Consider the following 72,089-nt stretch of genomic DNA (forward strand, 5'->3'; position numbering starts at 1 on the left):
ACCTAATTAAACCAAATATGCCTCAACTTGTCAATACTCCTCACAATGTGTCACTCCCCTTGGGTTATTTAGTGGACTAGTAAAAAAGGTACTGGTATCTTTTCTGAAACGCACAACCCACAACTGCAACATTATTATCACATGCTAGTACAAAATCAAACCGCCACCTATTAACAAGAGACTAAATGCAAATCAAGAGGACTTTATGGGTTGGCTTGGGTGAATGGTTTGGAATCAACGTTGGAAAATGGCTAAAAGGTGAAGAAATTCTGGATCCTACAAACATACCACAAATAACTAAAAACTAACATAACTCAGGTTATTTTGACCCGTATACACAATACTCACTTTATTCTATTTTTTGTAACCACATACTTTGGTCAGTTGACCTCATACATAGCAATGTTTTTCTTTTTTTTATTTTTCTCTTTTTTTTCATTTTTTTCTTTTTTCAATTTTTTTAGATTCTAGAAAACAATAAACTAAACAAACTATCAACTTTGACCCGGATTTCATCAAAAAGTTTAAAAGAAAAATTAGAAATGGCTTAATGGTAAAATGAGTGAATATTTGTGGCTTTTAACAAATGAAAGGAATAGGCTCAAATTGGTGATCTAATGGATAATTAAAGGTAAGTTACTCAAATGAATTGGTTTTAATCAAAAAGGGATATCCTAACACCTCTATCGCTTTTGCACAAATCTTAGTTCAAGATCTTGGAATGTATAATTGCACTAGTTCTAATGTAATGCACAATTTTGGGTAACCCTATACAAAGAAATGAGCATGACACACACACACACACACACACACACATATATATAGGGTGGGGTTCTAGAGTGAACACTAGTGTATTTGCGAACTGAGTGAACAAATCCTGGCCATTGATCTACACACGTGTATGGCCAGGATCTCATCATCAAATCGTTAAATACACTAGTGTATTTCAACATCAAATCCTGGCCATTGATCTACACACGTGTATGGCCAGGATTAGTTCACTCAGTTCGCAAGCTACACTAGTGTTCACTCTTGAACCTAATCTTTTATATATATATATATATATATATATATATGAAAGTGCTCGAATATGTTCAAATTCTCTTTTTACAAAACTCTCTATCTCTCTTTCTCTCTCAATTAGCCCTAACCCAATTAGATTATTCTGTTAAATCAGATTACACAAGGGTAATTTGGTCTTTTTACTTACTCATTATTATATACCTATTTCTTTATCATTCTCTCTTTACAAAACTCTCTCTCTTTCCCTCCCTCCCCCTCTCGACCACTCTTTCTCCTTACCACCATCAACACCACCATTCACCATCGCCTTAACCACCACCCACCACCACTATTATTATCATCACCACCATTCAGCCCCTACATAGCCGCACCCAAATACCCTACCCCACCACAAGCCCCAAACGCCACCCCTACCTCCTGCAACCCCCCCACTTTCTAACCATCACTTACCACCACCCAACCACCCCAACCCATACCCATACCCTTTCCCCCACCTTCCGACCACCACCAATTTCATGAACCCTAACCCTAGACTCATCTGCAACTTTCACATGCTTCAACACAAACAATAATATTCTCAAATATAATCCAAAAACCTCTTCCAATTTCACAATAATGATGAACAACTTTAGATTCTTCACGAACAAATTCGCAATTTCAATTCTTCTTGTCACCGGATCTCGTTGGCACCACATGATCTTCATTGGTTTTCCCCTCAATTCAATGTGATTTAACCTCGAAAACGCTACATCAACTGTTTAAATTCTAGACAAATCACAATATCACTAACGAAATAGATTCAATCAAACATATAACAAAAAAACCCTAATTAATTCAGTATTATTTAACCTAAACAACGCCAAATTCACAGTTCAAATTAAGTGAAATCAGAATTTAACAAACAAAACCTAATCAATCAAATTGAAATCAACAAATAACAATCGATGATTACCGTGATAAGGAAGGAAGAAATTGACGTAATCATAGCCTAGGGATTTGTGCGAGAACCGGTCTCTGCAAACACGAACTGGACTCAAATGTCGAATGATGGAGAAAAGTTAATGGAGATCCTTATCAGTGGTGTGAGGGTGGAGGGATGGGGGTTGATGGCTGGAAGAGGTTGCGGTGGTCGTGGTAGGGTTGTTGGAGATGTTGTGTTCATTTGTGTAATGGATGAAAGAAAATTGTGAGAGATTGTTAAATGAATGTGAAGTTTCAGTGTGTGTATCAATGGCGTAAATGGGTTTTTGTTATATATATAATTATGATATAAATATTTTTTTTAAATTTGGTTCTGTTTTATTTATTGAAATATATTATTTAATAGATGGGTAAAAAGACCAAATTACGCTTGTGTAATCTGATTTAACAGAAAATTCTAGCTGAGTTAGGGCTAAAGAACATAACATGCAAGATTTTGAAACGTTAAGTACATAACTCGTCAACTTTTACGACAACGAACAATGCCTGAAAAGTGTGTTAACATAAAGGACAAAACTTGTAATTTACTGAAACAATTTGTAATTTAATTAAAAGTTAAAACTTTTAGATTTTATTCGATCATGGTAACTAGGGGTGACAAAAGTGGTGGGTTGGGCAGGTTTGGGTAATGGGTTAGGATGGGTTTATTAAAAAAAAAAAATTAGGATGGGTATGAGTTAGGATGGTTTTGGGTAAAATGGGTTTGTTAAGAAAAATGTTGGATGAATTTGGGTCAATATTGGTTTCGATCATGATAGGATAAAAATAAAAAAATTAATAAACATTTATTTTTTTTTAATTTAAAAAAATTAAAATTTAAAATATAAGAAATATATAAAAATTCAAAAATTCAAAAAAAAAAAATTAAAAACAAAAAAAAAATGAAAAAATCAAATAATTAAAAAAATCAAATAATTAAAAAAAATCAAATAAATTTAAAAAAATCAAAGGAATTAATTTTTTTTAAAATATAATTTTATAGAAATAGAAATTAAAGAAAAAAATGGAAATCCAGCCTTGAAATTATTGTTGTTGATTTTTAATAAATAAAAAATTAATAAAATTTAAAAAATAAATTTCTTTAAAAATAAAAAATCGAAAAGTATAAAAAATTAAAAATAAAAAAATTAAAAAATAAAAGGAATTTAAAAATTAGAAAATAATAATAAAAACTGAAAAAAGTAAAAATTTATAAAAAAAATTAAAAATGAAAATATGGCCTTAAAATTATTGTTGTTGACTTTTAAGATAAGATTTAGTTAACTATATGTTTATCGTATTATATAAACTTTTAGTTTTGAATCCACAAATAATATTCAATATCATCAAATAAAAAATAAGTAATTAATCGTTTCCATTTCTAAATACAAGTATAAATCAGACAACAAAGTAATCATAAACATATATTATTGTCAACCATTTATCAATAACAATAGTTAAAGTACCCTTAAAAGATTTATACGTTATATGATCAAACTATTTATTTAAAAAGGAAAAAGAAATTTGGTTCAAGAATGACCAGTATTAAAAAAGTGTTCAAATGTTTTGTTTTTAATTTTTTAGATTTTCATTTTTTGATTTTTTAATCTTTTTTTTTATTTTTTATTTTTTTCCTAATTTTTAGTTTTTTTTTTTGCTTTTTATAATTTAATTTTTTTTTTGCTTTTTTAAAATTTTAGAATTTAATTTATTTTAAATATTTTAAGTTTTTTTTTTTTGGTTTTTTAATTTTTCTCTTTTTTTAGTTTTTTCTTAATTTTTTGGATTTTGTATTTTTTTTCATTATTATTATTTGGTTGTTTTGATTTTTTTTTTTTGTTTTTGTTTCTTTAGCATTTTTTTATTCTTTTCTTAAATTTCTCAGTCACAATTTATAATATGGTGTTTGTAGATATAAAAGTGTGTGATTGAGGTATTAGTGTGCGTGCGTTATGGGTGTGTGTATGAGGCCATGAGGTATGGATGCGGGGAAGACATCTGGGTGCTGAAGTGGCCTTCGGCCCCTAAGGGGAACACCGCCCCCAATCATATTTCGGGGTACTAGAGAGATTTTCCTCAAGCTTATTTTGTTCAAATGCTTGATGATGATTGGCTAAAAAGGAAAGGGGTATACCACCCCTCTTGATAAGGATGGTGGGGAGGTGATGAGGTGGAGATGATGGTGGTGATGTGAAGATGATGTGGATGTTGGGGGGAAGAGGAACCATACCCCTCGGCCTGAGTGTGCGTGCATGAGGTGCATGTGTGTGTGAGGTGCATGTGTGTGTGCACCAAATGCTTGAAGCGTGTGTATGTATAGTGTTCTCCTTTAATTAATTTAATAATGAGGTTGGAGTGATCAGGATGAAAGAATGGATTAGTGGAGTTTATAAGGTGATTTGCACTATGCAGCATCGTGCGCGAACGCTCGAATAGTGTTTTTAAAGAACATAAATTCCCCCTCTTACAACTTTCATACCCGTTTTAGAATTCCTTTTAATTTAGTAACCGATTGCTTGAGATTTGACAATATATTAGTTTTAAGTTCAATTTATATATTTAGATGCAAATCACATACTAAATTAGGCTTGGAGCGCAAGGTTTACAACTTATTTTGTTATCCCGGTAGAATATGACAAATACATCCCAGGATACTTTGACTAATAAAATGAGTTGTATCTAAACAAGAAAATAAAAAAAAAATAATTACATGTAGAAAAAACTTTTCAGTTGATATATAATTAAATTCACAAATAACTAGAAATTAATTTTACAACATTTATTTTTATGTCTTAACTAGTCACTATTAGTTATTGATTTTGGTGATCGTTTACCTTAACCACAGGTTAATTTTTTTTGTGAATGGCAACCACAGGTTAATTTCCAAAGCATGTTACACTATAAAAAAAAATTGATTTTAGAAAAATAAAATTTTAAAAGTTGAAATCATAAAAACAATAAAAATCAAAAGCTAATTACTTAACATCATAAAAATACTATTTATTTATTTTAAATGTATATTTGTTGATGTTTACTATTTTTGTCATCCGTGTGTATATTGCCCCACATTTTAATACAAAGATTCATCCCTAAAATCAGGCTTATGATTTTGAACAATAATAATAAATATACTTTAGAAATCACATGTTTAACAAGGCATACTCATGAAGATTACTTCTCTCTTTTTGAACAAAACAAACAATATAAATACAATATCATGCTTTTTAAATTTTTGAACAAAATAAAGAATATAAATACAATATCATAGTTTTTAAATATATTTCTAAAATAAAATAATACACAATAACTAACGAATCCAATATCAGGCTTTTTAAAATACTCATATAGCAACCTTAAAGAAATTTCTTCAATTTCCAAAATGTATCTAAAGAAAAATCCTTTCTAACATACCTATTAATTAAGCACAATTAAAAAGCAAATCGTTATTTTATTTAATATTCAAAATTCAAATACAGTTATATAAAAATTAGCTGGATAATCTTAAAAGTTTTCCCTATCTTATACAAAAAAATATTATTTAAATTCGAAAATGTTATCATTTATTACGGTTTTCTTTTCAAATTTCTTTTACTCTGCCCAAAAATCTCTGCAAAGTTTTCATCCATATCAAAAGCTGTGGTTGCAAGTTTTAAGACACCCAACCCCAAAAACTAACTGCCCTATCAATTCTACCCTTTTATTATCATAATATTTATTATCCATCATTATTAAATTAAAAATAAAAAAATAATTGATAAAATAGCAGGTTAATTATCAAAAATAATATACTTTTCTATTTCAATTATTATCATGAAACATATATGCATTAATGATAGTGACATATTTCTAGTTTATTAACAATCATAATAACATATATATTTAATTATGTACCAATAACCTTATTTAATGTATCTTTTATTAATATATCTTTATTCTTTAAATTTTGTTTACAAGTAATAATAACAAGCTTGTATCATTAACCTTACCAATAATCACAGCGCAATCCACCTATATGCTGACATGATTAATAATGAAAAAATAAACATATTAATAATTTTAATGATTACCTAAAAAAATTGTGAAACACCTGATACCCACTCCCCTTAACCAACCCCCCCCCCCCCCAACCCCAACCCCAACCCCAACACACACACACACAATATCCTCCTATGCTTCATCTTCCCCAAAGCCACTGTGCTTGTGAACCCAAAGTTTACAAAAAACTTTAAACAAAACCAACCCCTTTGACCCATTACAACTTATAATCTCTATGTGGGTTACAGCAAAGCATCAATCTTGCATAAATAGTTGTACTCTATGCATTAGAAGTTGTACATGCAGTCATCTTCTCTCTCATTAATCCCAAAACAAGTCCAACCGTTCCTAACATTTTTTTCTCCGCTTCTTCATCTTCTCTCTCTAAAATCTTTTAGTTTTTTACCCAGTTCAAAAAACCCAATCTTTTTCTCTCTCTCTCTAGTTTCTCTCTCTAAAAATCATTGCTTTTATGTATAGAGAGAGAAAGAAAATGGTGGGTTAGTGAGTGAGAGCGACTGTGGTTACTGGGTTTCTTCTTGTTTCTTGTTTTTTTTGTTTTCTTTTCTTTTCTTGACCACCATGGATACAGTTGAAGCTACAAAAATGGTGATGTCAAGAATCCAGAAATTAGATCCAGAAAACGCTTCCAAAATCATGGGTTACATCCTCATTCAAGACCAAGGAGATAATGAGATGATAAGGCTCGCTTTCGGCCCCGAAAACCTCCTTGTTTCCGTCATAAAACAAGCCAAATCTTTCTTAGACATTTCGTCGAACACTTCATCTGCACAAAACCCATCTTCACTATTTCCCCACAGAAACTCCCCACAAATCGTCATTCCGAATAATGGGTTTCACAACTTAAACCCTCCGTCCCCTAGTTCTCCATGGTCGTCGTTCTCCGACCACCGTAGCAGCCCTAGACCCGCGTCGTACGCTTCCGTTGTTAACGGTGGTTCATCTGGGTCATCATTCTTCAACAACTTCAACGACCCCACTGAAGAGTTCGGTACTTCCGATCAACTTCCGATGAAGTTCAACGACAGCCCTTTTGGTACGGAAGCTTCAAACTGGAACATGGAGTCTGGTAACAACTGTGGTGACGTACACCACCACCATTTACACCGGAGAAGTTGTTCAGTAAACGACGCTTTTTTAACCGGAAACGACGACGTTAGTGGCGGATTTGGTGGGTGGAGACCGTGCATGTATTACGCTAGAGGGTTTTGTAAAAACGGTAATTCTTGTAAGTTTTCTCATGGTGGTTATGGTGAAGATTTAGGTTCTCCGACCGGTGTTGTTGGGTCTCCGACCGGCAAGATTGATGTTCTTGATGATTTGATAAGAATTAAAGCTATTCAACAACAGCAGCAGAGGATTGCAGCCATGGGTGGTGCAGGGGTTCCCCCTTTTCCTTTCAATAGGTGCATGAACTTTCTCAATGAGAATCCTAGGTAAAGTTTTTTTTTTTATAAATTTTCTTTGCATTTTTTTGCATAAAGATTTGAACTTTATAAGTTGGGTTTGTTTAGTATGGTGAAAGAGAGGAGTATCATATTTATTCTGAATTTTATGGTGTTATTTGTGGTTTAAAAAGGGTGGTTTTTAGTTGTTCTTGTTGGATTTGCTCTTGAAATTGCTAGAAAAAGAAAAAAAAAAGAAAAAAAGAAAGAATCTTTGTTCTTTACCAGTGGTTTGTGTTTTTGGGGCATGGTTGTTTTATTTCTCCATTTTTCCAGCAGCTTGATTTTTTTTAATTAAATTTCAAGAAATGTAATTTGGTGTTGAACTTGTTATGCATGTTTAGATCACCAACAGCTGGATTGATGATTGGGGATGAGTTTCATAAATTTGGTCGGTGTCGACCCGATCGGGGTGATTTTGGGCCGATGGGTTTTGGGAATGCGAATTCGAGTTCTCGACAAATTTACTTGACGTTTCCTGCTGATAGTACTTTTAAAGAAGAAGACGTTTCGAATTACTTCAGGTAATTGGTTCTAATATAGTAAAGATATTTTGTAATTGGTTTAGTTCTTTGTTTGGATGATTAAAGATTTCTGTAATGTTTTCAAGTATGTTTGGACCGGTTCAAGATGTGAGGATCCCGTATCAGCAAAAACGGATGTTCGGTTTTGTTACGTTTATGCTCCCAGAAACCGTGAAAGCAATTCTTGCGAAAGGAAACCCTCACTTTGTTTGCGATTCACGGGTGCTTGTTAAACCGTATAAAGAAAAGGGCAAAATACCAGACAAGTATAGCTCATTCGACTGGTTTTTTTTATTTTTTTTAATTTTATTTTCATTATAGTCTGTGAACATTTTGCATATGTTATGTTATATAGGAAGCATCAACAACAGATTGAAAGAGGGGATTTTTCCGGTTGTTTGAGTCCAACCGCACTGGAATCCGCTGAACCGTTTGATCATATACCATTTGGTGAGCAAAAATATAAACGCAAATATAAACGCTTAGTTCCTATTATTATGCGATTTGAGCGTTTGATCTCCAATTGTTTATCCTTACAGGTGCTAGAATGTTCAATAATGACATGATGTTAAGACGAAAATTAGAGGAACGGGAATTACACCAAGCGATCGAACTCCAAGACAGAAGACTAATGAATCTGCAGTTGGCTGATGCAAAACACCGTCTGTTTCAACGGAGTTTATCTCTAGGCGACGCTGTTTCTTCACCAACTCAAATAAACCAAAATCTTGCGTTCCCGTCTGATAACAACAATGAAGAACTTGTTTCTGCAGGTATCTTTTTAATACTACATTTATAATATATACATTTAATATTATTATTAATATTAATAACAAGTTAACAACTGAAATATACGGCATGTGACGCAGCACCGAACGATGATTCTGATCCCAATGTCCCAACAGAACTAAAGGAAGAAAACTCTGATCAGAATGAAACTGCTAAGAATGAAAGGTTTTGAAGTTAATATAATTATGCATGTTTTTTTTATTTTTTTTATATTTTTGTGTGGCATTATTTATTTATATTGTGTATTTGTTTGAATAAGCAGCTTCGAGCACGCACTTCCTGATAACTTATTTGCTTCCCCTACAAAATCGGCCACCGCAGACCCGACTAATTTTTCAACTGATATGCCTGAAGCCGATTATTCTGCCGCAATTCCAATTCATGTTTCTTCTAAATGCCAAGGTATTCAACACATTAAACTTTTTTTAGTGTGAAAAGTTTGAAACTTTTGATCATCTTTCTACTAATTTTTTACAACTAGAACTAGGGTTTTAGAATTATATATATATTATATATATATATTGTCAGTGAAGGATGATGAATAGTAATTTTACTTTTATAATAATATATAGCTTTTTTTATTTTTTATTTTTAATAACATATTTTTGATTTTTTTTCCTTTTTTAAAACCATATATTTCCTATACCGTTTTTTAATAATTCTCTTTTCTTTTTTAGAACATATATTATTGATTAATTTGATACTTCTTTAATATTATACGTTTATAATTTTTTCTTAAAACTTAAGTACGTAGTTATGATTGATTTTTTCCCGTTCCGTTATAAGTTTTGTTAAAAACGACATTGTACTTATAATAAAGTATTTATTTGGTATCATAAAACAGTACGATGATAAACTAAACCGTTCTAATGGTTTATCTTTCTAAACAACATGCTTTATTTTCAAATCATGTTTGTTTACATTATCATTTGTTCGGTTTCGCCGCAACGCGCGATGACAAAAAAACTAGTTACGATTATTTTCTAATATTTACCTTTCCTTTTTTGCAAGAAGCCATTGAAATGTAGGTGATTTTTGGCTGTGCGACGGGATCATGGATCACAACTTTAATTTTGCTTTGGTAAGATTAGGTCTACTTTTCATGCTTATTTTTATTTTTGCGAACATGTTTGTTTTGTCTACGTTTTGACTAAACTGTGTTGGGATTTAGGGTTTCGGATTTCAGCTATAACGCGGGTCAAGATTTTAAATCGGATTAGGGCAATACTAAGCGCGTAATTTTGTGTTTGGTGCAGGAGCAGGATATACTCGAAGGGGAAAACCGAAAACCGAAAACCATCATCAACACCAAAAAGAAAAAGAAATATATTATTAGGAAGACTTGAAGACTATTGTCATCTTCAATACCTACCTCCCATACTACTTACAACTATATATGCAATACATAAAGAAAAGCAAGGATGATAGATGAACTGATTTTATGACAGTAGGGTTTCTTTGTTTGTTAACTTTTGTACCCTTTCCTTCAACTGTGTGCTGGACCCCCCACCAAACACTCATTGAACCATGCATATAACAAATCAAAAGAAAAAGGGTAGTAGTGGTTAGCAACTTTCTTTTACTCACTTGCATCATTTCATTTCTACTCATTTAGTACTACTTCTAATGCACAAGTTACAACCTTCATGCGGTGGCGGACCTACCCTTTGGCCAGGGTGGGCGGTCGCGCACCCCTTGAAAAAAAAAATAGTGTATATTTTAGGCAAAAAAAATCCGACCGCACCCCTTGAAAATATGGTTTAACACATCATCTGCACCCCAGCAAATAATTTCTGGGTCTGTCACTACCTTGATGTGTATTAATTAGTATGTATTCTGTCTTGAGTATATTCAAAGATTAAAGTATTAAAAAAAGGGTATAACAATTGAGGTATGATTGAATCTTGAAGGTGTGTAATATAAAGCTGTGATTTTTTGTCATTTTCTTGTGCCTTTTATAACCATGTATTAATTTTTTGATTTGACTGGTGTATGAGGGCCATGCAGATTAAATTTGTTCATATGGTTTAGGCTTTTTTGGTTAATATTGTTCTGATAGATTTTTTTAGCATGCCCACTTTGAGTAATTAGATTTTTGTCTAATTAGACATGCTTTGGAGAGTTGTACATGGTGCATTAAAAGTTGTACATTGATTAGAATAGTCATAAGAAAAGAGGGTTTTTGGATTGAGAAAATATAAAGTAGGTGGAAGAAGAGAATTTGATTTAAAGGATTACTTTAGGGTGTCTTTTGTCTGATTTTATGGTTTCTTTGAGGGTGGTGGGTATGGAGGGTAGAGGTCCACTATGTCACATGGGGGCTGACAACCCATTTCAATGGTAGAGTACCACACACCTTTCACTTTCAGTATTTTCTGGCTTCATTCACATATTATTGTTACTGTGTGTGTCCTCTTGTTTTTATGGCTTGATGGTACATGTCCTTTTAAGAGAGCAATAATGTAATAGTACTTGTAACTAATGCAATGAAACTTGTACCATTAGATTTAGTCAAAAGGCTTAATCTTGGAAAATTGACATGCTAGTAGCATATTCTTTTTGAGATCAAGAATTTAGATACCCTTTATTAGATACATTTTTAAGTTGGAGGTTTCCGATTCTAAGGGTTTTGGTTTTACTTTGTAAATCGCAGTTAAAAATATAAAATTTAGGAGGGTTTTCAATTCTCTAGTTGCAACACTCTATGCATATGTTACAACACTTGATTGCATGAGTTTAAGTAGTAAAATGGTGTTCTAAGAGTTTGACTTTGACTAAAATGGTTCAATGCAAGAATGAGGAGGTAGATATAAACTTAATAAGTGTTCAAGATTTTGAGACCCAATTCTTTGTTGCATGCAAGACCTTACTTGCAAAGAGGCATATGGTACAACACTTGAAGTTAGGTGTGAATTACAAAAAGGTCCTTGTGAATTTTGTTAGTATTATAGATAGTCTTTCTAGTTTTAAAATTACGCATATCGTTTCTACCTTCGTTAAATTTACTTACATTCAAACGCCCATGCGTTCTTCCAAACTCTAGCAGTTTTGAGTTTCCTCTTTTTAGGCCGGACCATGAACCACATCTCCGGTAGGAGATGAACCCATCTCCGGTAGGAGATGAAAAAACAACTAGCAAAGGGTGCCTCAAGCACCTTGATCTATTCAACCGGCAAGAGAGGGATGCCCCGATGGGTATCCCGATCGATAACGGGATGGTCGTGATGGTGTTGTTATAAAACTAATGGTAGATGTATTGATTTTTTGTCCTGCTTGTTAGTGTTTTCATGGGTTGTTGTACAAAGAAGCTATTTTGTAGATTGAAATGGGTAAATACTTATGAAGATACCTCAACAGGTGTTTTAAGGGCCTACAGTGGCAAACTGGCCATACAATCGGTGTTTGTTTGCGCGCATGCACGTCATGTGCACGTGTGTCACATACCATGATTCTTACAACTACTACTTATATGTTTTACACAAACTGCATGAATTCACACAAACTTTTGTTGACGATTTTCAAAACTTACATGTATTTCAGGAAACTAGTGGATGCGCGCGGCCCCTTTTGTTCAAGAAGTTAGTTTATGTCAAGATGTACTGTGTCTTCGCTCCATTGCTACCTTTTGAAGGATTTGTTTGCTATATTCCGTCTCTTTGCAGGGATATAAGGAACAAAACCTTGATCTTTTATTTAAAACGATGTTGTAATCTTTTCAAACAATATACAAATGAAATTCTACGCACCATTGTTGGTGATGGAGGTGTTTGTGTGTACCTTGTGTCGGTGTTTATGAACAGTTTGTGAAGAGAGATATTTCATGTACGATTGAGGAACCTTGATTATGACATTTATAGACTGGATTATTCAAACCTAAAATGGTTACTTCTTAAATTTATTTGTTATTATGTTAAGTTTATTTAATGAATCATATATCAATAGCAATCCAAAGTTCATAAATACGAATCATAGTAAAATTAGAAGGATGGTGTTTTTAATTTGCACAAAATCAGGGACCAATCATGTAATATACTGTAAAGTTGGAGAATATTAAATATAGATGTAGGCATGTGGTTACATCAATGTCTTTCTTTTTGTCGAATACTTTTGCATAAAATAAAATCTACTCATGTTGTTACATCAATAGTCTATTATTAATGTTCTTTTTACATATTTTATGCTTTCCAGGCATTTTTTAAGCTACAAATCTATGTCAATGTTTTTTTATTAATTCTAGATTAATTTTTAATGTTAAACATGTATACACTAAACATTTAATTTACAGATATTAACAAGAAAAAGTAAGATTTTAAGATATAAAATAATACTTTCTTATGCAACAATAATAGTTTTACAAAAGTTAAAGCCAAAGTTTAATAATGATTACAAAGTGTTAAAACACTCAGAAATGTTTTAAGAGTCACTTCTGTATAATTTTATATAAATTTAGTTAATGAGTTAAATGTCATTTTAGTCCTTATAGTTTAAGCTATTTTGCCAGCTTAGTCCAAAGGTTTGAAACGTTGCTATTTTAGTCCAAATAGTTTCAAGCGTTGCCATTTTAGTCCACTGGGTTAACTCCGTCCATTTTTTATGTTAGCTAGAAGGGTAATTCGATCATTTTATATGGTCGAATTGTCCTTCTAGTTAACAGAATTACATTTAAAATGACCGAAATGCCCTTCTAGTTAACAAAATAAAGGGATAGAGTTAACCCAAATGGACTAAAACGGCAACGTTTAAAACTATTTGGATTAAAATGGTAACGTTTCAAACCTTTGGACTAAACTGGTAAAATGACCCAAACTACAGGGACTAAAATGGCATTTAACTCTTAGTTAATTATTATTATTATTGTAATTATTATTAGTATTTTTGTTGTTATTGTTATTGTTATTGTTATTATTATTATTATTATTATCTATAATGATTTTAATGCCAATTTATATACTATTAAATTGAAACATTTGTATCCATATTTAGTTGTAAGTTATGCTTAAGTGTTTAGTTGTAAATTGTGCTTAAGTGGTTGTACCTTAATCAAATATTGGTTGTAAGTTGTGTTTAAGTGGTTGTACCTTAATCAAATATTGGTTGTAAGTTGTGCTTAAGTGTTTGGTTGTAAGTTGTGCATACGTGGTTGTACCTTAATCAAATATTGATTGTAAGTTGTGCTTAAGTGGTTGTACCTTAATCAAATATTGATTGTAAGTTGTGCTTAAGTGGTTGTAACTTAATCAAATAATGGTTTCATTATCTTACCAAATTCTATCTGTGTTGTATGCATCTAGGGTTGTAAATTGTGCATAAGTGGTTGTACCCTAATCAAATAATGGTTTCATTATCTTTCCATATTCAATCGGTTTGATCCATTTAAAGTTGTGTTGTTTTATTTGTAAATTATTATTATTTATAATAATCTAATTAATTTAGCCAAAATCTTGTATAAATATAATTTGCAACATATTGATGCAATGGTTGTTGTAATGTATGCATTATGGTTATAGTGGTAATGATATATATTATATATAGATTACGATGAACTTATCAAACGGGAAAAAATATATGCGGGTTCATCGTAACGTGCGAGTTCTAGATCAACTTAGTTATTTTATTCTATGTTTTACGTTTCGGTTTAATTTCTTTGCATTAACACCGCAACTTCAGCGTCGGTGGTCGCTGGCAGTAGTGTGGCATTAGTGCTCGCCTCTGCCGCAACGCAGGGGTGCTTAATACTAGTTATTATTAAATTGAAAATAAAACTTGATATATGAAGTTTGGGCTAAAAAACGAGCTTTAATTAACTTTCGTTTAACCTCGATTTTCATAAGCGATTTTACCGATAGAATTAATTAAAGTATGTGTTAAAACTCTACCATAAATATTATTGTATAAATTTTAAGTAGTGAATATCTTTTTTCTTTTTGAATAGCCAACGAAACTTTCATTACCGCACAATCCAAAGAAAACAAAACAACCAGCCAGTAGCTGGATATAAACAGAAAAGGAAAAGGAAAAAAACTAGAAAAGAAATTACATTGTTACATTGAAATCCCACCACTCCTGCCTTGTTACCGAGCTAAACTTTGATCTCATCTTAATGCTTTGATACGAAGCTTCTTTGATCTCTACCATTATTCTTTGTACGTCACCTTGTTTGTTTGAAAAAATCTTTCTGTTCCTATTCTTCCATAATAACCACATTGTTTGGATTGCGATCGCATGTATTACCTTCTTCATATTTTTACTCCTTTGTAACCCGTTCAGCTCCTGTAATAGATCTTTTATGCCACCTTCCGTGTTTATCATCGGTATACACAGCCAGTTTACAACCTTTTTCCAGGTTCTTTTTGCAATGTTACACTGAATTAGGATGTGGGCTGCTGTTTCGTCTGCAGCCCCGCATAACCTGCACGTTACATCTAATGTTCATCCCTCTGCTTCTTAGAGCTGTCACCGTAGGGATTTTCTCCTCCATTGCCCTCCAAACGAACATTAAGCTTTTGTTGGTAGTCCATCGATTCCACTCAAAGTCATAAGCTGGAGCGTTTAAATCAAATTACCTACTTAGAGCCTGTCTCATAATTTTTGTACTAATCTCCTGTTGTTCATAATTATTCCAATACCATACATCTCTATTCGTTGATATTACCTGTTGTTGCAAAAGAATATTTAGACTCTGTAACTCCCTTAGTTCGATTCCCGTACTTGGAATCCTTTCCCACGCCCAATCCCAGATTATCCCACCATTGATAACCTGATAACACTCTCTTACCAATGCCTTTTTTCTGGTTGTAAGCTGATACAGATTAGGGAATTGTGTTTTAAGTGAATTACGACCTAGTGATGCGTGTTAGTGTGTATATGTTTTAGGTATATATTTTAAGCCCTTTTTACACTTTTTAGCCAAGTTTTAAATTTATAAAACACGATATTTACTAACACTAAACACACATATGGGCAAGTGCACCCATCGTGGATGTAGTATAGTGTTGGTAAGATACCGAGGTCGTCCAAGGACACAAGAGCTTTTAGTACCGGTTTATCCTCAACGTCTAATCAAATCAAAATGTTAGAAAAATGTTTTAAACTAAGAAAATAAAACTAACTAAAATGCTGAAAAATAAAATAAAAGTAAAAACAGATAGACAAGATGAATCACTTGGATCCGACTCGTGTGTAGTGTAACCTTTGATTATTTTCGCACTTTTGCACTTGTTTAAGAGATTATCTTAGTTATTGTAGTAGGTCCCTCTTTTGAAGGCGACGTCACCCTCAACCCAGTAGTTTGAGTCAGCAAGGATACAATCATAAAGGGTCGGATTATTGAAAGATAATTAATTAAGTTATTAATGCATAATGTGGTAGGCCCCTCTTTTGAAGGCGATGTTACCCTCAGCTAAGTAGTCTGAGTCAGCAGAGATACAGTTCTAAGTAGCTGGGTTAAAGGTTTAATAGTAGTTTAACTTATGAGGGGATCAAAGAGTTTGGACCCCCGCCATCCAATACCTTTTGGGCATTGAAGGAGGTCCTACTAAATTTGACCCAGGTCCTTTGCAGGATCTATTGATGTGTGTAAAATGCAACATATAAATCACATCAATTAAGGCATAAAACTAACCCTTTTTAAGTACTAATGTTGGAAAAAGAGTGTTTTTGTCTTTCTTTTGTATTTTCAGGATGAAATGAGCTCAAATTCACAAAAGAAGCAAAAAGACAACTAATTCTAGCATAAATACAAGAAAAGGAATAAAAGTAGACTGCCCGGACCCTCAACGGCATCCTCCAAGGCAAAGAAGAGAAAGCAGAAGACTGAACACGCCCCGTGTCCAGCGGACACGGGGCCGTGCCCAAGAAGCAGCATAAAAGACAAACCTATAGAAGCTTCCATTGCCCACCACGGGGCCGTGTCCAGCGGGCACGGGGGCGTGGTGAAAGTACAGCAGGCGCATTAATTGTAATTGTGAATTACAATTAATGAGGAGAGAGAGTGTCAGACGAGCACGGGGGCGTGTCCAGCGGACACGGGGCCGTGCCCAGCCTTCTGTTCAGCCTATAAATAGGAGTGCTTGGTTTCATTCCATCTCATCCCTTGGCACACCACCTCTCTCACACTTCATCCACCACCCACCACCACCATAACACCATCATCCACCACCATCATCCATTGTCCATCGTAGAGTGTGTGAGTCGTCTCGGGATCCAAGATTGATCGTAAGAGTTCTTGACAATCAAGGCCATGTTTGCCTAAGTCTCTTACATCACTTGGTGAAGACAAGTGTTTAGTATAATACTTTTTATTTTTAATCTTTTGCACTTTTTATTTGGTTTTGTATTAATGACTTTAATAACTAGTTACTTATGTTGAAGGTGATCTTTCCTTATCGTTTGTCCGTGGTGTCTTGGCGTTATTTTACTGTCTATATAAAATAAAAGATTTTCACCATTCATATCTCCACGGTCTATATGGAGGTATGTTGGCTACCTGGTCGGGGGTTAAGGGAACGGTTTGGTAAGGGTCTTGCCCTTGTTCAGCGTTTAGAGGTCCTGCTTGGGACCTGGGTCAAATTTAGTAGGATCTCCTTCAATGCCCATAGGTATTGGATGGCGGGGATCCAAACTCTTTGACCCCCTCATAAGTTAACTACTATTAATACTATAACCCGGCTATTTAGGACTGTATCCCTGCTGACTCAGACTACTTAGCCGAGGGTAACGGCACCGCCGAAAGCGGGGCCTACCACAATTTGCATTAATAACTTAATTCATTATCTTTCAATAATCCAACCCTTTAGGATTGTATCCTTGCTGACTCAAACTACTGGGTTGAGGGTAACGTCGCCTTCAAAAGAGGGGCCTAGTACAATAACTAAGATAATCTCTTAAACAAGTGCAAAAGTGCGAAAATAATCAAAGGTTATACTAATACACGTGTCGGATCCAAGTGATTCATCTTGTCTATCTGTTTTTATTTTATTTTATTTTTCAGCATTTAGTTAGTTTTTATTTTCTTAGATTAAAACATTTTTTCTCACTTTTTGGTTTGATTAGACGTTGAGGATAAACCGGTATTAAAAGCTCTTGTGTCCTTGGACGACCTCGGTATCTTACCAACACTATACTACGTCCACGATGGGTGCACTTGCCCATATTTGTGTTTAGTGTTAGTAAATATCGTGTTTTTATAAATTTAAAACTTGGCTAAAAGTGTAAAAAGGGCTTAAATATACATCTAAAATATATCGCACTACACACGCATCAAGTTTTTGGCGCCGTTGCCTGGGACACAAGGATTTTAAGAAAGCTTAAAATCGACGGCCTAATCAGTTTTTCAAAACCTTTTCAAAACGCGCGCAAATTTTTCTGCATTTTAGTTTAGTTTGCATTTACAGTAGCCTGAACACGGGGCCGTGCTCGCTGAACACGCCCCCGTGCTGCATATTTTTAGTTAGATACCCAGATACAGAGTCTGAACACGGGGCCGTGCTCACTGAACACGCCCCCGTGCTCAACGTGACCAGTAACTTTAATTAAAACGCCCAGATACAGACCCTGACCACGGGGCCGTGTTCACCAGACACGGGGCCGTGTCCAGCTTCTGTTTCCGTCTTTATTTTTGTTTTCCGGTCCCGAGACTCAGTTGTGATCTGTTGAGTGATTCTTATGGATCAATACTCAAGAGGTTACAACTACACCTATGATGAGGATGATTATAGGGGTAATTATTGCACTAATTGTCGTAACGCACGCTCGGTTCAATATAATAACTCATATCAACCATCCAATTCATACAACTATTATGAGGAGGCCAGGTACGAGCCATCAACTTCATACACATCCTATGAAGACCAAAGGTATGAACCTCCTCCCTCATACTCATATTTTGATGAACCAAGGTATGAGCCTTCATACTCATACTTTGACGACTCAAGATATGAGCCACCACCTTCATACTCTTATTATGAGGAACCATGGCGTGAACAACCCACCTCATATGAGTACTATGAAGAACAAAGTTTCGACCCTTATCCATCATATACTTACAATGAAGGACAATGGTGTGAACCATCTACTTCATATGAGTACTATGAGGAGCCAAGGATCGAACAACCGGATTCAAGCTTTGAGGATCCAAATTCTTTTTCTCTCACCGAAGTGACCAATAGGATATTAGAACACATTAAAACTATCGAACGTTACATGAAAGAATCTCGCGCAAGGGAAGAGGAATCCCGCGCAAGAGAAGAATTAAATTGTAATAATAACGTAGAGGTAGTTGAAAATGTAAAAATGGAAGAACAAGAAAGTGAAAAACCGACACATGAGTTAAACAACGAAAAAGGTGAGTCCGATAACGTTAAATTACAAGAAGAGTCTAATTTTGAAGAAATTAATCTCTTGTCACCTACTTTCGAAAATCATTGTTTAGTAACCCCTCATGCCAAGTTTTTAAAAGAGTTAAACACTAGTGCTAAAATCAAAGAAATAGTGAGTGTTAAGTTAACTAATGATCAAACTTCGCTAATAAAAGAAGATCCTTTTGAAATTAACATTACACAGGTTCCATGTTTCTTTCAAAATTCATTTATTAGTAATATCACCATTGATAAAGATCTTTGTGTTAACATAATGCCTAACTATATTTTTGAAAAATTAAGTATTAGTGATTTTTCTCCACTTCAAATACCCATTTTTCTATCCGATCGAAAGGTAATAAAATCAATCGGTGTGGTTGAGGATGTCTTGGTTCAAACAAATCAAATGGTTATTCCAACCGACTGTGTCATCCTCGATGACGCTCCTCTAGTCTTGGGAAAACCTTTTGTAAAAACTCATGAAGCTTTGAAAAACCGGAAATTTAACAATCTACCTCTTCAGTTAGGGGCATTCAAAAGGAGCATAGATCTTGAGCGTTCAATGAAATATCCTTTTGGCAATAATGACCCCCTAATTGAAGATGAGCCAGAACCACCCGATAAGGAGGGTCTAGCCAATGACCCTTATAAACGTGGCGCACCACGGAGGCATTCCGCGGAACTATCCGTAGTTTAGTTTAGATTAACCTTTATGTTTTCTAGTTTAGTTTTTAATTTTCAGGAATAAAACACACTCGGGATGGTGAAGGACACTAAGGGAAGCTTGAACCAACACCCCATGCACAAAAACAGAGCCTCTCGACAATTTTTCTTCATTGCAGCAAGTTCAGCACGGGGCCGTGCTCACCCAACACGCCCCCGTGCCCAAAACTCTGCAGAAATGCCCAGTTCAGGTATCTGGACACGGGGCCGTGCTCACTGAACACGCCCCCGTGCCCAGCCTTCTGTTTACTTTTGGTATTGGCAGTCTGGACATGGGGCCGTGCTCAGCCAACACCACCCCGTGTTCAGCTACCCAGTAACATAAAATCTTGTTTTTAACCCACTTTTACGCATTCTAATCAACCGAAAATATTATTTTTGGGACACATTGAGGACAATGTGTAATTTAAGTGTGGGGGGGGGGGATGTTAAAACCTTAAATTTTGCAAATCCTAATTACAAGCCTTACACAAAACTCTATTGGAACCGCTAAACACCCCAAATTTTTTCAAAAACTTTTCATTTTTTTTTACTATTTGCTTGTCTTGGTTTGATTTGGAAATAACAAGTTCTAAAAAGGTTATATTTTTACAAATTTACAACCGATAGCGTCGTGATAACAAAGAACCAACATAAGAAAATTACGAAACGGCATAACAAGTCTAGTTAAAAATTCGATTATATATACTTGATCACATTAAAAACCCATTCCCACAAAAGTGAGTTTTGAGCCTTTATTGAGCATACAAATATACATCTTTAGACTAAATGTTCATTTTTCGTTTCTTGTGTGAATAGCCGCTTGGTTCTTACAACTCTAGAACTTGCCACGACGATACATTCCCGGTCCTTACCAACTTAAACCCAAGTAAGTAAGTGATGGAGGCATTAGGACTAACCATATTTTTCTTTCTACACCATTATTTTTCATTTTTTTTACCACCTACCCAAAATCCCCCTAGTTAGCCCCTTTGAGCCTAAACCTTTCATTTCATTACCCTAAAACCTTTTCACCCACCAAAAACTTTTTTTTTTTATTTTTCACCCTTTATTTTAGTAACAAGCTCGGTTTTTCGTAAGCTCGCTATTTTATGCGACTCTAAAAAAAATGATGATGAAGTCAAAAACAAACAAAAGCTATATAAAAGCTTGTTTGGAGAAATACTTCAAAATAAAAAGTCACTAAAAACAAGGTATGTCACGAAAACCGACGCCTTTTACGATTTTCGCCCTTTTACTAACCACTAACCCAACCACCCACCTTTAACCCAAGCCTAACCCTTCACCCAAAAAGTCCTCTTGATATTTACAAAGGTAAAAAGTTAAAAAGGAGGAGGATCGATTGCTTGGCAAGCCTATGGAAGGCGTAAGTTCCATGCCGCTCTCGAGTGATTCACTAAAAATTACACCTTCGGCCGAGTGTTGAGTGATCTCCCGTGAGGTATGTGAACTTGTATATAAATGGAATTTTAATAAGGCATGCTATGCCCGAATAAGTAATTTATCTTATGAAACGTTCTAAATAAATCATAACGAATAGGATTGTAAATAAATAAAAATAAAACTTACAAAGGTCTTGGATTCTCGACACTCTAGGACAAGCCAAAAACTTTCTCTTCTACCCATTCCATTTGGGAGTGTAAGCCACATTTAAAGAGTTTTGCTTGAGGACAAGCAAAAGTTCAAGTGTGGGGGTATTTGATGTGTGTAAAATGCAACATATAAATCACATCAATTAAGGCATAAAACTAACCCTTTTTAAGTACTAATGTTGGAAAAAGAGTGTTTTTGTCTTTCTTTTGTATTTTCAGGATGAAATGAGCTCAAATTCACAAAAGAAGCAAAAAGACAACTAATTCTAGCATAAATACAAGAAAAGGAATAAAAGTAGACTGCCCGGACCCTCAACGGCATCCTCCAAGGCAAAGAAGAGAAATCAGAAGACTGAACACGCCCCGTGTCCAGCGGACACGGGGCCGTGCCCAAGAAGCAGCATAAAAGACAAACCTATAGAAGCTTCCATTGCCCACCACGGGGCCATGTCCAGCGGGCACGGGGGCGTGGTGAAAGTACAGCAGGCGCATTAATTGTAATTGCGAATTACAATTAATGAGGAGAGAGAGTGTCAGACGGGCACGGGGGCGTGTCCAGCGGACACGGGGCCGTGCCCAGCCTTCTGTTCAGCCTATAAATAGGAGTGCTTGGTTTCATTCCATCTCATCCCTTGGCACACCACCTCTCTCACACTTCATCCACCACCCACCACCACCATAACACCATCATCCACCACCATCATCCATTGTCCATTGTAGAGTGTGTGAGTCGTCTCGGGATCCAAGATTGATCGTAAGAGTTCTTGACAATCAAGGCCATGTTTGCCTAAGTCTCTTACATCACTTGGTGAAGACAAGTGTTTAGTATAATACTTTTTATTTTTAATCTTTTGCACTTTTTATTTGGTTTTGTATTAATGACTTTAATAACTAGTTACTTATGTTGAAGGTGATCTTTCCTTATCGTTTGTCCGTGGTGTCTTGGCGTTATTTTACTGTCTATATAAAATAAAAGATTTTCACCATTCATATCTCCACGGTCTATATGGAGGTATGTTGGCTACCTGGTCGGGGGTTAAGGGAACGGTTTGGTAAGGGTCTTGCCCTTGTTCAGCGTTTAGAGGTCCTGCTTGGGACCTAGGTCAAATATAGTAGGATCTCCTTCAATGCCCATAGGTATTGGATGGCGAGGATCCAAACTCTTTGACCCCCTCATAAGTTAACTACTATTAATACTATAACCCGGCTATTTAGGACTGTATCCCTGCTGACTCAGACTACTTAGCCGAGGGTAACGTCACTGCCGAAAGCGGGGCCTACCACAATTTGCATTAATAACTTAATTCATTATCTTTCAATAATCCAACCCTTTAGGATTGTATCCTTGCTGACTCAAACTACTGGGTTGAGGGTAACGTCGCCTTCAAAAGAGGGGCCTACTACAATAACTAAGATAATCTCTTAAACAAGTGCAAAAGTGCGAAAATAATCAAAGGTTATACTAATACACGTGTCGGATCCAAGTGATTCATCTTGTCTATCTGTTTTTATTTTATTTTATTTTTCAGCATTTAGTTAGTTTTTATTTTCTTAGATTAAAACATTTTTTCACACTTTTTGGTTTGATTAGACGTTGAGGATAAACCGGTATTAAAAGCTCTTGTGTCCTTGGACGACCTCGGTATCTTACCAACACTATACTACGTCCACGATGGGTGCACTTGCCCATATTTGTGTTTAGTGTTAGTAAATATCGTGTTTTTATAAATTTAAAACTTGGCTAAAAGTGTAAAAAGGGCTTAAATATACATCTAAAATATATCGCACTACACACGCATCCTCTATAAACTGAACAATGGCAAGACTCTTACCAAACCGTTCCCTTAACCCCCGACCAGGTAGCCAACATACCTCCATATAGACCGTGGAGATATGAATGGTGAAAATCTTTTATTTTATATAGACAGTAAAATAATGCCAAGACACCACGGACAAACGATAAGGAAGAATCACCTTCAACATAAGAAACTAGTAATTGAAGTCATTAATACAAAACCAATTAAAAAGTGCAAAAGATTAAAAATAAAAAGTATTACACTAAACACTTGTCTTCACCAAGTGATGTAAGAGACTTAGGCAAACATGGCCTTTAATTGTCAAGAACTCTTACGATCAATCTTGGATCCCGAGACGACTCACACACTTTATGATGGACAATGGATGATTGTGGTGGGTGAAGTGTGAGAGAGGTGGTGTGCCAAGTGATGAGTTGCAAGAGCTCCAAGCACTCCTATTTATAGGCTAAACAGAAGCCTGGGCACGGCCCCGTGTGCATCTGACGCTCTCTCTTCATTAATTGCAATTCCCAATTACAATAAATGCGCCTGCAGGAAGTTGACCACGCCCCCGTGTCCGCTGGGCACGGCCCCGTGGTGGGCAGTAAAAGCTTCTACAGGTTTGTCTTTTGTGCCAAGGCTGACCATGACCCCGTGTTCGCTGGACACGCCCCGTGTTGAGCTGGACACGCCCCGTGTTGAGCTGGACACGCCCCGTGTTGAGCTAGGCACAACCCCATGCTCAGCTGGGCACAGCCCCATGCTCAACTTTCTTCTCATTTTTGCTTTGAGAGATGCTGTCGAGGAGTCGGGCATGCCACGTTTCTTCCTTTTCTTTGTATTTATGTTGGATTTGGCTGCATTTTTGCTTCTTTTGTTCGTTTAAGCTCTTTTAACCCTGAAAATACAAAAGGAAGACAAAAGCACACTTTTTCCAACATTAGTACTTAAAAAGGGTTAGTTTTATGCCTCATTTGATGTAATTTATATGTTGCATTTTACACACATCACCTGGCCATGTATCAACCAAAAACATTGTATTATTTCCCATCCCCACCTTGCTTCTTAAACTTACGACGATGTCGATATTGTTTTTTGAGAACTCCTTTCCTATTTCACCAATATTTTTCCATACTCCAGGCATGGATTTCTTTATGGGTATCTGCTCCATCTTCCTTTGACTGGTATGAATCAACTTTATCACATTTACCCATAAGTTTTCTGGCTCCGTTTTCAGTCTCCACCACCATTTGGCCAACAGGGCCAAGTTCATGTCTCTAATGTTTCCTATGCCGAGTCCTACAAAATCCTTTAATGCTACAATCTTTTCCCATTTCACCCATCTTATCTTGTTATTTTTATTGTTTCCGCCCCATAAGAACTTCCTCTGAATTCCTTCCAGTATCTTCAGTACTCCAATAGGGCACTTGTATAAAGATAAATAATAATTGGGTAAGTTGTCGAGCACTGATTTCACTAGTACGACCCTACCAGTGAATGACAGGTTCTTTGCCTTCCAGTTTGAGAGTCTTTTATTAAACATTTCAATAACTTCTTTCCAATTCGCTATTTTGTTCATGTTTGCACCCACCTTCAACCCTAGATATATAAACGGAAACTTTCCAGGCTTACAATTAAATACCGATGCCATACCTTCTACTTCCTCCTCCTGTATTCCCACACCGTAAAGCTGACTTTTGCGTTGGTTCACTTTTAAGCCAGATAAAAGGTAGAAAATTCGAAGGATTCTATTGAGGCATTTTACGTTGCTTTCCTCCCATTCACCCACGAAGATTGAATCATCCGCATATAACATATGACTAAGTGTGGACCTTTTCCCGGTAATTTTATACCCGAGAACATATTGCTATTTTTTGCTCTTACCATCAAAATATGCAAGGCTTCCATTGCTACAATGAAAAGAAAGGGTGATAAAGGGTCCCCTTGCCTTAATCCTCTTTTATATGGAAATTCTTCCGTAGGGGAGCCGTTAACCAATATCGAGCCTCTCCCTGTGAATAGTATCCCCATTACCCAATTCCTCCACTTTGGCGGGAAACCCATAAGTGTTAATATAGAAATTAAAATTTTCCAATTAATTGTGGCATACGCCTTCTCAATGTCTGCCTTGAACACAAATAACCATCTTTATGTCCTTTTTGCCCAACCCACCACTTCATTAATAATTAAAGGACCATCTACTATGTTTCTTTCCGATACAAAGGCCGACTGGGCATTTGAAACGACACTTTTTATCACTCATTTTATTCGGTTAGCTAAAACTTTAGATATCAATTTATTCACCACACCTATTAGTGATATAGGTCCAAAATCAGATAAGGTCATAGGATCTATTACCTTTGGTATGAGGGCAATAAATGAGGCGCTGCATGAATGAAGAATAGATCCACGCGTGAAGAATTGGTTCATAATTTACATAAGCGATCCCTTCGGCTCCTCCCAATAGGATTTTATTAATTTGAATGTAATTCCATCTGGCCCAAGATATTTATTTATACCACAGTCCCATACCGCTTTTCGCACCTCTTCAACTGTAAACGATTGGATCAGACCAGTCGCTTGTTCTGAACTCAATTGTTTGAAGTCACCAGGCCCGATCCTGGGTCTTGAAGTAACCGGTTCATTGAATTTAACTTTAAAGGCTGACAAGAATTGTGCTTTTATCTGTGTCGGATCCGAAACCCATGCTCCTTCAATCCATAAGCCCGCAATTTTGTTCCTTGCAATGTGGTTATTTACGATCGCATGAAAGAAGTTTGTGCTTTCGTCGCCCAGCTCCACCCATCTTAGCCTCGCCTTTTGTTGTATATCTAGGGCCACCGTTTCATGACATTCTTTTATTTTGGATTTACTTTCTTGCCAAATTTTAAGTTCCTCTTCGGTTAGGAGTCTACTTTCGGCAACCACATCGAGATGTTTCACCTTGTTCTGTGCTTCCAGCAGAGCTTTCTCGTCATCCTCCTTTTTGTTCTTTCGCCAAGTTTTTAACTCCTCCTTCACTACTTTAAACTTTGCTGCCATCTCTTCGTATTTGAATCTTGTCACACATGTTTTTTTCAAGACCTCTTCTTACCGCCTCATCAAAGCCTAACATTGAGAACCAGCTGTTGAACAATCTGAAAGGTGACGACCCGAAGCTATTATTCACCGTGGTTAATATTAAAGGGCTGTGATCTGATATCTCTTCGTCTTTGAATCTTGTCACACATGTTTGGCCATTTGTTCATGAAGTTTTCCTAGACAAATACTCTATCAATCTTGCTTAAATTCTTGCCATCTCCGGACATAAACGTGAATTTTCTACCTGCCATATTGTACTCCTGAAACCCCCCTCTACTAATAAAATTGTTGAAACAAATAGCTCCATTCATATCAAACTAGGAGTTGAATCTGTCTTCGGGAAATCTGACCTCGTTGAAGTCTCCTAGCATTATCCAATCTCCAGCTATACCGTTCTTCGCCTCCAATAGTTCTTCCCACATTCTTCTCCTATTTGCTTTTAAAGTTGAGCCATTCACATTCGCTATTACCAAATCATCAGCCGCACCTGTTATCTTACCCTTTATTATTATTAAATTCTGACTTTTTACCTCCAATTCTTTCTTGAATAATAATGGGTTCCATAGCGACAATAGGCCCCCAGATCTGCCTTCGGCATCCACCTTTGAATACTCAAAACTAGAGCTATCCCAAAATCTCCTTATTTTGCTTGAAGGTAAGTCCTTGAACTGTGTTTCTTGAATGGCTATAAACGACAAATTAAATTTCGACAAAAGTCCTCTGACTTGAGTTGCCTTACAATTTATGGTCTCGAAATTCATTGGATCACGGCATCCACCAAATCTTCAGCCACAGCTGCCTTTACAAACTGTTCATGTTTGTGAAGATCAACTCCAAGCTTATCCCCCAATTCAATCATTACCTCTGACTCAGTTACAATCGCCTGCTCATTTCCTAAATTATTATTTGACATACCTTGAGTTTCAAGTCCCTCTACGTCGTCATGAGATGCTTCTTGGTTTGATTCTTCCTCCCATTCTAAATTGAACTCATTATCCAAATATTCCCCCCTTTGATTGAGATTGATTAGCTCCTCTTTAGTGATTCTTATCCTACCCTTGCTCTTCCTTTTGTTGTTTTTACCTAACTTGTACATTGGCCTTTTCTTTTTTATTTTAATTCTGGATTCATCCAAAAGTTCCACATTTAGGTCAGGGATCCTACCTTTCCCAATTGCTGAGGTAGGCTTCAGGCAACAAGAGGACCTGACTTCAGCAAGACTCGATCGTTTCCTTTTTTTATGGGCTGATTGGACAGGCCCAACACCCTTATCTTCATCTAGTTTACCTGGCCCAAAAACAGGATTTGTTGTGGGTCCTCTAGAATTTGGACTTTCCTGTATTAATTGCACTCAACCGTCATCCATATTTTTTTGTACCTTTATTAAATTATCCTCGTATACCGTACCGTCATGAACATTCTGATCATCCATCTTAATGGGATTATCGTTTTCCAAGTGTTCCCCATAATGATCACCTTCGATATTTGCACCATAGTCGTCTTTTGATTTTGATTCTTCAGATTCTGGTACTGGTTCTGCCTGTGTTTCCTCCGTCTCCATTTTTTCCGGCACCGGAATTGTCTGTACCGTCTCCGTCTCCACCTCTACGTCCAGTTCCATTATGAACTCCGGCAGCCACAACTGATTTGTCTCGGTCACCCAGACTTCGTATAACAAATGTTTCCATCTGATTGTAATCTTCTCATTGATCATAGCTCCATGTTTCACGATTACTCCCACAATATCATCATTAAAAGTTAGGTCCTTTTCGTCAGCCTCGGAGGGTTTTACAATTCTTCCAAAACTTTCACCTATGCAGTTAAACACTTCCTTTATCCAGAGCTGAAGTGGGACTCCTCTAATCCTTAGCCATGCTATCCTTTCAAACGGAATAAAATCCCTGTTCCACCTGGCCCAGCTACCAAACCATTGGTTCCAAGTCTCCGTTTCGTTATTCAGGCTTTCATTCATCTTTGCTGGTGAATCAAAAATTATTAATATTTTTAATCCTCCGACGTATCTTACCTGTGCATCTCTTAAACCCATTTGTTGCTTCATGATGCTAACATTCCTTAATGATTCAACATTTAACAGCTCCTCAATTACCGATCTGCCTTTCCAGCTTACGAAGAGTTTGGATTCATTTGCAAAAGTTAGGCCTCTCTCGTCCTCCTTCTCGGCTTTTTTACCCATAGCCACGTCTGCCCATGACAATCCTTGTTTTACAAAAGTGTTATTTGTTACCCCAGTACTCGTGTTCCCGGTTTGAACTTGGCTAACTGGTTTTCTAACCCAAGATTTATTCTGGTACTTACCAGGTTTTTTTATGATCTTTACGAACCTTGCCACATTTGCTCTTATCTTCCACCCGTAGAAACTCATTTGATTCAAAGCCTTCACCATTTTGTCTGCATCCTTGACCTTAAAAAATCTGAGAAATCCAAACTGGTTCCCCCTTTTGTCTAATTTCCTCGCAATGTATGCATCCATAATATGGCCATAATTCTTACATTCCGTCCATAGCTCACCGTCCGAGATGTGAGGATGGATGTTTGAGACGTAAAACGTAGTTACTTTTTCCTTTGAAACTTCATTGTCGTTGTTTTCCCCATCGGAATATTCACTAGTTCTCTCCTCAATTTCACCCTCCTCGTACGTGACAGCCATCCCAAGTCCTCCATAAAAACCAGAACTTAAGAGGTTAATAGAATTCGAATCGATCTAGCTGAGCTATATAAATAGACGCGATCGATATCAGACCTACTAAGCAGATAAGAATCTGGAAATGTACAGAAAACCAGGGGTGACCGAGAAAGGAAACAGTCGCAGAGACGGAGGAACCTAGTCGCGGGAGGCGAATGGAGGAATTGAAGAGACGATTTAGAATGAAAGGTAGGATCGGATTAGCAAACAGTATGCAATCACCACAACCTCGCACGCTAAACCAGTCTTCTCTCCTTCTTCAAGCCACCGATGACTGTCCGTTTGTTTGTCCGGCGACTGTTCGTTTCTAATCAGAGAGAGTAAGTAGTGAATATCTATATCAGCATTTTTCAACGGCAGTAACTTGGAAAAGTTTTGAACCCAAAATGTGAACAACTAAACATCTTTAGAATAATATGCACCAGTTTCGGGCTCATTGAGTTGGTGGATCCAGTGAACCAAGTTTAGTAAGTAAAACTCTTTTCGTTTTAGTTATTTGTTAATAACCGGTGGAATTTCCGCGCTCTACAATCGGTTTCAATTGGTATTGGATCGGTTTATTACGTTTACAATTTCGTTATAATACCGGCACTCGGTATAATAAACGAAAGAGATATGCCCAACATGATTTTGATACTTGCTTTACATCGATCGAAAACTACAAAAACGAATATTGATGCCGACATTTACACTCTCTATAGCTTATATACCGCCACGTCAATACAATCATAAAAGCAATACGGTACTGTTATCAGTGTTGTTCGGACGATATCAGTTCAGTTCTCACGGTAAAGAAAAAAATCAACTATATTTCAAATCGTAAATAAAAATAAGAACGTCGTAGCGGTGTATTCCAAATTATAAAACATATTATGTTACTCAGTTACACCATGTCGAGAAAACCATCATAAACGAAGACAGTACTGGTTACAATGTTCTTCGGACAGTATCAGTTCGTTTCTCACGACATAGAACTAAAAAAATCATCTATATTGATTCGGTTGAATAAAAATTTTCTCATGTATATTCCAAAAAAATTAGATCCTATATTATTTTATTAAAATAACAAAAACGGTAAACACTACATTTATAAAAGAAAGAAAAAATAAGCATAGCGTAGCTTTGAAATGATTCGATTACTTGTATATTACTACAACTCACTTTTGACGTAAATAACTAAATATAAATAAGCATACCACAACCATAAGCTCAAAACTTCATAGAACATTGCATCGAAAAACATAATATGCTAAAAAGTAATTATTATAATAAAATAACAAAATTAAGAATAATAAAACTTTATGACGCCCCAGTTTTTGCACCATTTATTATATAGAACAAAAAAGAAATAATTTTTAACACAAAATTCTCTTGGTTTACTATCTTGACATGCAATTAAAAAATAGTTTATAATTAATGTAACCCACATAGCTTATTGGTCCAGGTGGACCAGCTAAATACATTCACATCACCCACATTCACAAATAAATAAAAACTACCGTTCAACCCCTTGTGAATATTATGGTGTATAATTTATATCATTGTGTTGTTGGACCAAGGTTATAGTCTCAAAACATTATGATTGAAAACGAATCGAGTCACTTATAAGCTACTCAAAAGATCTTGAAGTCGAATTTAATATACTGAGATCGATAGGCATAGACGAGCCACCATTTATATGGATATAATAAATTTGTTTAATATAATATTATATTTAATATACGTATCAACACAAACAAAAGAGTTTTGCTAAAAGATGGATCAACCAATCAAGTAATGCTAAAGCTCTCACTTTGGAAGTGACTTCTAAGGTTCATCGAACGGGGAAAGTTAAGCCCCATGGACCTTTCAAGATTGTTGCAAGAATAGGAGCGGTAACTTACAAGCTCAATTTATGTGGAGTGTGATAAGGGATTGATGACACGTGCCTAACATGAGGAAATGTTTGGTGGATCTAAAGCAAGTCGTATCGTTAAAAGAAATTTAGGTAAATGGAAAGCTTGACTATACTGAAGAACTGATCCCATTTGTGGACAAATGGATGAAAAGGTTAAGGAACTGAACCATGTCAATGATCTTGGTTCAATGGCAAGGGAAGAGGGTTATCAATTGACATGGGAACTAGTGGAAGAAATGATGGAGAAATATCCTCATTTACTACATACCTAATTCAGTTTCACGGACAAAATTATTTTAAGGAGTGGTTGTGTTGTAACACCCGAAACAGTACAAGGTTTATTCTGTAAAGTTGTAAACTATAAGGGGCAGATTGGCAAGGGTGTATTATGGAAAATTTTCACTAACTTGTGAAGGAGGCAATAGATCTGAAAAAAAAAACATCTTAGCCTTCATTCTCCCATTTTCCATTACTTTGGAGCTTTTAGAGAGAAGTAGGAGCAAACAAGCAACGGAGTTAATGTAATGATCAATTGGAAGTAAACATAACTAAACATTGAAATACATAAGTAAAATTTGGGTGAGCTTCTAATTCCACTCTAAGTAGTTTTTCTTGTAGCATCATCATACATTTCCTGCAACATGTAATAAGTATCCATCAGCACAAATAATGTTGGTGAGCATACTAGTTTTGACTACATAGCATAATAAAATATTGATATTCTCAAATCCACATGTTAAAGTATACTAATCATGTTACATACTAGCATGCATAACTAAACATCCATCCAAAGTTTCCACTAGCGTAATCTTGTCACCGAAGTGAATATGATCGTGAGCGTAATCTTGTCAACAAAGTAAACAAGTCTGTAAAGTATAACGTAACAATGACTACAAACGGGCGGTGTGTTGATCCTATAGCGCTACATGTTAAGAGAGGCTTGCAAGGTAATGATATATTAATAACAATGAAATGCCAAGCATGGAATCACAATAAGCATATCATTTTAAGCATATATACGGATTGGGTATTTGCATAAGATGATTTGTATATCTGTGTATGTGGATTTAGTATGTTTACATGTTACAACCTAAATAGTGATTAAAACGAAAAATGGGTCAAGAATACTTATTTTTTGCGACTATAAGTTCCACAAATGCGAGTGAGCGGTTTGAGAGGATGGAATCACCAAGTTACCCTAAAAAGGATAAACAAAGGTGTATGAGTTTGATAAGTTGGAAGTTGGAAAGTAAACGAGAATTATATTTCTATGAAAGTACATAAAAACATATCTTGTTTTGGACACTATTGTTAATTGTGTTTTTCATGGAGTACTAATCACCCAGTAGAAGTCCAACCTAAGGAATCCAAAACTAAGATAGTTTCCACCTTAACACATAACATTCAACCATGAGTTCGGTTGATATTATGGTTCGGTTTTGGAGTTTTATATTATGTATATGTTATTATGTAATAGTCATATAGTAGTCTAGCCATGTATTGTAAAGCATAGGTTGGATAAATCCTTTAACCTCAAGATTTCACCAATGAACAAATGTTGGGATTGAACCCTACCAGAGGAACAGATAATGAAAGCCAAAACCGGATCACAACAGTGGATTCAGAATAAACAGTTGTTTACACTTGGCTTTCCCCTTGACAGTGGTAATCTAACAGCTGATAGATCTTAAGTACTGCTCACTATAACAACTGATGAAACTCTAAAGATTGCTGAAGACAAATACTGTTGCTCTATCTACTGTCATTTCCTAAGTACTGCTGAAAACACAAGCACTGCTCATTCAAGGACTGATCACCTTTGAAGAAAGCACTGATGCTCAACATCAGTGCTCAGGCTACAACAGCGGAACGTGAAGCAGTAGTTTTCTCTTGTTTTGTATTGTACTTATAATCAGTTGTTAAACATCAGTAGTTTGTATAGAACGGTGTTTATAGGTTCTTAGGTTGTTAGATGTCACTATCATGGTAACGTCAGCTGAGATGCCTCAGTGGTTTGGTTTGCCTATAAATGGAGCAGTACCCTGTACTGTTACATTTGATTGACTGAGTGGATTCTTCTTCTCCAGTCCAATCCTTTCATCTTGTGCAACCAACCTTGGAGTATCAGGCTGAGGGGGAGCTTAGTTCTGTAAGCATGCTTGTAATCATTTGATTTGTAATTGAATCATTCAACTTAATGAGAAGCATATGTTTATCAAACTATTTTCCACTTAGATTTTGCTTACAAAGTTTGTCTTCATTTCCGCTGCACTTAATCTTATTTTATATTCATTGGTTTGTCAAATTTATACAAACAAGCACAATCATGACAACTTCCAATCCTAACAATTGGTATCAGAGCCGGACAGTCAAATTCGATCTAACAATCAATTTGACATAACAGTTCAGCTCAAAATTCATTAATACTAAGGTTGATTGTATTTAGTTGAAAAACAGAGCAACGAGAAATCATGTTCAAAATGATGAATCAGATACTCTGTAAAACAACCAAGATGTCATAAGATTCACAAATGTCAAACAACAAGTGATGTCATGCACAAATCACTCATAGTTTCTAGATCTGGAAACATGTCTGGTAACTATGGTATGACTATCTTCATTCAAAATTGATTTCAACTGTTGTTATGGAATTTGTGATGATTTCATCATGTTTTATGCTAAAGTATGAACCTCAGATTAACAAAACCTATGTTCATATAAACATTAGTGTTTTGCTAACTTAGAAAGAGGAAAATAAAACTTTAGTCATGAGATCTTATGTGTTAGAAGGCAGGTTGAGAATCCTCAAAAGGACTAAATCAACCCTGTCAAAACACATTAAGAAAATCAAGGGTCAAAAACAGTCCAAATCATAAGTAATGTGAGATTTGGTAATAAAACATGTTCACATGCGGCCAGATCTCTCAAAACATTACTGTAAAATGACTCAGGATTAAGTATTTCCGAAATAAAATCTCCCAGTAAGTATTTTTGTACTTATGAACGGGAAGGGTAAAAAGGGAAGAAGAAAATGAACAAAACTCAAAGGTGTGTTTATCTCAAAACTTTTGAAGTCAAAAGAAAAGAGTATAAACATAAAACACCTATGAGTCAAAAGTTGGGAAAACAATGGTCATTATGCAACTGTGTGCATCCATTAATTCAGGAAAAGTTCAGGTAACAATGGTATCTCCAGTGATTGACTTTAAAAGATGAATTTGCAATCAATTAACAAGAAAATGATCCTAATCAGTGGTCATAATGATGTGATCATAAGCCTTTTGGAAGTCACCAGATCCTTTTGATGTTGTTTTCAAAATAACCTTTATTTTTAGAAAGATGCTTTTCTCAAATAAAACCGGATATATTATTGATTTTTTTAAAACAATATATTCTGTACTTTTACTCTTTTTGATAGTGAAAGCTTTTTTCTCCGGCCAGGATGTAATTTCCTTATTTTTGTGTGAAATTTCTATTCCTAAAACTGATCAAAAGGAAATGGTGTACATGTCAAGGTCACATTAAGCTCAAGTTTGTTTATCATAGAAAAATTGATTGCAAATTAATTTTAAAACTACTGGGACACTCATGTTCTAGTTCAAATAATTAGACACAAAATGAGTTGCCTTAGTAAAGAAGGTTTCATCATCTGGATGCTAAACCACTGTCAGGAAATAGTGAACATGTGGTAAACCTAGAACATATTCTCCTAGAAAAACTGCTGACAAATTAAACTTGATAATCTACATCTAAAATGTAGCTAAGTATAGCATTCCTGCAGAATAACAGATGATGGACATGATATTGAGCTCACACAAAACAAAATCAATCTCCACATCTGAACAAGCAGATGCTAAAATTATTTGTCAAAAGTTGAAACACTGCTGCACTAACAGTTGTTATACTAATGGTCTTCATTTTGTTTTCTACCACTGTTTTTCCTTAAAACTACTGATTGTGTCTCAAACATCTGCTCTCTAAGGTCTGTCCACTGCTGAAAGTCAACCTCTGTTCTCTCACTTTCATGATATGCACTGTTGTTCAAAATCAGTGTTTTATCCACTGATGTAGTAAAAGCATCCACTGATTGTAAAAATCACCCACTGCTTCATTTATTACCGTTGTAACCACTGATACTTGTTTCATCAGTGGCCCCCAAAACAACTGTCCTCCATTATTTTACTCTTCCATTAGGGGTTGACACGTGGTCAGCTTTTTAGTCGTCAGATCATTATAACCGCTGCCACGTCAGTATTCACTTTTTCCCTAAATAAAACCCTGATCAAAACCCCAAACAGGGTTTCACTGTCGAATTGAATTCCAAACATTCTCTTTACAAAGCAGTTTCCCACTCATAACTCCAAAAACATTCTTTGATCTTCTTCATCAAAAATGATGAAATCAAAATCGAAATCAAAATCATCTTCTTCCTCCGCTCCCACTGACGCCACTCAAATGGCCACTGAAACCACAGAAATTCGTTACAAATCCCCTCACAACTATGTGGGCATACTCACAAAACCCACAACCAACAACTCCTTCGACTCCATCATCGACATCTTATCTGCATCAAAGTACAAAACTTTGATAACAGCAGACGCTCCCATTTATCTACAAACCCAGAGAGAGTTCTGGAACAAGGCTACCCTTGAAAAAACAAGGAGAGACTATCACAGCCATCAACTCCTCGATACAGGGTAAAAAGATCCAAATCACTTCACAATCCATTTCAGAAGTCTTCAAACTCGATGATTTGAAAGGTAAAACCTCATTTTCTAAAACCGAGTTGAAAAAGGATTTCATAAATAGGGGTTATGCAGAGCAACCAAAAAGGGATACCTTACAAAAAGGTTTTTTCCCTTCTGCACCAAGGTTTTTATTTCACACTCTGTTGATGTGTGTTTCGAATAAAACAACTGCTTTTAACGAAATACCATCAAAAATTCAATGCCTGGGATATGCAATTTTAAACAATGAAAATTTTAATTATTCCCAGGAAATTTTTGATGATATGGTAAAAAAACGTTGATAGCAAAGCATTTCTGCTCTTTCCAAGGTTTTTAAGCTATTACTTTGAACAAAAATTTGTAAAAGAAGATGCAGAATTGCCCAAACAAGGTGCTCATTTTAAAATAAACTGTTTAACACCTGAAACATTCTCTAGAATGTTGGCACCTATAAAAACAAAAGCAGAGGTACCTGAGCAGAATTTAGCAGATGAAACGGCTCCTAAGGTATCGGCTGGTGAGCCCACTGCTCCAGGTGATCAAAGCAGCACACTCACTGTTTTGAAACCCACACCTGCCACCACCAAAAAGAACAAAAAGAAAACATCCAGAAAGCCCCCCATATCCAAAACAAAGGCACATCTGGAAGATGAGATCCCAGAGCAAATGCCCGTGACAACACAAATGTCACCAATAACCGTTGCTGCTACTTCCTCACAGCAGTTGGAAGAAAGATCTCCACCCTTACCTCAAACTCCTCCTGCATCCTCACAAAAGGATCAGGTTGTAAACACAAGGACCCCACAATATGAAGCTCTGGACCCACTCGGATCCATCTTCCACAGTCCTGATCCCAAGGACATGTCTCTTTCAACTCCTTTACCCTCACCCCCTACATTACCACCATCCATAATACCCTTGTTGCATACAGTTGGTATTACTCAGACACAAACCAGTTCCTCTCAAACACCTATCACCGAGAGTATACTCCCACAAGTGACTGGGTCTGATGTTGATATCTCTGTTATCCCAGCAACAACTGAGGAGGTTACACTGCAGGAGTTACAAGTAACTCCTGTCAGTAGTTCAAGTGGAGCAGCCACTACAAATGTTGAACCCACTGGTTTACATTTGGACAGTGGTTACATTCATAAGACTCCCTTGAAGGCAATTTCTTCAATAGCACCAATGAGAACCACCAGTGAGCTTGTTTTAACCACTGGCAACATCAAAAGGTTATCAAGTGCTGAAGAAAGAAGTCCCCAGTACCAAGAACAAGGGGCATCAATGAATGACTTTTGGGATTCAGTCCCTAAGTCACACATTGGTAAAACCATTGCTGGTGGGGATTCAGATGATCCCGTTAACTTGGGTGATGATTCAAAATATCAGGAATTGACGGGCAGGGTTGAAAACCTGGAAACCTCAATTGCTGAAATAAAGGATATGGTGCAGCAGCTGTTAAAAGCTCAGAAAGCCCAATCCACTGCTGCTCCAGCTCAAGCACCTGCACAACAGGCACCTGCTGCAAATGAGTTATGGAACATGTTCCAACCACTGCTGGAAAGACAAAAGCAGATGGCTGATCAGCAGCATGCTATACATGTACAAAAGCTGACAAACATGGTGGAGTCAAGATTTAAAGATACACAGGCAGATATTAAAGCTATCAAGGCTCATATCCAAAGTGCCTCTGGAAAAGTTCCACCCACTATCCTCTTCATGAATGAACCCTTCCCAGATAATGCCAAAAAGGGGGAGAAGATCAAGTGGAAAAAGAAAGGAATTGATGATGGCATCTTTATTGAGCCAGAAAATAGCCAAACCAAAGCTACTGCATCAACACACACCACATCACCACACACCACCATAACCACTACTCCACCATCATCTGTGATCACATCTCCAACAACAACTTCACCATCAAAAACAGCCACCCCATCATCACCTCCTGCCAAAAAGCAGAAGACAGCAGATGTTACAACATCTGCTGTAATGACAACAGTGGTTGAAACACCAGTTGTTCCAACTACTGTTAGTCAGTCACTCATCACCACTCAAACCCCTGCCATCACAACCCCTGCTCAAAAGCAGAAGACATCTGCTGACATATCAGTAGTTGTAATGACAACAACGGTTGAAACACCAGTTGTTTCAACCACTGTTAGTCAACCATCCACCACTGCTCTCACCATTCTCACATCACAACCAGCAAAGCTCTATACCAGAAAAAGAAAACTTACTCAGGCAAATGAGGACAAATATGATCCCATTGCTGCAAAATATCCACTGGAACTAGAAGCTATAAAAAATGAGATGAGGCAATTCTACACTGATGATGATCCATCAAACAGAAGATTTCCTTCACTCGTTGGCTTCATAGTCCCAAAAGACATGGATGAATACCTTGAGCTCAAAGCAAGACAAGCTAAGATAAGAGCCAAGGTTAAATGTGAAGGTCAAAGTGATGAAGCCATTGCTGAAAGATTGGAATTTCTGCTTACAAAAGTCAAACAGATAAAAGATTTTGCACAAGAGCTGAGCAAAGAAAAGGCAGGTCAACGAAAAGAGATGAGAAGAAAACTTCTTGCATACATTATGCAAGAAAAATTTTATACTGCTGAAGAAAACCAATTTGAAGAATGGCCAATAGTGGCCTTAAAGCATGAAGCTGACAGGATTGATAGAATCAAGAATGATCCTAGAAAGAAGAAGAATGCTCCAAATTGGAGCAAATACAAAAAGCTCATCGCTGACCTAACAACTGAGTACAAAAGAAAGAAACAAGAGCTGGTTGAGGCAAAAGTGGACACTGCCAATGCCATATCAAAATGGTCAAAGCAGCATACTGATGAAGCCTATGAAAGGCTGAAGAAAAGAAAGATAACTGTTTCAGGCACTTCCAAGAAGCATGAACAAATGATGAAGCTTGAACAATAGATTGAGAACCTCCAAAAACTGTTCAAATCAGCAGATAATCCTATTCCTGTGTCAAACCAAGAAGAAGGAAAACAGCTGTCTAGTGAAGAGGTAAAAGAAAAGGAAGCTGAGTACTTCAAGGATACCATCAGGAAAAGGGGTCTAAAAGAAGATACCTCAGCAAAACTTCAAAACCTCTTTAAAGAGGTATTAACCAAACCTGCATCACCAAACACTCCAACAGGCATGACAGACATTGAGAGGCAAGAGCTGATTGAAAGAGAGATTGCAGAAGATGTTGATGCAGCAAATAATGTTATTGAGAAGGCCCTCAAACAAATGTCTGACAGCCTACAACTTTTCACAAGGCCAACATCTCCAAACTCATCAGGAAATAACTCTCTCCCAAGAAACCCGTCTGGATTAAAAGTACTAAAGTGGATGTCTGATCAAAAGACCCACGTACTGACCTTGTTCAGATCCAACGGCGAAGTGAAGTACATATCAAGGAAAGAAGCACTAGGCCTTAGTGTTGAAGATTTGCCGGATCTCCTTGAACTTACACTGTGTAGGGATGAAGATGACACAAGTTCCAAGGATTTTGAAGAAGAATTTAAAAGGCAAGCTAAGGAACTACTTATGAGAAATAAAGGTCCAGAATAATGAAGGGTTTTGGCATTATCTGTTCCAGGGGGAGATTGTTGGGATTGAACCCTACCAGAGGAACAGATAATGAAAGCCAAAACCGGATCACAACAGTGGATTCAGAATAAGCAGTTGTTTACACTTGGCTTTCCCCTTAACAGTGGTAATCTAACAGCTGATAGATCTTAAGTACTGCTCACTATAGCAACTGATGAACCAAACACTGATGAAACTCTAAAGACAGCTGAAGACAAACACTGTTGCTCTATCTACTGTCGTTTCCTAAGTACTGCTGAAAACACAAGCACTGCTCATTCAAGGACTAATCACCTTTGAAGAAAGCACTGATGCTCAACATCAATGCTCAGGCTACAACAGCAGAACGTGAAGCAGTAGTTTTCTCTTGGTTTGTATTGTACTTATAATTAGTTGTTAAACATCAGTAGTTTGTATAGAACGGTGTTTATAGGTTGTTAGATGTCACTATCATGGTGACGTCAGCTGAGATGCCTCAGTGGCTTAGTTTGCCTATAAATGGAGCAGTACCCTGTACTGTTACATTTGATTGACTGAGTGGATTCTTCTTCTCCAGTCCAATCCTTTCATCTTGTGCAACCAACCTTGGAGTATCAGGCTGAGGGGGAGCTTAGTTCTGTAAGCATGCTTGTAATCATTTGATTTGTAATTGAATCATTCAACTTAATGAGAAGCATTTGTTTATCAAACTATTTTCCACTTAGATTGTGCTTACAAAGTTTGTCTTCATTTCCGTTGCACTTAATCTTATTTTATATTCATTGATTTGTCAAATTTATACAAACAAGCACAATCATAACAGCCTCCGATCCTAACAACAAATCATCCCATGGATGATTCGGATAGTCATGAATATAAGTGTGAATACATAAACAACTATTTATTATGCCAAGTAACCAGGTGAGTGTTAACCAAGATGAGTGCTTACAATATTGTATCATTGGAGACTTGGTGTGGTTTCACCACTTTCGTGGCTTGAAGATTACTTAGAGTCTAGTGAGGAGGCATATGAACACAAGTCCCTCAACATAGAGATTAGTTGGTGACTTGGTTTGGTGTCAAAAGTTCCAAGAAAACAAGGTATAGTAAGAACAAATTTAAAAAAAGTTTAACAAAATCCTCACTTGGACCTCAAAAATGGTGACATGTCATCTTTGTTTACCTTGGTAAACATGTGGTAATGCTCCTAGAGGTTATCCAAGGAAGAGGGAAGAAGAAAACTTGAAGAAACTATCTCAAAACTCATTGTTTTGGAGCTTTGAACAATCTGCCAAAGTTGAGAATCTTGATGATTTGGGAGAGTTTGAAAGGGAGTTAGAGGTGTTGAAAGTGTTTAGGAGGAGGGAAGGGTTGTATTTATAAGTGGAGATTAGGGTTTGTGTAACGCCCCAAAATCTGAATTTTAATTTGATAACAGGTAACCAAGTTATTTAGTTTAGTTAAAATGTAACTTCAATAACAAGGAATGAATTTCTTTGTGTCTAAACAAGATAATGAACAAACTATAGGGGTTAGAAAGGGGCAAGTGGAAAGATGTTTTAATTAAAAACATGGGGGGAAAAGGAAAAACCCAATTCTGGGTTTTGTGCGTGTCGACCAGGAACAAGGGAAAGGAGGGGAGAACCCTAACTCCTCAAAAATCTTCAAATTGAAGGGGGAATTCTGCTCAAACCTGATGCATGAACCCTAATACATGATCATCTAGACTTGCTTAACATGTGGTAAGTCATAGTTTTTGAATTAATGATCTTGCAAGTATGAGTATGTGATATATCTTTGATTTCATACGAAATCAGGCATGAGGAAGTGCTAGAATCAGCAAATAAAACTTAGATTATGAATGATTTTGAGTAATTTAATGTTTGGAAATGAAACCCACCATTGGTGGTGAAGGTGGCGACATAGGTATGCCACCCATGTCCAATCTTTGTTCAAATTGTTGATATATTATGTTGTATGTGATTAATCATTGCTATTTAGGTTGAACATGGTATGAAATTTATTGGATATTTTGTATTGTTGATGATTGAAAGCAATAACTAGGAAGAAAAAGTATGAAAATACTTGCACATTATGCTTAGAAATTTGTACGCGTGCCAAGTGTTTGATGAAATGTCTAAGTGAAGTTAAGATGTGAGATTGTATGAAATGGATTGATATATATATATATATATATATATATATGAATGAGATGAGGAAATGATGTAATTAGTAGTATACTAACTTGGAGAATGTGCTTTAGATAGAACTCATACAAGAATTCGGGTTGAATGTATGTCTTGGTCAAGACTATGCATTAGGGACTTGTACGTTTTGTTTAATATCACTAGGTGATTATGTGATTGTAAGCACAATTGCATCATGAATAAGAGATGTACAGAGTGTCATTGATATAACATAAATGATGTTACGGATATATGTGGACAAGTCGGAAGTTCATATGATAAATCGTTGACTCTTGAAAGTCAACTAAGTATAAGAAACATGATTTGACTCGTTGTCGTAAAGGTAGGATTATAGGAAGTCGTATGGTACATGTTATAGCAATACGTGTTAAATGTAATGACATGATGAATTACATGAGTGTAAACGGATATGGATATGATATTATGAGTTATATTTGTTAGGAATGACTAATGAAAGTTAAGTGTGAAATATGCGATTGATATGATTGTTAACATGTACAAATGAGTATGCTAATAAGAGCGTGATTTCGATGAAATGGAAGTATAGGAATCACGTCGAGACGGGCTCAAGCACGAGGTGTTAACGGGCCAAGAGGAGGCAAGGGATCGGATACGAGCACAGACGCATAAGGTAAGTGATTTCCGAATCACTTCTTAGTTTGTTAAGTATGGTTATGTTCTAGTTAATTAGGCATGATAATTGAAGTCAAATAAGAAAGGGTTGTATGAAATTGATGATTTACGTTAAGTAGGCCGAATGGGTCAAAATGTGGTTTTATTACTATACCAGAAGGGTTGTATAAGTAATTGATTACGGTACTATAACCGGGTATGGGTAGAATTGTACATAAGTACGCTAACCAAGAATCAGAGACGCGGATTAATAGTCTAAAGACTCGGTTGTGAGTCATGGTTAATGGACAAACAATTTCGCATTTGAAATTGTATTAACAAAGTTTGCTTTCGTATAAATGAATGACATGAATAGGTTTAACGTATACAGGGTATCGGGTGCATAAATCCCAAGTACGAACCCCGGATAATGTAAAAGTATTATAGTTATAACGTTTATGTAAGTTTTGGGTTAAAACAAATGAGTAGTTTGACGAAAACGTGAATAGGTCGAATAAGTGAAAGCGGGTATATACAGTCGAGAGCTTTAAGTGAATATTTTCCTTAAACCGGATGATGGATTTCAAGTTCTTATGATAGAATGTGAATTTACAAGCATGTAGGATGAAACGGGAGGTTAAACGGGTAAACGGTTCAAAAGTTATGCGCATTTTAGTGCGTACGGACGACGAAACGGAACTGTAGAAAAATGCAATATCTAGAGGGCGTCGCCGACGGCCTTAGGGGCGTCGCCGACGGGCTCTAGAAAGTCAGTTTTTGGCTGACGGGTTATTTGGCTGTCTACGGAAGTTTTGGGCTACGGGCAATTGCAAGGGCCGTCGCCGACGGCCTCCCCATGTTCAAAAACCTGAAATTTGTTATCTATGTTGATTTGGGAATAGTAGGCTTCGGTTTGTTATCCGTGGACCACGGCGGGCCTCCCAAACATGATTTTGATCGTTCCTTTGACGTTTATGGGCTAAAAATCTAAGTCTAAGTACCATGTAATTAATGTATGGATATATAAGAGGTATGTAAGATCTTAAACGTGTACGTAAGAGTGTATGTACATATGTAGACGCGTATTTAAGTATATGTGAAGGCACGTATGAGTGTATGCAAGTAAGTAGAGACGTAGTAATGTATGTACGTATGTAGATGTGCATTTATGTATATGTGAAGATACGTATGTATATATGTACGTATGTAGACGTAGTAATGTATGTGTGTATGTAGATGTATATTTTGGTATATATGAAGGTACGTATGAGCGTATACATGTATGTAGAGATATAGGAAGGTATGTACGTATGTAGATGTGTATGTATGCACGTAAGAATGTATGTATGCATGATTTAGCTACGTCGAGTAATACGTTATTAATAGTGTGCCTTGAGAATGAAAAATAATGCAGGTACATTATCGAAGCCTCACCAGGATATGGATACGCAGATGAAATGCTTAAAGTTAGAAAGATAACGAAATGGGAAGTGTACGAGACTGAATCTTGTTTATGTATTGTGTACTAATGTTATGAATGTATGTGGCGAGTGCAGGTTGTACGAATCACGGGCGGTTATCACGAGGAATAGAGATCGAAGACCGAGTCACAGGATAGATTGTACGGGAATAATTGAGTATGTATTTTAGTAAACAGGACATATACTTTATTTATTTTATAAAAGATACATATTAAAACGAACATTCTAGTAAGTCAAGACGTTTGTCATGAAAGAAATTTTATGGCACGAATTTCCGTTGCGTCGTTTTTATGTTATTACGTGTAAGGGTGTTTCAGTTTGGTGTTTAATCTTGGTAGTTGGGGGGAGGGGGTAGGAAGAGGGAAAATGGAGTTTAAACACTAAAATTCGCGTAAGGAACAATTCCGCTGTCAGATCAGATCCTTACTGACCATAAAAGGTTTGATCTTGCGCTCTGTAAGGCCTTTCAAAAATACCAAAATTCCATTTTGGCCCTTGTGGTTTGGTTTGGTTGTTATCTGGGCCATAAACGCATAGTTAAGCATGTTTTGGACATTTTAAGGTGTAATTAAGCATGTGTATGTATGAATATGTTTGAACATAATTCTGAGAAAATATATTCTCGGTGTAGGACTTTGTTTTTAAATATAAACTTGTATTTCGTGATTGTTTGCGTATTGTGCATGCATTATTAAACAAGTATGATATAAAATACGATTTGCATTATGATCAAAGTCTCGAGATTACAAGAATTGAAATTAAAATAGAAAGACGAATTACAAGAAAAACGAGATATAACAAAAATATGAAACGTTACAATTGGTGTCGTCTTATCCCGTATCGATAAAAGTTATAAAACGAGCATTGGTGATTACCCGGCAAACGTTTTTAGCCGAAATTGTTCAGAAATGCCTGGAACATTAAATTAATGGCATTCTTTTGTATTTGGAATGAAATGTAAATAAAAACATATTACAGATATTTAAGTATCGTAATTTATGATTTTATCGCGTATATATTAATTCTAACGAATTTAAACCTCTAAACATATATTTTTTTCACCAAACTATGTGATGCTATTTGGTTAATTGTTTTCTAGTGTTGTAATGGCCCTAAATAACAAGTATTAGGGATAATTAAACACAAAACACCATTAACTTAACATAAAACACATTCCGCCTAAACTAGAGACATGGAATGACATGTTGTCTTACAGACACATCAGTAAACCATTGGCTTTCAAGATCGGAGCCAAGGTTATGTTAGAGGTCTCGCCTTGGAAGGGTGTTGCAAGGTTTGGTAAGCGTGGTAAGCTTAATCCAAGGTATATCAGGCCATTTGAGATGTTGGCCAAGGTTGGTAAGCGTTCATGACACATTTTATGTGTCGAACTTGAAAAAGTGTTTACTTTATGAAACACTTATCATTCATGCGGTTGAGATTGTCATTGACGATAAGCTTCACTTTGTTGAAGAACTAGTCGAGGTTATGGACTAGAGGAGAAGTCGTATCAAGTTGGTAGAAGTACGTTGGAACTCGCAGACCTGAATTTACTTAGGAACACGAGGATCAAATGAAGACTTAGTATCCCCATTTGTTTGAGAAGACTCCTGTCTAGGATGACTCGACTTACATTTCAGGACGAACTTCTTTTAACGAGGGGAGAATGTGACATCCGACAAAATTACAGGTTAATCCGTACAACCTAATCATTGTGTATTTATTTAATATGTGCATTTAGACTCAATTATGTGTTAATTGAGTTCATAAAGTCTAGCAATGTCCAAATAAATGCATGGGTTTACATTTGGTAATCGTTGGTGTCGTCTTATCGCGTACTGATAAAAGTTATAAAATGAGCGTTGCTGATTATCCGATAAACGTTTTTAAGTCAAAATTTTCTAATATACCTAGAACATTAAATTGATAGCATTATTTTGTGTTTGGCGTGAAAAGTAGATATAAACATATTATGGATATTTAAGTATCGTAATTTACGGTTTTATCGTGTATATGTTAATTCTAACGAATTTTAACCTCAATACGAACAATTTTAAACCAAACTATGTGATGTTATGTGGTTACTTGTTGTGTAGGGTTGTAATGGCCTTAAAGTACAAGTATTAGGGATAATTAAATATAAAACACCGTTAACTTAACATAAAACACATTTAGCCTAAACTAGAGACATGGAATAACATGTTCGACTTTTGTAACCCAAACCATACCCCCCCCCCCACCAATACCCTCTTTTGCTCGTTGAGTGAAAAGTGAAAGAAATATGTCACACCCCGATTTCCACGTGTATCACCGGTGGGCCCGGTGGGGGATTACCGTGATGTAGTTGGCAACAATATAGTCAAACCACAATATATAAATGCACAGCGGAAGCATAAAGATAAATATATTTCAACCATTGAATGTAATATCAAAGTATCACAATCGTTGAAATATAATCCACACAGGATCAAAATAAAATATAAGTATTGTTCAACAGACGTAGGCATCTTAAGCTCGCGAGACTCTTTATTGATGCTAAGGAGAAATATCCAGCCAATTACGCTTAGTACCTGCATTTAATATTTTTGGGAAAATACGTCAGTTTACACTGGTAAATACATTCAACCGACACTTTTTGTAAAAGGTTTAATAAAAATTGATTTGAATGCACAAGGCATAAACTCTTTATAACTTGGGAGAATTATTTAAATTTATAATCTTGTGAACGAATTACATGTTCCTTATGCGTTCAGTAGCCCGGACGTACCGGGTTAAAGATCAATAGACACACCACATCAACTATTTATGCACTGACGAGTGTACGCCTACACTCCGCGCTTAGTTCGTGGCCATTTCGTAAAATGCTGCCAAGGATATCCGGGACATGGTCATTAACCCCCCAAAGGCGTTTAAGTAAACAAAACTGTTTAAATGAGCCGATCAAATTATTCAATTAACCACCAAACGATGGAAGATTTGATGCCCGACCAAGCGGTATTTTATATACCGTAACCCAAGCCCGTATAACAGAAAATAAGTTAAAAGTATTTACCTTTGCAAGTAATATCCTCAATCAAATAAATGCAAGTATCTTTTACTGGTCTCCTATTCTGGAACGAAGGTTTATAACAACCTATTAGAATCCTAACGGGTCTTTAATTTAGCCTTAGCTTAGACCGGTCAGTTTCAAAGGATATTTACGGTTTAATCGCGTGAAAGGCGAAAACCGGGAATGGAATGTGATTTGGACCCAACAAGTTTGAAGACTTGTTTTATATGGGTAATATAACCACACTCTGGATTTTGAGGTCAAAACAATAAGGTTTGACCCGTTTCGGCTAGTTTATGTAAACTAGTTACATAAGCCGAACCGTGCGCGCATAAGGCGTAACGGGTAACCGTAAGAGTCCTACACAAGTTTCCTAAGTCAATATGCTTTAAAGAGGTTGTGGTATTAGTAGGATACCTTCCATAATGCCCGTAACGAGTTTAAATTCATTATATGCCCCGTAGGGGTATTTCGTCATTTTAAAGATTATAAAAGAGGTTTCTGAGTTCTACAGGAAATCTGAGTTTTCTGAACAGTTTATAAAGTCCAAAATACTCTATTTATTATTTAAAATCAGTAGCAACTGGAATCGGGTCAAAAGACCATGTAGAACTCAAGTTATGCTCGAAAAGGGCATATTTGGTATTTACCGAACCGATGCCATAACCGCAGGTTATGAGCAGGTTAAAAATGATTAAAAATCTTTAAAAATCTCAAAATATTATTTTACATCAGTGGGTAAAAGGTTTGGTGTCGAAATTTGGGTTTAGATAGGCGTTATGCTAATTGCGCCATTTAATTACTAAAGTTTCCGTAATTGCGCTATTTAGCATATCTCCTCTTCTGGACCTCGGATTGACGTGAATTTTTAGGGACATGCTTAGAAATCAGTGACTAAGGTTATTGTCCTTTCACATGTCAAAAATTCTCGTTTTAAATTGAAAAGGGCGTTACGGTCAACTTTTAAGCATTTAACGGAAATGTGCTAAAGACTCGGACAAACAACGAACCGATCATAGAGGGTTATACCATCATGTAACCTGGTCCTAAGAGAGTCCTAAGGCATATCTAAATCATACTAAAACGGGTCAGAACTGAAGTCAAAGCAAAAGTCAAAGTTTTGCGACTTTCGGTTCCGAACCGGGTCAAAACAGAAAACGGTCGGATCAAACAAGCTTAGACTAGTTAATATACTTATTATCATGTTATATGAGTGTTAAAACAGGTTACACGCTATCTACATTACTGATTATGCATAAATTCGCAAAATAGCATTCTGTTGACTTTTTCTAAGCAAGTTTGACTCGACAATCGGACTAGTTAGAGTGGGAATCAGAGGGTGCCCTTTTAGGGGTTTAAAGCCCACATGATTACCAACATATAGCTACCCTTGATTCGACAAACCACTGGACCATTTGTGATTTATCGTAAAGTCAATCGTTAATTACGACGGATTGACTTTTAAGCTTTAACTATGTAAAAACTAAACCACAAAGGGTTAGGCAAACTTACAGAAGCTTGGTGCACGACCAGAGATGTTAGAAGAATGCTAATGAGCTCCAGAGGTGATCAAGAAAGCAGGTTTGAGGTGTGTTTCAAATGTGTGCACTACATTGCCTTTTATAGTGAAAATTGGAGCACAAGATCATCACAACTAAGTCTATAATTGCTCATGGATGATCAGCAGCTGTCCCTGAGTGCTAGGGGACGTGTAGGGGGCGCCCATGCTGCCATAATTGCACCCAAGGTCGGTTAAAACAGCAAACAGTGAACCTGTGCATGTTTTCTGCATCTGGCGGTCTGACGCGGCCCGCGTGAAGGATCAGGCTACCCTTATGCGGGCCGCCTGAATCCTTATGTCAGACACCGGATCTTTACATGGCTCGCGGCCCGCGTGAGCTTCCTTGTTTCTCTAATGCGGGTCGCCTGAGACCTGATTTTCAAGATTTTCAAATCTTTTGCCATAAATGCCCTGGCCTTTCGGTTTCGAAGGGGTAACTTTGCGTTTTAGGCCTCGATTATTTACAAATAAGGGCCTCGTGACTTTTACCCACGCCGTTAAGTCCCCGGTTAGTTTAATTACTATCCGAAAAGCCTTATCTTTTATTGTTGACGCTTCTAACCCCTTGCATACGAAATTGATCATAACTTTCTCGTTTTAAAACGGAACTTCGCAAAATTTATATCGTATATTCTAGTGAGCGTAATTTATTGTTACAAAGCCTCGGGTATGTTAAAGGGTCATTCAGAGGTATCATTTAAACATGTTGACACAATTAACCCCTGTAGTTTGTAATCTCTCACTTTCTTCTGTATTTCGTTCCGTACGATCCATGATTTATCCGTTTGAAGGTACGAGCATCATTTAGGGTTACTGTACAATGTATTTATCCCTCGTTGACATTTTTAACCCTCGAATTTATATACTTTCCATGTTTGTCAACTTTAGTCCTTTATTCTGTATTTAATACCACGTGTAAACTCAAGACACGTGTTAATACATTATTGGACGCAAAATTTCGAGGTGTTACAAAATATGTCACAATGATTTATTTATATGTGTAAATTATAACTTTGAGATATTTTTCGAAGTTAAAAGGTTATATACCATTCCATCCATTTCACTTATGCAATTTCAAACTTCAAACTCCACTCTTTTTCTCGCATCTCACGACCAAGAACAAGAACACCCTCCATCCATCTTCAATCACCATTTACACTAAATTTCTCTTAGGATCAACTTTGTAATGAGATATTAGAAGTATGGGAGTACTACTTGGAGCTATATCTCATTATCCTAGCCTTCATCCATATATTTTTATGGAGTTTCTAGCTTAGGTATGAATCTTAAACTTGTTAACTTTGCATCTCATTTAAGTGTTTAGTTGTACAAGTATAATCACCAAAAGAGATGTTAACAAGTGTTTGGATGTACCAAGTAAAACTCATAGTTAAAATGGGATTTTTGAAAGTATATAGGTGCATGTGTGTTTGGAGTCGTGGGCTTGTGTTTGTGTTTGTGTTTATGTGTAATTGTTGTTGTTTTAGTATATTGTAAGGGTTGGTATGTTATATGGATGATGATCTTTGTTGAAAGATATATGTGTTCATATGGTGATGTTTTACTAAAAATGGGGTTTATAAGGGTGTATATGGTCATGGAGTTTGATGATGTTGGTTGTGATTAGTGTGTTAAAATATTAGCTAAGTATTATTTAACGATAAACTTGGTATGTTAGCGTTTAGAAGGTGATAATTAGGGATTCATATATATTTGAGTATGTTAAGTATATTTTTGAAATAATATAGCTGAACAAGTTAAAAATGGTGAATTTGGGTTATTAAAGTGTGTATTATTTATGGGTAAATTTGGCATAATATTGTTTTGAAAGTGATAAAGTGTATGTTAATATATGGTTTTCTATGTTAAGTGTGTCTTGAGGATATAAGGCTTGACATATGTGAAAATGGTGATCTTGTTATGTTAAGGTTGTCTATTAAGATAAGGATCACCAAGTTTGGTGATTTTGCGGTTTGATGACCATGTTATGATCATCATGGAGTTATGGATATTTTGGTGTTTTAAAACGGGACTTGGTGGAATTTTAGTCAGAATGTTGTTTTATATAATATTGGGTCTTCCAAACATATAAGTATTTCTAGTATAAAATATATCGTTTGTACTAAAATCGGGTTTTAATAAAAACGACCAAGCCTTGATATCCTTACGAAAATTATATATTTTTATTTACAAGTATTTTAAAATACAAAATATATATTTTCGGATTGTAAAATATTTTCCGGAAAACGGTTAATAAATCGTGTTATGTGTTTTTGTTGAAGCTGACAATTTGTGAATGAATAGTATTCGGTATGTACATATTATCATGTTGATGATGAAATGTGCTTATTTGGCTAAGTGTGAATAGAAGGAGTAGGTTATGTTTGCGATTTGGGTAAAATTCCATGAGTTGCATGGATTGAATATTAATAAAATGGCTAAGTGTTATAGATACATGTGTGTGTGTGCGTGCGTGCATAAGTTTGGTTGGTTTGTGCTCGGGAAGCCCTCGTTTTGGTATTGTTTAGTAACCGTTAATCGTGCTATGACCGTGGAACAGACGATTAGATCTATTGTGTTTAACAAGCCCCGCTCCTAGTCGTCCGTGACCCTGTGGGAGTTCAATTGTGTCCTATTTGTTTTGCATCACCTTGATTGGCGATGTGGCAAGGGAACATTGTTATGGTTTGGTTACGGGCTTATGTCAGCACATACGTCATTGTTCTTACTAGGCAATGATTTGATCATTAGGCTTTCATTAGACTACACATACATTTTTTTATCAAATGCTTTCGGTTTCATTTGTGTAATTAGAACCTATGAATTCACCAACATTATGCTGACGTTTTAAGCATGTTTTTCAGGTAAGTGAACGAAGGTTCACGACGTTTGGGAGTTCTTGCATATATCATGGACGATACCATTTTGTGGGTTTTGTCTAGTATTTCCCATCTTGTATGAGATATATCTGACAAATCCTTGATTTATAAATAGTATTTCTTTTGGTTGGGTGTCTTTGAACATGTGATTTAAAATGTGTTATGTAAACCTAAATACATTACGTTGATTTGTAACTTTTAAACACTTGGTATCGTAATGATGTTTTATCATATAGACGTTTGCTAATCGGATGTTATGAAAACATTTCGTGGTCATTCCTCGTGTTTCCGCCTTCGACAAGAGTGTGACAGGAATGATGATTAAATTTAAAAAAAAAAACGCCATGATTTAGCCATGAACTTATTTTTGCAATCTCTTCAAATCAATTTAATTGTTTGGGAATGGTGATGAAACAATTTTATTTATTTCAAACAAGTTAATATAATTTTTGGCATGAAAAATACCAATCCAAATCGTCCCCGTATTTCATGACATGAACCTAACCAAACCAAATTACAACTTGATTGGATTAATTTATACAATTATGTTTTGATTGTTACATAAATATGTTACTTAAAGAGTACAACGGGTGGTTTGAGTTTCGGTTTATAATTGTTGACAGGGGACGTGGGTTTTGTTTGGAGGATGTCGGGTAAAATGATAGTATAAATCGTGAAATCGTAAGTTATTCGAACCTTTTCTTATTATAAAAAATCAATGAACTATTAAAAGTGTTATATTTTAGTAAGCTTTTCATAGATGATTAAACTGAATAATCTAAATTAAACCATTTTGAGATTTAGTTACTATCTAATAATTTTCTTTTGGAGTTTTAAAACGAACAAGGTAATTTAACCCAATGTATAAGTTGACTTCATTGTTATCAAACTACACATGGACAAAAATACAAAAAAGAAAAAAAAAACTAACAATATGTTTTAGGTCGAAATTCATTATCTTTGGGCCATTTTATTCGGCTTAAAAGTTTCAAGCCCAAACGATAAAGCCTAACTAAAATCATCGTGAAAACCAAAAAACCGATTTTTTTAGTTTTTTTGTTCGGTTTTCTAAAATCCTAGTTAAATAATCAAGAACAATATGTATTAGCCCACATACTTTTTACCATTTATACATTATTTAATATTTAATAATAACCGAATAATATTAAAAATTAAGTAACTTATACAGGAAAAAAGAAATAATTACTTTAATGAAAGTGTTAATAAAAACTTGAACACTATTTAACAAGTGCTATTATGATTTACGAATTAAACTATTCTAGAAAGTCTAAAATAAATAAAAAGGGTAAGAAATCAACATAAAGTAACAAGTGTTCAAAGAGGGATTAAGAGGGTGTTTGGGATTATGTTTTGAAGTGATTATTTGATTATTGCGTTTGTAAAACATAAATAATCTAAAAAGTGTTTGGATGAAAAAGTGATTATCTGCCTCCAAAACGCAGTTCTGGAGAAGCATGTACCTACATTCTTTTTCAAAACGCAGTTTTGAAAACGCAAAATCTATTTTGAAAACGCAACACAAAACACCCTCTAAGTTGAAATGGTAATTTTACCAAAGAGAAAAAAAAATTGAACATGTTAGTCACATGCGATGCAAATCACATGTTAACCCCCTATTTTTAAACTTCCGTGACTTTTTTATACGTCATTTGTTTTAAATATATATATATATATATATATATATACCACAAAATCGAGCGTCTTTTTATCTTTAATATGAGTACCCTATTGTTATATTTTTAGGAAAATGTTGAAAACCCAGCTGCGTAAAACATAATGGGTATTAAACAAAAATACAATGGAAAGTAGACTAAAAGCACAACTGACATCAGATAAAAAGCACAATGGACAACAGAATAAAACACAATTGACAAAAGACTAAAAACATAATGAACAACAGACTAAAACACAATAGATAGTATATTAAACACAATGGATAGCAGAACAAAAAAAACTCAATGGACAAACAAACTAAAATAATGACAATAACCTATAACACAATGTATAGAAAATCCACCCAATGAAAAACACAATAATCAAAGCTAAGAACACAATGTATAGAAAATCAAATATAACGTCGTCTTCATTATGTCATACATTGTGTTATAGCTTCTGATAATAGATACACAGTAGACAAAACCCAAAATAACATTATATTATAAGTTCTGATGATAATACAATGTGTAGAAACCTTGTTTAAAAATGTAATGACCAAAACCCAATTGAAAAATACAATGACTGACAAAATTAAACACAATGTATAGAAAACTCAACGTCATTGTGCCATACGTTATGTTATAAGTTCTGACAATAAAAACACAATGGACAAAACCCAAAATAACATTGTGTTATAGATTCTGATAATAACACGATGTATAGAAACCCTAATAAAAATCGTAATGACCAAAACTCAGTTGAAAACACAATGACCAGAACATTTAACACAATGCAAAGAAAACTCATCTTCATTGTGTTATAGGTTCTGATAATAAAAACACAATGAAAAGAACCCAAAATAATATTGTATTATAGGTTCTGACAATAACACAATGTATATAAACCCTAGTAAAAAACGAATTGACCAAATCGCAGTTGAAAAACACAATAACCAGAAGTTTTAACACAATCTATAGAAACCCAGTAAAAATGTAATTATTTTATGTTTTATTGGATTGCAAATAGAGAAGAATCGTGGATATCTCACCATATTACGATGATTTTTTTTTTTTTTTTTGTAAAAATAACATTGTATAAAAAAGTTATGGACGTTTTAAAATGATGGGAAAATTGACATGTGTCGTTCATATGTAGAGAGAAAGGTTGTTTTCCTATAGATATCATCAGTTGATGTCTTTTTACTTTGAAACAAATCCTATTTGTTCAGGTCAACCGACCAGTTAATAAACATGAAGCAAGAGCAAAAAGGCCTCGGCCTTGTATCTTCTCCAAACTGATTTCAAAGACACACATTCAAACATTCCCTCTTTTGAGCAACTATTAGTCCAGCATTCCACCCATTTGCAACATGCGCGTGGAAGCAACACTGGACTGGGGGACTTGAAGGGGTATGGTCCCTAATCCCGCACCAAGCTTGGGCGCGAGTGGCCATTACACGACTTATTGTCCCAGTCGACACAAAACTTGCTTCAGTTCGTGCGGGCACGCGCGAACCCGGTTTGCTTTCCCACTCGGGGAAAGATGAGAAATCTCACCTTGTGTATGAAAATGGTTGTTTTCGTCAACATACACGGGATACGGTGATTGCTACTAAAGATGATAGTAGTTTACTACATTCACTTTCTGTCAAACACATTTCCATACTAAGGTCCTGCGCGGGCGCGCGTAGGACGGCATACAAATGTGTTGGCCGACATGTGCACGGTTTACCGCACATAGCGGAGCTGCGCGAGACTGCGTCCTATTGTTATACAAGTGGAACTGTCACTTTGAGTTCTGTGACCAACCAACAGTGGTATGTCGGGGCATTGACAACTGTGGTTAGTAGACCGCCTAATGCGCAGCTGTCCAGCCCACTTGCATAAAGTTGATGGACTGACTGACAACCCCAGCAGGCCACGTGGCGGAGGTTCATTCATGCAATCGATACAGCAGGACACGTGGCAACACCTCTGCGTGCGCCCAACACTCCCGTGACCTGCGTTCCTATCAAGTCTACGAAAAGCTGCAAGTTGTCAGTAGGGCCCTAGGCCCGTTAAGCGTGCCATTAGTCTTTCTCTTTCACTCTTCGGCTATAAATACTCACTTCGAATCAGGTTTGAGGTAACGCTAATCTACTCTCTCACAATAACTACTTAAATACTTATCTTGCTTCCAAAGCAAATACTTATTCTCACGCCGGAGGATGGTAACAAGGAGCAACCCCCACCTCATTCTCCTTGTTGTGAGTCACGGTGTGTTTCACTGTGCAGGTGACAGATTAGAGGACGACCCAGCCATCGATCAAGGAAAGAAGGAATCAACCCTACTTGACGAGACTCGACCCATTAACTAACCTCTCGGTTAACCACTGTTTCACCATGATTGTAAAACAAATCAAAATTTAAATTGATAATTCGATTTGATTTCAAATGGATTAAATGAAAATAAATTATATTTTACTAAATGTCATTTTAGTCCCTGTAATTTGGGCTATTTTGTCAGTTTAGTCCAAAGGTTTCATTTTTCGCATGTGAGTCCAAAAATGGTTCACCGTTACCATTTTAGTCTACTGGGTTAACTTCATCCATCATTTTTGTTAACGAGAAGGACAATTCGGTCATTTTATATAGCCGAATTGCCCTTCTAGCTCACAGAATTACATATAAAATGACCGAATTAACCTTCTCGTTAACAAAAAATGGATGAAGTTAACCCAGTGGACTAAAACGACAACGATAAAACCTTTTTGAACCCACAGACGAAAAATTAAACCTTTGAACTAAACTGATAAAATGGCCCAAACCACATAAAAAAAAATCAAAACTTAAAATAATATTTCGGTTTTGATGCACCCCGGCTAAAAGAATTTAAGAATGTAATTCATAAATTCATCAGACTAAACTTCCTTTATACCTATTGTGGAATGTAACTTTTGAGCCATACATAGGTGGTGGATTTTTTTAATATTTAGCAACCGTACAACTTGCATGCACGTGAGCACAACACCAGTTTCTTTTCAATGGCACAACACCAGTTACTTTTCAACTCCAAACCCTTTAGTTTTTTGTCTAGAAAAGGTAATTCATTTCATCATCATCTTCTTCCCATCTTTCTCATTCACATGTAGAATCTTTTTATCAGGTGTTTTGGACACTAGTTTTGTTAGGATCTGCATCACATGACATGCAATACAATACAATACAACTCATCTTCAACTTATCTTCAACTCATAACAACATATCATTAATTTCAAACATGTTTTGCGCGTATGTAATCGATTAAAGGCGTGTAGTATAGGTAATGAGGCATGACAGCCACGCTTGAAATATCGACGAACAAACTTTTAAAAGTGCTAGAGAAATTGTCTAAATGGTTTTTAAGTCCACAGAAACTAGCTTGATGCCTTGATCTTATAATTAATTAAAAGCAAATAAGTCAATAAGCTGTTTTGAAAAGCTTTAAAATGGAGCTTTTCAAAATGACTTATTTGCTTATTTGCTTTTCAGAAGGCAAATAAGCAAATAAGTCATTTTGAAAAGCTTAGCCAAACAGCCCCTAACTCCCAAAAGTGTGTTTTTGCAACAATAAAATTAGTAAAGATTTTTTGGCATAATATAATATTTAAAATATATGTTCAACCTTCATGGATTAATTTACGCACTTATGTATAAAAAGTGTTTTTTTTTTCACATAAATAAGTTTTATATTACACACTAATGGTTTTGCATTAACTAAAAATGTCCACGTGTGTATATTTTTATAATTCTATGAGTTTACCTCCAAAATATCATTACCTAAATTGGACTTCAAATTTCATTTTGATTTTTTTGCTTTCATTTATGTAGGACTACTCCAACAACCAATCTATATTGATGAAAATCATTCTAATAGATATGTGTCGGCTAGCTTCACATAGGCAAATAATATCAGATGACTTATATAATCTTATGATTTAAAATTCAACCAACTCTAATACCACTTGTCACGGGGTCGCCCCCATAGGCCTCACACAACGCCCTTGATAGCCCGAGGGCAGATGATACATGTATGCCACCTTAATGTACAATTTTCATCAAACTATGGGTAGAATCCTTTGCCTTTCACCATTCATATTTGTATCGGAAATCATAATCAAGTTAGTGTTCACCTTAGTTGTTCTACATGAGATTTTTGTTCTCGTTAGGCTCACCTTAGGACGCCGTTTACATGCGCTTGGTTAAACTTCTTCACTTTAACGTTTAGAGCATCCGTATATACGCGTTTCATCGAGTCACTTTGAGATATTATAAGTTTAAATTTATATATTTTTAAACTAGTTAAGGATATTCTCATCATTTGGTTTGTTTTATTATTTGTGTGTGACCTAAATGATAGTTCTAATAAACTCGTGAACTTAATATAAAAAAAATATCATATGCATAGATAATACATTATCTCTTAATTTTATGATCATTTTATTTAATCATAGGAGGTACCAATTGTTAACTTTTTAAATACCACACAAATTACAACCACTATTTATTTTGTTATATTTTTGCTGATTACTGATATTATGTGATGTGTAAAACAAGTTATATGATTTATAAAAAAATGGACTGGCAAAGAGGAATTCTTTTTATTTTTATAAATAAAAGTAATTATAAAAAAATGACTGGCATGGGAGGCTTTGATGGTGTGCGGGGAGGACCTCCGCACAAGGCCCACGATTTCGAGGAGCATGCGAATTAGAAAAAAATCTGATACGTATATGTTATTTTTTAAAAATAGTAAACACATACCACTTCCAATATAGTCCCATTTACAAATCATTTTTTATGATTTAGAATTTAGCCCACTTGGAATTAGGTTTATTGAACCCAAGACTAATTTGATTTTTTTTAAATAATATCAAAACATAACGGAAGGGCACATTTGTTCAAGCTCGAACAGGGTATGTGAATTCTCAGAGACGCCTCTGATGACTGGCAAAGAGGATTTCTTTTTATTTTTTATAAATAAAAGTAATATATCATTTAAAGAAAAAACGTCTATTTATTCACATGACAATCTAGAAAAAAGAGTTGATCCTCTCACATTTCTACATATCACCTTACCTCCCTCTATTTAAGGGCTACTTGGTTGATGATGTAAGGTCATTGGAAAGTGAAAACACAAAGCGTTTGACCGGTCAGAGTGAAGATCAACAGGTTTATTTTTATATATATTTTTTTAAAGATGTATATTTAAAAATATATATATTTATATATTTAACCTGTACATTATTAAATGTTAAGTAACCGTTAATCAAATTTTATATAAATAAAGATTTATTTATTACTAGCTGCTAATCATGGCTTTCATAACGTGACATATCCGATTGGTTCGACCAGTAAACCTATAGAAGAACCAGTTCGATAGTTGTTGTTTTTTTTAAATAGTTTTACTATAGAAGAACCAGTTCGATAGTTGTTCTTGTTTTTTTTTTAAATATTGTTGCTAATTCAACTTTTTATGTATTTTCAAAACATATATTTTGTATGTTACATATGTTATGTTATATATGCAAATTGTATATTATGTATTTTTTTTTTAAATATCATATATCTTTTATGTTTTTGCTAGGAGTTTGGAAAGCATGGCAGATGCGAACAACTATTTTCAGGGTAACTTTTATTTTCCTGTGTTTTGTTATACTTTTTATATATTTAATAAAAATGGTAACATGCATGTTTGTTTACCATACGCAGTATTTTATACATATACACTTGTAATATATCATATCTCTTTTAAAACATAAGTTTTGATGCATAGCATATGGTTTTAAAACATAAAGTAAATAGTTTTCTCATCCTGGGATGTTAAGTGGGCAAGCTAGACAGCTAGACCTCGTTTCTTTTCGGTTTGTTGTCTCTAAGAACGTTTATTAATTTATTTATATTTGCTTATTGACCGATAACTAGAAGATGGAACATCTTCAAAGCTGGAAACTTTGCAAAAACAACACAAGAAGAAAACCGAGAAAATCCATGAACTCAAGAATCAAATTGAAAGCTTGAAGTCTCGACTAGATGAAACAAAGAATGTTGTTTCAAAGGGTAGCGATGAGTCAATGAAGAAGTTAAGTGAAAACTACAACCAACTACGAGACGAGTACAATCTGCTCCTTGGTCAGAAATCCAACAAAAAGCAAGTCAATTAAGGGCCTTTATTTAATCGATTGCGATGTTTGTTAGATTTTAACTTCTATTTAAAAAAGAACACCATTGTGTGTTCATGGTATCTTCTCTTTGTTATTTCACAAGTGAGAATGATTTTATAGGTTTAACGAGTGAATTTAAGCTAGGTTAACATCAACTCGGACACACGGCAATAAAGGTACGAGCCAAACTGGCTCAGCTCGTAGTGTTCAATCTAAGAGTTGAGGTTCATCTCGTATTCAACTCAAGCCAACTCTTGGCTTAATGAGCTTAGCTGCTTTTTATGATTTTGTGTGTTTCTATTTTAAAAGCCTTAAATTATACAAGTTTCAAATACTTTTTTTAAGTTAACAACGATATTAAACTACCGACATGAAGAAAAAAAATCGTAATTAATCAATGATGGACTTGAAAGTTCATACATAAAATGAGTAGGCTAAACGTTTATTTATTATTTGAGCAAGTGATCTAGATCAAGCCAAATCGGCTCACGCTTCGCCTGAAAGTGTAAACAAGCCAACAAACTCGAGTTGAACTTAATCAAGGTTTAAAAAGTTAATTAAGACCGAGTTATTAGTAACGAATTATCTATTCGACCCTAACTACAATCAGAAAATAAAGGAAGTATACTTCTTTTATTATCAAATATTAAATGGATTTTGTTATTTCTTTGTAAAAATAATATATATTGTGAAGAAATACATCTTCAACCAATTTTGATCCGTTCAAAGAGAGGACAAAAAGCAACCAAGGTTTGCAAATAACCCAAAAACCAAATATGGGCTGGTGATGGTTTTACAAGTTGGGTCCTGGAATACAATAATCGTTATAAAGCCCATTAATGGTTTTACAATTGGCCCGTTTTAGTTAAGTGATAAAATAGAAACAGTTTACAACTTGGGCTATTTAATTAATTATATATATATTCTCGTATAAAAATATATATTCGTCTAAAAAAACATTTTTCGTATATTTAATTAAACCAAGCTACTTTAAAATAAGTAGGTCTATCATCGTAGCCGCGTTGCGGCGAACTTCTTTTGTTATTTATTCTGTGTTTACATGTGTTTTGAAATCACTACGAGCGCGTTGCGCACAAAACCACTGACAAGAATAAAAAGAAAATGTAGAAAAAACACTAAAAGGCAACCGAAAAAAAAAATCAACCAAAAAAGTTGTATGGTAATGATATTGTTCGTATGAAACCCGTGGTCAGAGATGAACAAATGTTATTGGGCACCGGTACCGAATTTCCCGAAACGAAAGCTCTTAAATACCAATTCGTTCCCGACTTTTGGCGTTCCTGGTACCGGTTCGCTACCGGTTTTTACCTTCATATACTTGTACCATAACCGGTATTTTCGGTACTAGTACCGATTTGATATCGGTTGGCACCGAGCTCATCCCTACCCGTGAAACTAAAAAAAGAATCATTAATAGTTGAAGAAAATTTAAAAAAAAATGTACGATACCGTTGTTCGTACGGTACCCGTGATCAAGGATGAGCAAATGGCACCGGATAGTAGTACCGAATTTCCCGAACTAAAAGATTTTCAATATAAATTTGGTACCGACTTTTGGTGTTTTCTGTTACAGGCTGGTGTCGGTTTTTACCTTAATGTACCGATACCGAACATGACCGTACCAGTATTCTGATAGAAGGTGGATAAATGAAAAAATGATTGCCACATGGCAAATATTGAATGGTGTAGATACTATTCATTAAGTTGTTTTTTTAACATATAGATAATTTTTAGCATATAGATAATGGTAGACGGGACTTGAAAGCAAAGTATGAGAAATTTATATGGATAGATATGTTTGTTTATTTCATTGATGTAGTCTCTAATGCAATAAATTATACAAGCTCATCCGTAATGGTTAATGCCCCTCAAGAGACATTTTTTTGCTACATGCCTACATCAGCATTATAACGTCATATGTAATGGTTAAGCCCACTTAATGCCCTTTCATTTATTAATTTCTATGTTTTTCCTCTTCATTGGGCATTATTTTAGAAATACCCCTCCATCTTCATGTCCCTATAATACCCATGGGAATAGTGTGAGGGCGTTATCAACTCCTTTCACGCCCCTATAATGTCTATTACGCATGACTTAAAGATGAATGAAACGTAGTCAAACTCTTCTATTATCTATTAGGGTAACAAGATAAATCACGAACCAAACATATCTATAATATGATAAAATCTATTTGTATACATGTTTTAGAACCAAGCACTCAATTATCCGAGTATGAGCCTCCTCGTGTATGAAAAATTACCCTTTGTTATAAAAAGTGTTTTCAGGTGTTACTAATGCTAGTTATCAATATAGTTGATTTGGGACGCTCATTTTGAGTAGCTTTGGCAGTCGCGATATCCCTTTCGTGTCTTAGGGGTTGACTTTCATGCTTGTCATGACTTATATTTGAGTGATGATCATGGGTTTGTGACCCAATATTTACCTTTATCTTGGTTGGTCATTAGTGTCATGGGACTTGCGTCCCAATTCCTTGATTGAGATATGTGACTAGGACTTGTTCATGGACAGAACATGTCTTTCTTGACTTGAACACAACTAGAACTTGTGCCCAATGTTATGCTTGGTCACATGCGACTAGGCCTCTAAAATTGAAACTTATTTTAACGATGATTTTGGATTGGTGACATGTATTCGCTTGATAGTGTTGGATGATTGGGTGTTACCCCCTTTAGTCCCCTATTCTAGCGTTATATTCGTGTTACAGACATAGAGGTGGATTCATTGAGTCTCCCTTCTCGGGAAGCTTTACCCCGATACTAGAGCAAATTGCCAAATATGTTAGTCTATCGGTCGACCTGTCACCAACAGTTGTAGTAAGAGAAAAGCATCCAAATGTGTGAGTTATTTGATACACAAGATGATTGTCTTGAAACAATATGTTGTTGGCGGTTCAGGGGTCACTCTCCCTCAAATTGTCACCACAAGATGACGGGTCGTAAGAAGGTTTCTCTCTCTAGTTCTAGGACAAGCAACTCTAGCGCTAAACACCACTGATCTTTACCGATCACGAATGAGGGGGATTATGATAAAAAAAAATGTGGTTCAACGAAGAAAGATGATAATCAAGTCACCTCAAAGATAACCCAAACACTTGTTACTTCTAAGTTTGGGAAACTTGATAGTTATGAATGTGATGTCGAAGACTGAAATTGAAGAAATCCATGGTGATTTATATGTTGAGATTGTGGTGGACCCACACGATAGGTTTTCCTTGGATTGATCCTTGACTAACAACACCATTTTGGAAACTCCCGACTTATGCCAAGATTTTATCTATAAGATGCTTCTAAAGCTCATTAGTACCATCGTATGAATAATAAGCATTTGTAAATGTCACACCCCAACCGATGGCGGAAACATCGGGATGAGACGAAGTGTGTAGATTGCTCAAAACGTCATAACACTATGTGACAATATTTAATTTAAATTTAAATTTCATTTCAAAACTAAATGTCATACATAATTCAAAAGGAAATAACAACTTTGTTTCATAACATAACATAACCAACAAAGTGATAGATTAATCTAGGTGTGTATCTAGTCCACCCTAAACTTGTTTCATGAATCATCCATACTTCAAAAATCAACCTGCAACATGTATTAAAATAGAGTTTCAATGCAAAAGCAAAGAGCGAGTATACAAGTTTGTTTACATAGCATAATAGAATAAAAACTCATATCCAACATGAACATAATAAAATAGTTTAAACGTGCTAGTTTACGTAGTCCATGTGATAGCCCAAGTTTCCCAATGCGTTTAAAGTACCTAACCCAAAGTTTAACGGGAGGTTGATATGTCTCCTCCTAACAATACCCCAAAGACTAACGGGGAGGTGCATTACTCCTATAGCGCTACTATTGTTAAGGCGGAACTACACACAAGAATTAAACGTTCACATTGCACAAAAAGTCTCAAGATTCACAAGTTTCATGTTTCATGTTTAAATGGATAGAGTAAGTTTCAAATAAGTTTCAAGTGTCGTGTGCGTTTAATATAGAATACATGTTGCACCCAAAGTGTTAAAAGTAGAAATGGGTTCGAGTATACTCACGGTTTACAAGTGGTGACTTGAAGTTCCGAGAGCAAGTTTGTAGATGAGTTAGTTTGGAGCACCTTGTCCTTCTACACAAGGAAACGTAGGTGTGTGAGTTTGGCGTATACGGAAGATTATAGATTCGGAGTTTAAAATATAAAGAAAGTAACATAGGTGAAAATAATCATCTTGTACACATAACTCTTGTTCTTGACACTATTGAAACTCAAAAGAGTTGGTATGATTTCATGGATTCTAAGATCCATTAGAGTCGTAACAAGGGCATGGTCATAGATGATGTAACGTCCACTTAACAAATAACTATTAAGTCATCATCAAGTCTTAGTTACTTAGATGTATACGTATAGAATAACTTAGATATTATATAGTTTTACAAGTCTTAAGATTCAAGCATGAGGTAGGAGATTAATGTCTCCATTTAGGTACCTCTTTGTGTCATAGAATACATACATGAGGTAGGAAGAACAAGCTTCCATTTAGGCACCTCTATTGTTCACCACTACGCTTGTTGTTATAAACGACAAGGAGGGTCATGAACATACAAGTATCAAGGTATGAACAACAACTAATCTATAGTAAAACATCAAGTAATGAGTGGATTCTTATGAAGGATAGCCCAAGCTAATCCAACCATCACACATACATCAAGCTTCACACTTGAACAATACTTGTGGGTAAAACCCTAATTAAAACAGAAAGTTTATGAGGTTTTAACCTCTGATTTAGATGTCTCAACCATGTTTTTAAGCTTAACCAACCATGAGAGGGGTTGTAAGCATTAGGACATTGGTTTGAGATGTGTTTCACACAAGTTAGATGAAGTTTGCATAGGTTTGAAACAAAACAGAAAGTTTTAGTCCATTTTAGGGCAAATCCAAGCCTGATTCTTCCAAGGAAAAACCAAGGATTCAAACCCAAGGAAATAACAAGGCAATAGGAGGAAGAACCAAGCGATTTGGTTAAGAAATGAGCAAGTTGCACTCACTTTTGTAAGTCTTCACGAATCTGTCCAAAACTCAGATTCTCAGCTGATTAGAGAGTAGTTTAGTGAAGATTAGAGAGTTGTGAAAGTGTCAAATGGGTTGGAGAAGGTGGGTATTTATAATGGAGGAGTTAGAAGGTGATTGGAGGTGATTAGAGGTGGATTAAAGGTGATTGGGTGGTTTAGGTTAATTGGATTTCGTGCACAATCAGCTCAAGAAAACACATTCTGCCGAAACAAGGGCGTCGCGTGACGCCTAGCACCCTCGCGTCGCGCGGCGGGTGTGGTTGTCCGACTTTTGTTTTTGTTACACTTTAGCCCCTGAAGTTTGTAATTGATCCCTTTAGGTGCATATTTGATAGTTTAGGGACTTGTTTTGATGTAAAAGCATAGTTTAAGGTGTAGTTAAGCATGATGATCATAACCGAAGTAAGTTTAAGCGTATAAATGTCATAACCAAGTATCGTTCTCGTTCAAAACACGTTCAATGCGTAAGTTTAGTTTAATTACAAGTTTCGCACATAGTTTCCAAGAATCACGATTAAACATAGACTGATTCACCAAATTGAACATACGAGTATACATAGAATGCGTTTAACATAGATGTAACAAAATATAAGCTTCATTAATGATCCAAGTCTCGATTTGATAAAGATTACAAGGAAAGAAACGATTACAAGAATACAAAGTTTCCAAAAATAGAATTACGAATCAAACTTTCTATAAATGGAAAGTACAAAATAGTCGGGCGTTACAGTCTCCCCTCCTTTAGGAAATTTCGTCCCGAAATTTAGGAAGACGTAGGGAAGAGATGAGGATACTTTGACTTCATATCCTTTTTGAGTTCCCATGTAAATTCAGCGCCACGTTTTCCTTCCCATCTAACTTTGACGATAGGAATCTTGCTGCGCCTTAATAGCTTGACTTCTTGCTCAACGATTTCCACTGGTTTTTCCACAAAATGCATAGTATCGTTGATTTGAAGATCTTTGAGAGGAACTTGAAGTCCTTCATTAGCGAGACATCTCTTTAGGTTCGAGACGTGGAACGTTGGATGAACGTTGCTGAGCTCTTGGGGTAAGTCGAGTCGATAAGCCACCTTACCAATCCTTTCGAGTATCTTGAAAGGACCGACATAACGAGGGGCAAGTTTTCCCTTTTTACCAAAACGGACCACTCCTTTCCAAGGAGATACTTTGAGTAGGACATGGTCCCCAACGTTGAACTCCATTGGTTTTCGTCCCTTGTCAGCATAGCTCTTTTGACGATTTCGAGCCTTGAGCAGATTGTCACGGATTTGGAGAATCTTATCCGTTGCCTCTTGTATGATCTCAGGGCCAGAAAAATGCTTATCACCAATCTCGTGCTAGCTTAAAGGAGATCGGCATTTGCGACCATATAATGCCTCGAAATGAGCCATTTGAATACTAGAGTGGTAGCTATTGTTGTACGAGAACTCGATCAAAGGTAAATGCACATCCCAACTACCACCAAAGTCGATGACACAAGAACGGAGCATGTCCTCTAGGGTTTGGATAGTACGTTCAGTCTGTCCATCCGTTTGAGGATGGAAGGCCGTACTGAGATTTAAATGAGTACCCATAGCGGACTGAAAAGTTTGCCAGAGACGCGAAGTGAATCGACCATCACGATCAGAAATGATGTCGAGAGGAACACCATGATGGCGTATGACTTCATTGGTATAGATACGAGCAAGTCGTTCAACCTTGAAATCCTCACGAATGGGAATGAATTGTGCGGACTTGGTCAAACGATCAATGACCACCCAAATACTATCGTAACCAGCAGGTGTACGAGGAAGTTTAGTTATGAAGTCCATCGCAATGCTATCCCATTTCCAAACAGGGATCTCAGGTTGTTCGAGTAGGCCAGAAGGTCGTTGATGCTCGGCTTTGACTTTCGAACAGGTAAGACACTTGGAAACGTACACAGCAATGTCTTTCTTCATACCGGGCCACCAATAGGATGTACGTAGATTATGGTACATCTTGTCAGCACCAGGATGAATCGAGTACTTAGATTTGTGTGCTTCGTTCATGATAAGGTCACGAAGGTTGTCGCGGTCTGGAATCCAGACGCGATCACAACAATAAAGAAGACCATCAGGTTTCGAAACGAGTTGATTTTCAAAAGCTCCACGTATTTCTACAGCCATGGAACCTTCATTGATAGACGAGTATTGCGCTTCACGAATACGATTGTGAAGATCGCTCGAGATATGAAAACAACGAATGACATCTACATGAGCCTTACGACTAAGTGCATCGACCACGACATTCGCCTTACCAGGATGGTAGCGAATCTCGCAATCATAGTCGTTAAGTAATTCCACCCAACGTCGCTGTCGCATATTGAGTTCTTTTTGGTCAAAGATGTGTTGCAGGCTCTTATGGTCAGTGAAAACCACACACTTAGTACCATATAGGTAGTGTCGCCAAATCTTTAACGCAAAAACAACTGCGCCAAGCTCGAGGTCGTGGGTAGTATAATTTTTCTCATGTATTTTGAGTTGGCGAGAGGCGTAAGCGATGACTTTGTCTCGTTGCATGAGCACACAACCAAGACCACGATTTGATGCATCACAATACACCACGAAATCATCAGTCCCATCAGGGAGAGCGAGAATAGGAGCGTTGCAAAGCAAGTCCTTGAGAGTTTGAAAAGATTCCTCTTGCTCAGGACCCCAAGCAAAAGGTTTCTCCTTTTGAGTCAACGAAGTGAGAGGAACGGCGATCTTTGAAAAATTCGAGATGAATCGACGGTAATAACCCGCCAATCCTAAGAAAGAACGGATTTCAGAAGGAGATTTAGGCGCGGTCCAATTCTTCACAGCTTCGATTTTTGAAGGGTCGACATGAATTCCTTTTTCACTAACAACGTGCCCAAGGAATTGAACTTCTTTGATCCAAAACTCGCATTTAGAGAACTTAGCGTATAAACGTTCACTACGCAAGAGTTCGAGTATAAGACGAAGATGACGCTCATGATCGGCTCGAGATTTAGAATAAATGAGGATATCGTCAATAAAGACGATTACGAAGCGATCCAAGTAAGGTTTACAAACACGATTCATGAGGTCCATGAACACAGCGGGTGCGTTGGTTAAGCCAAAAGGCATAACCACGAACTCGTAATGTCCATAGCGAGTACGAAAAGCGGTTTTGGGAACGTCCTCTTCGAGGACTCGAAGTTGATGATAACCAGAACGAAGATCGATTTTGGAGAAACAGGTAGCGCCTTGAAGTTGATCAAAGAGGTCGTCGATACGCGGAAGAGGGTAACGATTCTTGACGGTGAGTTTGTTGAGCTCACGATAATCGATACACATGCGAAAGGAACCATCTTTCTTTTTAACGAAGAGCACGGGAGCACCCCAAGGAGAGGTACTTGGACGAATGAAACCCTTCTCGAGGAGTTCTTGAAGTTGCGAAGATAATTCTTGCATCTCGGAAGGTGCAAGACGATAAGGAGCCTTGGCAACAGGAGTTGCGCCAGGTACGAGATCAATACGAAAATCAACGGATCGAGGAGGAGGAGGACCGGGCAAATCTTCAGGGAAGACGTCAGGGAAATCGCGCACCACTGAAACATCACTTAGGCTCTTTCCCTTGCCTTTTTCTTCCACAACGTGGGCTAAAAAGGCAAAGTACTGTTTGCGTAAGTACTTGTTTGCTTGTGTGCAGGACATCAACTTTAGTCCCCTTGAAGGTCGGTCTCCATAAACGTGTAAAACATCACCAGAGGGAAGAGGTAAGCGAACGAATTTCTCGTGACAAGCGATTTCGGCATGATTCTTTTGAAGCCAATCCATGCCTATGATGACGTCGAAACTACCTAGTTGCATGGGTATGAGATCGATAGAGAAAACGTGCTCGTTAAGAATAAGACGACAATCGAGGAGAATGGAATCGACTAGGATAGACTTGCCATTGGCGACTTCAACGGAAAACGACTTAGGTAGCTTAGAGCGTGCACATTTTAACAATGATTCGAATTCTAAGGACACAAAGCTTTTGTCCGCCTTTGATACTGGTGCGGAACGAGACGGGCTTGCGTGTTTCAACCTTAGAGTCGACGGAAGAGTGAGGAGTTTCAGAGGCTCGGATCTCGGAAATGACCTTTGGAACGACGCCAGCAAATTGATCGGCCATGAAAGCCATCATCTTCTTGGTGGAGCGAGACTTTGACTTCTTAGACGCGTTGGAGTGACGAGAAGACATCTAAGATTCAAAAGAACGAATAGGTGAGACTTGGTCATAATGTTTGTTTAAGAAATCGAAATTGATCACATAGCATAATGGTTCACATAGCATAAAAGGTTCAAGTTGATTCACATAGCATAAAAGGTTCAATTTGATTCACATAATATGAAAGTTTCAATTTGATTCACATAACATAAAAGTTTAAACGTTTCATATAGCATAGTCATGAATTCCACATAGCATAACATGAATAAACGAAAGCATTGTAAATTTAGTTTGTTCACGAGGGATTATTATTGTTTGTGATTGCGATAACGTGCGAAATGTTTAAAACGACATTTTGAAATGAACGAACGTCCAAGTATAAAAATCATGTATAAATTGAGATACATAAAAGAGAGGCTCAATAAAACATTGGAGTGTTTCGGGTAGAGAAACGTCGACTATTCCAAAGTGGGTCGAAAGTTCTTTCGAATTAGAGATATTGTGCTTTGGCCTATAAGTAAGATACTCTCGTCGAGAAGCGATTAACGGTATCTTACCCTTCCGGTTACTACACATCTCTAAATGATTGAAACATTCGGGACTTTGGCGAGAATAAAAATCAAGGAATGGGACTTAATCGACAAGATGCGGGTTTCACCCCTAACTTGACGATTTCGTACCCTAAATGTGGTTGGTACTCGTCGATCAAAATAAAATTTTGACACTTTGACGAGGGTCCACTAGAGTTGAAATGGAAATTACCATTAAGTTGTGGATGTCACTCCTAGCTTAATGGTGAAATTTCGTGCAAATAGATTAAAGGTAGAATGAGAGTCGTTTACCAAATTGTGGGTTTCACGCCTATTTTGGTAAATTCTTCTCGTTGGTGTTACAAGAGTATAAAAATAGCATAAGTGTATTCGTGTTAGCCTTAGGGAAGGCACATAAATTTAATCAAAAGTATAGCTAGGAAGCATGCATGGTAGAGTACAAAAGTTTTAAACAACAAATAAGAGGCAAAATTCCTAGAACTATAGATTAGGGCAAAAGCATGGCAATTTTTCCTAATTCCCTATAGTTATGGCTCTGATACCAATCTGTCACACCCCAACCGATGGCGGAAACATCGGGATGAGACGAAGTGTGTAGATTGCTCAAAACGTCATAACACTATGTGACAATATTTAATTTAAATTTAAATTTCATTTCAAAACTAAATGTCATACATAATTCAAAAGGAAATAACAACTTTGTTTCATAACATAACATAACCAACAAAGTGATAGATTAATCTAGGTGTGTATCTAGTCCACCCTAAACTTGTTTCATGAATCATCCATACTTCAAAAATCAACCTGCAACATGTATTAAAATAGAGTTTCAATGCAAAAGCAAAGAGCGAGTATACAAGTTTGTTTACATAGCATAATAGAATAAAAACTCATATCCAACATGAACATAATAAAATAGTTTAAACGTGCTAGTTTACGTAGTCCATGTGATAGCCCAAGTTTCCCAATGCGTTTAAAGTACCTAACCCAAAGTTTAACGGGAGGTTGATATGTCTCCTCCTAACAATACCCCAAAGACTAACGGGGAGGTGCATTACTCCTATAGCGCTACTATTGTTAAGGCGGAACTACACACAAGAATTAAACGTTCACATTGCACAAAAAGTCTCAAGATTCACAAGTTTCATGTTTCATGTTTAAATGGATAGAGTAAGTTTCAAATAAGTTTCAAGTGTCGTGTGCGTTTAATATAGAATACATGTTGCACCCAAAGTGTTAAAAGTAGAAATGGGTTCGAGTATACTCACGGTTTACAAGTGGTGACTTGAAGTTCCGAGAGCAAGTTTGTAGATGAGTTAGTTTGGAGCACCTTGTCCTTCTACACAAGGAAACGTAGGTGTGTGAGTTTGGCGTATACGGAAGATTATAGATTCGGAGTTTAAAATATAAAGAAAGTAACATAGGTGAAAATAATCATCTTGTACACATAACTCTTGTTCTTGACACTATTGAAACTCAAAAGAGTTGGTATGATTTCATGGATTCTAAGATCCATTAGAGTCGTAACAAGGGCATGGTCATAGATGATGTAACGTCCACTTAACAAATAACTATTAAGTCATCATCAAGTCTTAGTTACTTAGATGTATACGTATAGAATAACTTAGATATTATATAGTTTTACAAGTCTTAAGATTCAAGCATGAGGTAGGAGATTAATGTCTCCATTTAGGTACCTCTTTGTGTCATAGAATACATACATGAGGTAGGAAGAACAAGCTTCCATTTAGGCACCTCTATTGTTCACCACTACGCTTGTTGTTATAAACGACAAGGAGGGTCATGAACATACAAGTATCAAGGTATGAACAACAACTAATCTATAGTAAAACATCAAGTAATGAGTGGATTCTTATGAAGGATAGCCCAAGCTAATCCAACCATCACACATACATCAAGCTTCACACTTGAACAATACTTGTGGGTAAAACCCTAATTAAAACAGAAAGTTTATGAGGTTTTAACCTCTGATTTAGATGTCTCAACCATGTTTTTAAGCTTAACCAACCATGAGAGGGGTTGTAAGCATTAGGACATTGGTTTGAGATGTGTTTCACACAAGTTAGATGAAGTTTGCATAGGTTTGAAACAAAACAGAAAGTTTTAGTCCATTTTAGGGCAAATCCAAGCCTGATTCTTCCAAGGAAAAACCAAGGATTCAAACCCAAGGAAATAACAAGGCAATAGGAGGAAGAACCAAGCGATTTGGTTAAGAAATGAGCAAGTTGCACTCACTTTTGTAAGTCTTCACGAATCTGTCCAAAACTCAGATTCTCAGCTGATTAGAGAGTAGTTTAGTGAAGATTAGAGAGTTGTGAAAGTGTCAAATGGGTTGGAGAAGGTGGGTATTTATAATGGAGGAGTTAGAAGGTGATTGGAGGTGATTAGAGGTGGATTAAAGGTGATTGGGTGGTTTAGGTTAATTGGATTTCGTGCACAATCAGCTCAAGAAAACACATTCTGCCGAAACAAGGGCGTCGCGTGACGCCTAGCACCCTCGCGTCGCGCGGCGGGTGTGGTTGTCCGACTTTTGTTTTTGTTACACTTTAGCCCCTGAAGTTTGTAATTGATCCCTTTAGGTGCATATTTGATAGTTTAGGGACTTGTTTTGATGTAAAAGCATAGTTTAAGGTGTAGTTAAGCATGATGATCATAACCGAAGTAAGTTTAAGCGTATAAATGTCATAACCAAGTATCGTTCTCGTTCAAAACACGTTCAATGCGTAAGTTTAGTTTAATTACAAGTTTCGCACATAGTTTCCAAGAATCACGATTAAACATAGACTGATTCACCAAATTGAACATACGAGTATACATAGAATGCGTTTAACATAGATGTAACAAAATATAAGCTTCATTAATGATCCAAGTCTCGATTTGATAAAGATTACAAGGAAAGAAACGATTACAAGAATACAAAGTTTCCAAAAATAGAATTACGAATCAAACTTTCTATAAATGGAAAGTACAAAATAGCCGGGCGTTACAGTAAAATTTTAGGTATCTCAATTGTCAAACTATGTGTTTACACTACTTAAATGTGCAACCGTTGGTTCGAGAGGCTAAGGACTTAAGGGCTTTTAAAAGGCAAGTAGCTAAAGTAATTATTATTATTACTTTACTATATGATAAAAAAGAAACACAATGAACAGTGTTTCTTTTTTTATCATATAGTAATTAAAATTAGGATGGTATCGGGTATACATACCGGTCTCAAATTTATCAAATCGGTGTATTTTCGGTACCGGTTTTGCACAGGTATTCACCGGTTTTTACCCTCAAATACCGGTGCCGTACCAGTACCGACCGGTACCGAACCGTACCATGCTAGG

The 72,089-nt window shown here is 36.1% G+C and overlaps 2 protein-coding genes and 1 long non-coding RNA gene across 3 annotated transcripts; 2 read left to right on the top strand and 1 right to left on the bottom strand.

Annotated features, from left to right (window-relative positions):
• Nucleotides 1-6,131: 6,131 nt before the first annotated feature.
• On the top strand, nucleotides 6,132-10,379 carry LOC110898434 (zinc finger CCCH domain-containing protein 53). Its single transcript, XM_022145219.2, has 9 exons — nucleotides 6,132-7,475; nucleotides 7,829-8,008; nucleotides 8,095-8,274; nucleotides 8,364-8,458; nucleotides 8,548-8,781; nucleotides 8,878-8,962; nucleotides 9,060-9,199; nucleotides 9,812-9,878; nucleotides 10,054-10,379. Exons 1-8 carry the CDS (start codon nucleotides 6,601-6,603, stop codon nucleotides 9,823-9,825), a joined length of 1,803 nt encoding a protein of 600 aa, XP_022000911.1. The 5' UTR covers nucleotides 6,132-6,600; the 3' UTR covers nucleotides 9,826-9,878; nucleotides 10,054-10,379.
• Nucleotides 10,380-15,155: 4,776 nt separating this feature from the next.
• LOC118485801 lies at nucleotides 15,156-25,079 on the bottom strand. Its single transcript, XM_035982258.1, has 3 exons — nucleotides 24,275-25,079; nucleotides 15,450-15,596; nucleotides 15,156-15,337 (listed from the first exon to the last, which is right to left on the bottom strand). Exons 1-3 carry the CDS (start codon nucleotides 25,077-25,079, stop codon nucleotides 15,156-15,158), a joined length of 1,134 nt encoding a protein of 377 aa, XP_035838151.1.
• Nucleotides 25,080-57,767: 32,688 nt separating this feature from the next.
• On the top strand, nucleotides 57,768-59,180 carry LOC110902907. Its single transcript, XR_002571514.2, has 3 exons — nucleotides 57,768-57,906; nucleotides 58,322-58,362; nucleotides 58,660-59,180. It is a non-coding gene; the product is annotated as an uncharacterized LOC110902907 (long non-coding RNA).
• The last annotated feature ends 12,909 nt before the right edge of the window (nucleotides 59,181-72,089 follow it).

This window comes from Helianthus annuus, chromosome 13, assembly GCF_002127325.2.
Source record: "Helianthus annuus cultivar XRQ/B chromosome 13, HanXRQr2.0-SUNRISE, whole genome shotgun sequence".
In the NCBI taxonomy this organism is placed as follows: domain Eukaryota; kingdom Viridiplantae; phylum Streptophyta; class Magnoliopsida; order Asterales; family Asteraceae; genus Helianthus; species Helianthus annuus.

What these genes read in the sequence shown, in the direction of transcription:
- LOC110898434 (XM_022145219.2), top strand. Translation starts at nt 6,601, where the DNA reads ATGGATACAGTTGAAGCTACAAAAATGGTGATGTCAAGAATCCAGAAA. An exon ending in AAGGGCAAAATACCAGACAA is followed by an intron (nt 8,275 to 8,363) that starts GTATAGCTCATT and finishes TATGTTATATAG; the next exon opens with GAAGCATCAACAACAGATTG. An exon ending in GAAACTGCTAAGAATGAAAG is followed by an intron (nt 8,963 to 9,059) that starts GTTTTGAAGTTA and finishes TTGAATAAGCAG; the next exon opens with CTTCGAGCACGCACTTCCTG.
- LOC118485801 (XM_035982258.1), bottom strand. Translation starts at nt 25,079, where the DNA reads ATGTTATATGCGGATGATTCAATCTTCGTGGGTGAATGGGAGGAAAGC. An exon ending in TTTGGTTGATACATGGCCAG is followed by an intron (nt 15,597 to 24,274) that starts GTGATGTGTGTA and finishes AATCTGTATCAG; the next exon opens with CTTACAACCAGAAAAAAGGC. An exon ending in ATATTCTTTTGCAACAACAG is followed by an intron (nt 15,338 to 15,449) that starts GTAATATCAACG and finishes TAAACGCTCCAG; the next exon opens with CTTATGACTTTGAGTGGAAT.